The sequence below is a fragment of the Zingiber officinale genome, chromosome 8B (assembly GCF_018446385.1).
Source record: "Zingiber officinale cultivar Zhangliang chromosome 8B, Zo_v1.1, whole genome shotgun sequence".
Taxonomy (NCBI): Eukaryota; Viridiplantae; Streptophyta; class Magnoliopsida; order Zingiberales; family Zingiberaceae; genus Zingiber; species Zingiber officinale.
This window is the reverse complement of record NC_056001.1, coordinates 39,127,391-39,196,308: the sequence shown is the minus strand read 5'-3', so window position 1 is coordinate 39,196,308 and position 68,918 is coordinate 39,127,391. Positions and strand designations below refer to the sequence as shown.

Here is a 68,918-nt window from a genome sequence, read left to right as displayed (position 1 = left end):
CATGCTCATGCTAACAATCATATGTTCAAATCAACGCATCAAAGGATCGAACAAATAAAGAGATGCTGTCAAAATCGCCGGAATATGGAGAAGATGAAGTTCTGCCCCGAATGTTGAAGAGGTGCTGTTGGAAGCTTCAAGATGATCGGATCTGATGGAGATGCTGCTATGACGAAATTGGATCTGATGGGAAATCCCAAGGTCCAGATGAAAATATAAATTGGATGATTCCTTGCGGTGGGTGAGGAAGAATAGAGAAAGGGTTGGTGCTTGGATCAGTCATCCTTATTTTTCCATGGTTGCTTTAAGGTTTTTTTTTTTAATCGTATAATTTTTCGAGTAAATGATTCTCCCTGCATGCATAGAGCATCTCTAATCTCTAATGAGATATTTAAAGGGATATTTTTCTAAATATCCTCAAAATTTTTGAGGTGATTAACTTATATATATGATGATTTTTCTTTTTTTAGGCCCACCAAAGGTGGGCTACCATATATATATTTTTTAAAAAAATTACTTAATTCTTCTGTCTATTTTCAGAGAAATAAAAAATATATATAACCGAATGTTTGGAAAAAAAAAAATTGAAATCGAACCTTAATCAATGTTTGTTTTTTCTAAACATTGAGCAATATTCATGTTCCCCTTACCTACATTATTTCTTTCATTTATTTTTATCAATTTCATATTTATTGCATACTAAAAATTTATAAAGAAATAGATAAAATTTTTGAGATTTATTCAATTCTCTAGATATCGATGAAAATTTAATTAAGAAAGTTCTTAAATTCGGCCTAATATTTCTGAAGATACAACGAATCCTACGATATGATAGATGAAAAATATGTTAGACGAAATATTAAGTAAAAAATATGTATGGATAAATGACAGACCAGATATATTAAAAATATATATTAATTTTATTTAAATATAAAATTAAATATAAGTTAATAAAATAGTGGACTCATAAATATTTGGGTGGTGTGTATTTGATTGTGAAGTTGAGAATAATTGAGAGTGAGATATTTGATGTCTTGGATCTATAAATATTTAGTTATTGAGATATTTCATTATGAGATTTAGGATATTTAAATAGTAAAATATTTAAAGAATGATATGAAGGTGAGGACTATAAATAAATATTTGGTTATAAATGAAAGAGAATCTTTCCCCACACATTTGTTCACAATCTAATGTATATGAATCAATATAAACTAACAAAAGTACCTTGAAACTTTAAATGTGGGACTAAAGTCCCATTCATAATGGAGTCTCTTTCCTCTTCTATTTCTTCTCCATTTACTTATTCAACAAATAAAATTGTAAGTTTTTATTGACAAATTTGAAGTTTATCTATGTTCCTAAATTAAAGGGATCTTTTTAGATTTGAGACCAACTTCCTACGTGGACGGGAAAAAGTGGTGGAAAGGAAGTATATAGGTAGTGAAGAAAGTTGGTGGTAGTGGATAGGGAAATGGTTCCCTTGCTTGTTATTCCTTGGAAAGAAAGGGAAAGGGAAAGGGAAAGCTTAAAATCTCTAATTAATTGTTTGAAAATATGAAAAAAAAAATGATTTCATTTTTAGATATCAATTTTTTATGCAGATTTTGATAGGAATTTCCAACCAAAATCGTGCACAGTAGTGCTTTTTGCCCGGTTTAGGTGCAAGCTGTACATTGCTTGTGCTGTTTTTGTTCAATGAAAAGATGGCTAACAATCCCTGGAGAAGCCTTCCCTCGGCGCATTTCATTCTCCCGACCTGATGCCATAGGAATCACAACCTTACGGGGAAATGCATGGATATATTTAATATATGAATTCATTGTTTGACGGTTTAATATTAGATGATAAGTTGCAATATTAGTATTGAGAAAAAAATTGTTTGCAATTAATTATGTTATTCAATTTTATTAATCAAGGTGTTGTTTTCAAACTTGTTTAAGCTATGCTTCTCTCCTTTTCTTTTCTTTTCGTTTTTTTTGTCTATCAGTTTCTTTCCAAGTCTACTAGTTTCAGTGGTTTCTCTTCATGAGTTTTCCCTTCTATTTTACAAATAAAAGAAATAAATCAACTGTCATTTTTGAGAACCATTATCATTATCATCAATTCAAACTAAATGGGATCAATTATTAATAACCATGCTTATAGGGGATTAGACATTTTTAACATCGTGCACCTTGAGGTACTTTCAATTTATTTGAGAAACTGGTTTTGTAAAATGGTAATAGTTCCAAGTTATATATATATATTTTTTCTAGGGTTTCAATATTTGACAATATCAATATCGGATCAAGTTGACTAAGGGTTAATCCAAACAGGGCTTGATGTTCAGAAGAGTGAACTCATAATCGAAGGTTAGACAGATGAAAAGTTTACTAAGTGACTAGTGCTAACTGAGTTTAGGCAAGACTAAGTCCTAACTGGAGATTAGATAGATGAGAAGTCTACTGAGTGACTAGTCCTAACTGGAGGTTACGCAAGGAGAAGTCCTAGTGAGTGAAATTAGACCTTAGTGAGTGAAGTTAGGTGGTGGAAGTCCTGGTTAGTGAAGTCAGACAATAGACCTCATAGTGAGTGAAGTTAGGTCTTAGTGAGTGAAGGTAGGTGGTGGGAGTCTGGGTGAGTGAAACCAAACAATAGAAGTCCTAGTGAGTGAAGATATTCCCTAGTGAGTGAAGCTAGGTGGTGGAAGTTCTGATGAATGAAGCTAGACAATGGAAGTCCTAGTGAGTGAAGTTAGGCAACCCTAAGGGGAGATAACCCTAGGAAATGAGAAGTCTTGGAAGAGTAAACTCTAAGCATGTGTGATCGACTGGTCAACCGGACCAGCGAATTCTTAATACTGCTAACAATGTTTTACTTTACTATTTTATATTATTGTGCTAACTCAGTGCTGCAGGTAAGTCTTAGTCGATCAGATTGATCAAACACTAAGCAGGACCAAAGAAAGTCCAAACAGGTCTGGAGTGTAGGACTGTAAATACGCTAGAAGGGGGTGAATAACATTTTTCACTTTTTCAGAAATCAAGAGTACGCAGCGAAAAAGAACAGAGACGAAAAGCGAATGCTAACACAGGTGGTTTTACTTGGTTCGAAGTGTTCGACGACTCTTACTCTAAGGCTCGGATTCGCTGAGTGCTTTCGTTGGGCAATCACTATAATTATGAAACAATTACAGAATTTAAGTATAATTGCATAATTAAATTATACCGACAATACAACTTTGAAAACTTGAGCGCAGGTTATCAGTGCAGCTTTTAAGTATCTCGGTGACCTTTTCGGAGCAGCGCGTGAGTATGAAAGTTGTAGCAATTGATGTTCTGAAGCTGCTGGTCGAAGACCTTTATATAGGCCCATTCCGGGCACCTCATAGGTTTATTGTCTGGCTAAGTCAACACATATAGTTCCACCACCTCATAGTTAGTCAAGGTTTCATCTTAGGTTTCCCAAATGGAAATAAGCTGAATCGACACCTATAGTTCTCTCAATCGGGAACACGCCCTCATTGGATCTCTCTTCCAGTTGCTTATCTCTACTTACTAACTGCAATCGCTTAACTTTGTCTTTGACCCACCAAGTCTTCCCGCCAGTTGTCAGGTCCTGTAGACCCAACTAAACTTTGGCTGGTTGTCAGGTTCCATGGATCCAACCGGACTTCCTACCATATATTGGTTCTCGCAGACCTATCTGGACTTCGTACTAGCTATCAGATCTCGCAGACTTAGTTGGATTTCAACCTGGTGTTAAGTCCTTCAGACCAATTAATTCCTCACACTTGGTAGAAAGTGTTGGTTGCTACTCGGAAAACCTAATGGTTCCACTGTACAAAAATTTTGTACAAAGGTCTGAACCTTTTCCTAGCTACCATGTGTTCTTTTAAATTAAACTCGGATCGCCTGCGGAACTTAACACGTTTGATCCTAAGTTTAATTTATTTGTTCTTTTAGGTTTAGACTTGGATCTCCTGCGGAACTTAACACGTTCGATCCAAATCACCTAGGTTATTAATTCCATTAAATATTAATTTCCAAAATTGGCTTCCAGGACTGCATGGCGAGACACATGACCTTCTTGGATGTGGGAACAACCACCACCGCCTAGACAAAGCCTTTTAAGGAAAGCTAATATTTAATTTCCTTAAATAACTTTAGGTCAACCAAAAGGAATAATCAAATCACAAGGAAAAGAAAAACAAAAGAACACAACATCGAAAACTAATTCGAAATACTAGAATCGCATGCCTCTTATATTTGGTATTTTTACAAAGAAATAAAACTAGTATGATGCGAAAATTAAATACTAGTATACCTTTTCTTTTGCAAGCAAAAACCTCTAGATCTTCTACCGTATTCCTCTTCTAACCTCGGACGTTGTCTGGGCAACGATCTTCCTAGATGAGAAACCACCAAAGCACCTTCTTCTCCTCCTTGCAAGGTTCGGCCACAACATGAGCACCTCCAAGAATGAAGAGATTCAACCACCACCAATGCTCCAAGGGATGTTAGAAAAGAGACTTCTTTTCTCTCCTTCTTCTTCTTCTTAGATCCGGCCACCAAAGCTATCTCCACCAAGAGAAGGTTTCGGCCACACAAAGGAGAGGAGAGGAAAAGGAGAGGCCGACCACATCCAAGGAAAAAAGAGAGGAAAAATAGAATAGAGTCGTTCACTCTGAAGCCTCCTCTACCCCCTCTTTTATAATCCTTGGTCTTGGCAAATAAGGAAAATTTAATAAAAACTTCCTTAATTCTTTTGCCATTGAAAAAGAAAATTTATTTAATTAAAAATAATTTTCTTCTCATCAATTATAATGGTTGGCCATATTAAAGCTACAAACAAGGAGAATTTTAATTAATTAAAACTTCCTAATTTGTCTCTAGAAATTTATAAAAAATATCTCCAATAATTTTCATCCCTTCATGATTGGTAAAAAGGAAATTTTTTAAATTAAAATCTTTCTTTTAAACATGTGGATAAAAAGAAAGTTATCTCTAAAAATTAAAATATCTTTTAATCTACAAATAAGGAAAGATATCAAATCTTTTCTTAATCTCTTGTAGAAACTTATAAAAGAGAATATTTAATTTTTAAACTCTCTTTTAAATCATGAACATGGTTAAAAAGGAAAGTTTTCTTAAAATTTAAAATCCACCTTTTAATCAACAAATAAGGAAAGATTTTAAATTTTTAACTCTCTTTTAAACATGTAGATGATTTACAAATAAGGAAAGTTTTTACAAAAAATTAAAACCATCCTTTTAATCTACAAATAAGGAAAGAGATTAATCTCTTCTCTTAATCTTTTGTAGAAAGCTATAAAAGGAAATTTTTAATTTTTAAACTCTCTTTTAAAAATATGATATCCACATAAGAAATAATTTTAATAAAAATCCTTTTTAATATTTTAGTGGTCGGCCACCAACTTGGCTCATCCACTTAGTCTTGGCCGGCCCTAGCTTGGGTTCCAAGCTAGCTTGGCCGGCACCATTGGATGGGTAAGAAGGTGGGTATGTGGTGGGTATAAATCTCTATATACAAGAGGCTACGATAGGGACCGAGAGGAGGAATTGGTTTTGGTCTCCCGATGAAATTAAGCATCCCGTGTTCACCCCGAACACACAACTTAATTTCATCAATAATAATTCATTCCACTAAAGAACTATTATTGAACTACCGCACCAATCCCAAATTACATTTTGGGATCCTTCTTATTATGAGTGTGTTGGTCTCCCTGTGTTTAAGATAACAAATGCCCACTAATTAAGTAAGTTACTGACAACTTACTTAATTAATATCTAGCTCCAAGAGTAGTACCACTCAACTTCATCGTCATGTCGGACTAAGTCCACCTACAGGGTTTAACATGACAATCCTTATGAGCTCCTCTTGGGGACATTCTCAACCTAGATTACTAGGACACAGTTTCCTTCTATAATCAACAACACACACTATAAGTGATATCATTTCCCAACTTATCGGGCTTATTGATTTATCGAACTAAATCTCACCCATTGATAAATTAAAGAAATAAATATCAAATATATGTGTTTGTTATTATATTAGGATTAAGAGCACACACTTCCATAATAACTGAGGTCTTTGTTCCTTTATAAAGTCAGTATAAAAAGAAACGACCTTTAATGGTCCTACTCAATACACTCTAAGTGTACTAGTGTAATTATATAGTTAAGATAAACTAATACCTAATTATACTACGACCTTTCAATGGTTTGTTCCTTTCCATCTTGGTCGTGAGCTACTGTTTATAATTTATAAGGTACTGATAACATGATCCTCTGTGTGTGACACCACACACCATGTTATCTACAATATAAATTAATTGAACAACTACATTTATCATAAATGTAGACATTTGATCAATGTGATTCTTATTTCTAAATAAATGTTTATACCAAAAGCTAGACTTTTAGTATACATCCTAACAGAAAGATTAGACAAACAATACATCTAACTTTAACCTATTTGTCATACATCAAAACCTGATTATCAGTGCAGCCTGCACCAACATAGAGGACCAAATTTTTAGTAGGTAAATGGAGGTAAGTACTAGAGGAGAGAGATCTAGTTGTAAATACCCCATGATAGTTTTGATGTGGTTAACCAAGATAAGTTAGGTCTTGTTGTGTTTGATGCCTTGTGTCTAAGTGTACAGAAACTTAGGAGAGTAAGAAGTTGAGTGGAAGACGCAGTTGATGAGAATGATGGCATGAGACAGGAGTCAATGAGGTTGGTATATCTGAGGGACGAAGTCTAAGGGAGAAAGGGGGAGAAAGGAAAATTAAGTCTAGGATAAAATTTAAAATTTAATTTGAAAATCTTTTTGCACTTTATTGCATACTTGTATTTTTATTGCTTTAACATTATATTTGTTTACCCTAACTTAACTTGGATTACTCACATAAAAAAAAGGAAGATTGTTGGAACCCCAAGACTATTTTTGGTGTGATCAACTAAGTTAGGTTAGGTCATGTTATGTTTTAATCCCTATGTCTAAGTGTGCAGGAGCACAGGAAGTCGAGTGGAAGACGCGGCTAGCGAGAAAGACAGCACGGGAGAGAGCCGACAGGCTCGTTGCGTTCGAGGGATAAGATGCTGCGGAAGAGTACGCCGATGGACGAGAAGGATGTGCGCGACGTTCGAGGGATGGGAAGCTTGCTCGAGGAGAAGGTTGGAAATTGGGTTTGGGTGTGCCCTATTCTGTTGGCTGAAATCACCCAGGCGATCAGAGCAGCGGAAGAGCTATAATGGAGCTATGGAGCTGCTAGAGGCACCTTCAACATGAAGGTGCCTCCGCGACCTTCAGGAAGAAGGCGCCTTCAATAGATGAAGGCGCCTTCAACCAGCCATGAAAGGCGCCTTCCATGGCTATAGAAGGCGCCTTCAACTAGCCATGGAAGGCGCCTTGCATGGCTATAGAAGGCACCTTCGACTAGGCAATCTGACCGTTGATGGAAAGGATAAAGTTTTATCCTTTGCCTCGTTGGAGGCGCCTTCCAGCCCTATGGAAGGCACCTTCAACCTGAGGATAAGTTTTTTCAGAGGCTATAAAAAAACTCCTGGACATAGAAAAGACACAACAACTTCTGTATTGATTTCATAGCAATAGTCTGAGTAGTTAACGAGTGTAAGAGGTTTTTTCACCTTCATTGAAGGAGATTCTTAAGAGCTTTTATTTGTATTGGATTAACCACCACCTAGGTTGTAACCAAGTAAATTCTGGTGTCTTTTACTGATTTTATTTAAGTTGTTATTTCTGTATTATTTTATTTACTATTACTGCTAACCTAAGTTGGAAGATCGAGAAAGACATTTTGTTATTTCAGGCAACTCAACCCTCTCCAGCCAACCACTGGACCAACAAGTGGTATCAGAGTCTAACAACTTCAGGAGGACTAACTGCCGAACGAAACACACGAGATGGTCGGTTCAAGCATCCATCCACCAAAGTTCGAGGGGGACTTCGCCAACTGGAAAAATAAAATTGAAGTATTTTTCAAGACTGATTTCAATTTATTTTTAATAATGGAGTTTGGTTTTGTAGCACCTGAAGGTAAATATAAATACCACTCGACTAAAAAGGAGCAAGTTGATTTCGTGGCAAACGGAAAAGTAGAGTTCCATCTGCTAAGCGTTCTAACGCCACAAGAGGTCAATCGAATTGGAGCTTACGAGTCTGCGAAAGAGCTCTGGGAGAAGTTCCTGGAATTACACGAAGGAACCTCGGAGGCAAAACTTGCAAGACGGGATTTGCTCAGAAACCAGATCAGCAACATCAAATTGGAACAAGGCAAAATAGTTGCACACCTTCATTCAAGGATCAAGGAGCTCATCACTGGACTCATGAATCTTGGACAAAATGTAAGTAACCGAGATTCGCTAAGGTACGCGCTTAACGCATTCCCTAGAAGTACTGAATGGGCATCATTAGTAGATGTCTATTACATATCTAAGGACTTAGATTCAACTACGTTAGAAGAGTTATTTTCTACCTTTGAAGTCCACGAAATAAGATGTGCAGATCCAAAGGAGTCAAGCACAATATTGCCTTTAAGGCAAAGATGGACGAACAAACGTCAGAATCCTCTCTTGACAACGATTAAACGGTAATGATGATAAGACGTTTTAAAAAGTTACTTAAATGTAGAAAATCTAACCATCCATAGGGTAAAAAGATAAGGACAATCAGATGTTATCACTGCAATGAAGAAGGGTACGTTAAAGACAACTGCCCTAAGTTAATGATCAACACGAAGGACAAAGGCAAGAACAAGAAGCTCGTCCAAAAGAACAAATACAAGATCCTGAAGGCGACGTGGGACGAAACATCGTCCAATCGGAGGTCGAAGCCTTTTCCAGGCTTGTGTTGATGGCAAGTCATCAAGAAGACAAACACGAAGAAAGCTCTTCCGAAATGAGCATCGAGAGCATCGATGAAGGGGGAGCGACATCGGAAGAAAGCAGCAGTTAGGGGAGCCACGGACAACGAGATCGACAAGGTAAGTCAGGTACGATCTCTTCCTCCCGAGAAGATGTTTAAATTCGTTAAATTATTATTTAAAGTTTGTTGCAAATTATAAAAAAAATAAAGAATTAAAATTAATTCTAGTAAAATCTTGTCCTTAGATATGTAATAGGCATACTTGGAGAATGATAATTTATAAAAAGAAATAGTAGACTTGAAAAATCGTACATGTTCGTTTAATCAAAACAATAAAAGATATAATTTGAACTGGTATTTTAAATATCACAAAGGACAAGTTATGAAAATTTCAAAGAAATATATACCCAAAAGATTTTTAATTAATCCAGTAGGCTTAAACCTATATTAGGCTCCAAAGACTTGTCTTAATTAAAAGTTTAATTAGACTTAGGGTTTTCAGAGAGTACATTAAATATTTAATTTCATTATGAGGCTTTGTCTAGAAGTGGTTAATAATCCAATAACCAAGAAGGCCTAGTGTCTGGCCACAGCCTGGAAGCCGATTAATAAAATAAAATATTTAATTGACAAACTGATAAACATGAAATAGTTAGTTAAAATAATGCTCTCAATTTTTGTCAATTTCATAACTTAGAGTTTCAAAAAATTATTGTAATTTTTCTAAGTGATATAAAAATGATTTTTCAAAAATAAAATTAAAAAATATTTACTTTTTGTTCTTGGAAAGTTACCCTTAGCTTTTTTGTTACCCTAATTTTTTATGTGATCAGAGGGAGAGAAGAGAAAATTAAGTCTAGTGGGAGGTAGTGGTTAAAATTTTAAATTTTAAAATTTAATTTGAAAATCTTTTTGCACTTTATTGCATACTTGTATTTTTATTACTTTAACATTATATTTGTTTACCCTAACTTAACTTGGATTGTTCACATAAAAAAAGGGGGAGATTGTTGGAACCCCAAGATTGTTTTTGGTGTGATCAACCAAGTTATGTTAGGTCCTGTTATGTTTTAATCCCTGTGTCTAAGTGTGCAGAAGCTTAGGAGCACAGGAAGTTGAGCGAAAGATACGGCTAGCAAGAAGGATGGTACGGGAGAGAGCCGATAGGCTCGGTGCCTCCGAAGGACGAGACGCTGCAGAAGAGTACACCGGTGGACGAGAAGGATGTGCACGATGTTCGAGGAATGAGAAGCCGAAGTGGAAGCCTGCTCGAGGAGAAGGTCGGAAATTGGGTTAGGGTGAGCCATATTCCATTGGCTGAAATCGCCCAGGCGATCGAAGCAGCAGGAGAGCTAGAATGGAGCTATAGAGCTGCTAGAGGCGCCTTCAACATGAAGGCGCCTCTGCGACCTTCAGGCAGAAGGCGCCTTTAATGGATGAAGGCGCCTTCAACCAGCCATGGAAGGCATCTTCCATGGCTATGGAAGGCGCCTTCGACCAGGCAATCTGGCCGTTGGCACAAAGGATAAAGTTTTATCCTTTGCCTCGCTAGAGGCGTCTTCCAGCTCTATTGAAGATACCTTCAGCCTGAGGATAAGTTTTTCCAAGGGTTATAAAAAGACCCCTGGACCTAGAAAAGACACAACAACTTCTGTATTGATTTCCTAGCAATAGTCTGAGCAGTTAACGAGTGTAAGAGGTTTCTCCGCCTTCACCGAAGGAGATTCTTAAGAGCTTTCATTTGGCTTAGATTAACAACCACCTAGGTTGTAATCAAGTAAATTCTGGTGTCTTTTACTGATTTTATTTAAGTTGTTATTTCTGTATTATTTTATTTGCTATTGCTGCTAACCAATGTTGGAAGGTCGAGAAAGGTATTTTGTTGTTTCAGGCAACTCAACCCTCTTTGGCCCACCGGACCAACATATTGCACGAAGCATAAAGTGGTACTTCATCTTCTAATAAACTTTAACAAACCGGGGACCACCTCATGACTATGGATGTTATATAAGGTAGTATAAAAAGGGGAATCCTTTCCATTAGTAAGGTATGCAACTCTAGCATCCAAAACTCTATTTCTGAGTACTTGCATTACTGTACTTCTTCTTCCACCTTTAAGAGAGGGAACTAACTTGAGTGTCAGAGGGCTTAGTCAGGAATTTTCACCCCGGTATTAGGTCACTGATGCTTTTTTGGTTCGTCTCACTATGCACAGGATTGTTGAGGAACTCTTCCGGATTTTTAGGAGTTCATCTTCCTCGGAACCACCGTTCATCGAAGTCAGCACACCTTCTCGCATATTTCAGACAGGATCACTTTGCTTCATGCTTATGACATAGTGTCAGAATATTCCTTGAAAACAACCGTTACTTTCTAACAAGCAGTTACGATTCTCAAAAAACATTATCTCCTAGAAATAGTTTGACCGACATGGAGTCGGTTGGACGTAGATTGAGAGTTGTGTCCGAGAGAAGTGAGAGGACTAAATCCTGGGGTCCGATCGGCATGAGGTCAGTTGGGAGTAGACGAGAAGCGGTGCCCAAGAGTAGTGAGGGGATAGAGTCCTGGGGTTCGACTGACATGGGGTCGATCGAGAGTAGACAAGAAGTTGTGCTCGAGAGAAGTGAGGGAACTAAGCCATGGGATCCGACCGGTATGAAGCCGGCCGGGAGTAGATGGGAAGCTGTGCCCAAAAGAAATGAGAAAATTGAGTCCTGAGATTTAATTGGTATAGAACTAGCTAAATATATACTGGGAGCTGTGCATAAGAAAAATAAAAAAATCGAACTCTGGGATTCGATCGACATGGACCGATCAAGAGTAAAGGAGTGGCTTGGTTAGACGCATAGTATTTAAATTTCACCGTCACCTCTGTTTTTAACTTTAACTGCCTTATCATTTAATTTTCGTCCTTGTACTATTCCTGGCTCACCTGCTGTTCCCCGTATTAATGCACTTTATGTTTTCAGTGGGTCACTAACTAATTTCTCCAGTATCATCGATCTTGAAAATCCTTCAGAGTTTAATGTGCATGTCTTTCTTAACTCTTCAAATGTGTGACATTATCCTTTCAGTGCAAACAAATATTTCCTTTCTGCTATTTACTATTAATCGCTTACTTGTGATTGAGATTAACTAGTTGTATCTGTTCTTATATCAGTACAGACTAATTTACTACAGCTGCAAGCATGCACTTCTTCTTGAAGTATTCTGAAAGGACTTTCCACTCATAAATGTTTGGTCCTCTTCTGTTGGGTGGGGGGTTTTGGTTAGAATGGAGTTAATTGGTGTTCATTAATCTTTTCCACATTTTATCCAAAGATCTCTCATAAACTTCCTTTTTGTCCTATAGATACTGAAAAATTTGCATGGTTTACACTTGATAAGATATATTTAACACTAATCAAATTGCGCTAACTACTATTTTCTGTGAAAAATGATCTCTATTCAATTTATATATATATCACACATGAAGTATCACTTTATGTGTGTGTATCTTGATAAAGTAACAATGATTGTGCATTATTAACTATGATTTGAGAAACATCTTATCATGTGCTTCAATTGATGCTGGAGGTTATAATCTTTTAAATGGAGAAACTTTGATATGTACACATGTGCCTGCTCTATAATCCAGAGTTTATTCATTGCCTTTTTTTCCGAGTTGGTTTTTATCCTAGATTACTTCATATGGTTGCTTTCTTATAGGTAAAAATGGATGGAGAGTAGAGTTGTCCGCAGGCCCGGCCCTGGAGGAGGGCCATCCTGGGCGATGACCCTGGGCCTAAATTTGGAAGGGGCCCAAAATTTTGTTTTAAAAAATATTATGTTTAATAATTTATAGTTATAATAGAAATGAAAACAGATTTAGATTAGGGCAAAAAAAATTGTTTCTGCGAACTGCTCTGTCGCCTGCACTTGCGCGAGTCCGCGACGCGATGGAAAGGAAAGCTCGCTGGTCGCTGCGGCGCCGACGCCGCCGCGACGCCGCCTCCCGCCTGCACCTGTGCCTACGGCTATGAGAAAGAGAACTCAAGGTATCAGCTATCAGGTATGTCTTCTCTCTCTGTCGCCTCTCGACTCTTCTTCTTCTCTTCAACGGTTATTTCTGTGACTGATTCTGTCGCATCTCTTCTTTCTTTTGCATTTCTGTCACTTCTCAAGATTTTTTTACCGTTGTTTTTGTATCCACAGAGATGATAAATACAACCCATTGATTTAGAATTTTCATTGTGAATTTGAGCTTTGATCGTCTATTGTCTTGATTCGTTGTGAAAAATTGCTCTCAAATTTTGGTTAGATTTGATTTTTTGGAGGAGAACAGTGGTGTTTGGTGACTGGTGCTAGGCTAAGCTAAGGTGCTGTTGCTCTTTTCTTTACTCGAAGAATTACTATTTCTTAATAATTTTACTAATTAGCTAAGCTGCATCACACATGTTGACCTTAGATTCTTAGAACTTGTGACCTTAGTAGTTAGTAGCACAAAGTAGCTGCAAGTTGATTTGTGACAGAAATTTAAGATGAAATGAACTTTTTTTTATTAGGTTTTTGACTTCCATAAAAATTGTAACATGTATTTATACCTCTAAATTGTTTAAAGTCTTAAGCACAAGTTGATTTGTAAATTTGCTTCACTGCTTGCATAATTAGTTGCATCACGGTCTCGTTGTCCTGACCAGATGAATTATGTTGATGGCATCTGAAAGCGAACAGTTGAACTGAATTTAGAACCATGTGCCCTAGATCAATCTACTGTGCTCTACTGTGCCTTGTTTGCAAGATTATTATTTTTCTAGTTCAATTGAAAAAAAAAAAAATAAAGCCAACAAACTGTCTGTCATTCCCCAAGGGTAAGTAAATTCCTTTGATATATATATTGTTTGTCTATCATCAAATAAGGGACAGCTTCTAAACGTCACGTCTTTACCTACCTTTAGATAAAGGTTATGAAATGCAATTTGTATAATTCTGCATTTCTTATTGTGTCCTTTTCTTTTTGTAACCTGTCATGAGTTTCAACTCTACTGAATAACTTTTGCATTTTTCTAGAATTTTGAACTTCACAACTTAAGATATGTTATGTGTTCTGTTCGTTAAATCCCTTTAGTTAATTAGGTGAATGAGCTATCCCTTTAGTCAATGTCAAATAAACTATCAATAATCCTACAAAACTAAGAAGAGAAAATTGCCAAAGGACTTATGATTGAAGCCCTTAGATTATATATCTTAGAGAATTATAGCACTGGAGCACTTACTCTATGAGAAATAGAAATTCATAATGTTTTTTATACTCTTGGTTGTTCAAGAAACCTCTAAAGTACTTACTCTGCTTGAACTTATGCGCTTGAACTTGTGTTATTATAATTAGTATTGTTGTTTCTTTAAGTATCATAATTTTACTAATTAATTTTAATTTGATAATGATTTAATTTTTTTTAACAGGTGTTGTTTGATGAGGTGCTTAACTTAATGACCTAGGATATTTCCATTAATATTGAAAACTATCATATTCCAGGTGCTATTATTCCTTTACTAGTGAAATAATTTGAATTATATATTTTTTTTTATAATTGTTGTGGTTTTGTATATTATAATATGTTGCCTAAAAAACATCTTTCTGGATGTGAGAAAAGGAAAAAAAGAAAAAAAACTAGAACAATTGACTAAATCACAAAGAGGTGCTATTAATAAATTCTTTATTAAAAGTTCTCATGATGATGAAAATGCACAAAATTCAACTGTGACTGTGAATGATGTAGATGAGTGTAATGAGATTCACAAGTTAATGAAGAAAGAGAAAATTTGAGTGAGCATGAAAATGTTTTAAATAGGGTAGATAATGAGAATATTGACATTGATGAACAATTTATTTCTTCACTTGATATATATGATCCAAGAAATTGGGATAATCTTGATAACAATGCACGTGATATTTTAGTTGAAAAAGGGCCTATAAGAGAAATGAATATTATATATCCTTTGGACGACACTTCTAGGCATTTTTCTTATACTCATTATTCTAGACATTTAAGTAATGGAGAAATAAGAGACCGAAAGTGGTTGGTTTACAGTAAATATGTAGATAAAGTTTATTGTTTTGTTGCAAGTTGTTTAAATCTGAAAACAATAGAAGTTCACTAGCAAAGGATGGATTTAGAGATTGGAAACATCTTAGTGAACGACTTAAAGAACATGAAAACACTATTGAACATATAACTAACATGAACACTTGGAATGAATTAAAAATGCGATTAGATAAAAATCTAATAATTGATAAAGACCTACAACGAGAAATTTCCAAAGAAAAAGAGCGTTGGAGACAAGTTATAACAAGAATAATAGCAACTGTAAAATGTCTTTCTAAACGTTGTTTGGCTTTTCGAGGATCTAATGAAAAACTTTATCAAGACAATAATGGAAATTTTTTGGGGTTGATTGAAATGATTGCTGAATTCGATTATGTGATGCAAGATCATATTAGACGTATTCAAAGTAATGAAATTCATTATCATTACCTAGGTCATAAAATTCAGAATGAGTTGATTTCTATTTTAGCTAATAATGTTAAAAGTGTTATCATTAATAAAATTAAAGAAGCGAAATATTTTTCAATAATTCTTGATTGTACCCCAGATATAAGTCATCAAGAACAAATGACTTTTATAGTACGATGTGTTAATATGTTAGGTAATAAAGTGAAAATAGAGGAGTACTTTTTAGAGTTTCTAAAAGTAGATGATACATCAGGTTTAGGACTTTTTAACGAATTACAAAATGTGTTAAAATCACTTGATCTTAGTATTGAAAATATTAGAGGTCAAGGTTATGATAATGGTTCCAATATGAAAGGAAAACACCAAGGAGTTCAAAAGAGGTTACTTGAAATAAATCCAAGAGCGTTGTATATGCATGTGCTTGTCATAGTCTTAATCTAACTCTTAGTGATATGGCCCATTCTTGTGTTAAAGCTGTTTCTTTTTTTGGAGTAGTGCAACGCATATACACATTATTTTCAAGTTCTCCTAAGAGATGGAAAATTTTACTTAATAATGTGAAGGGATTAACCGTCAAATCTTTGTCGAATACTCGTTGGGAAAGTCGTATTAAAAGTGTTCAAGCTATTAGATTTCAAATTGTGGAAGTGAGAGTAGCTTTACTTGAATTAAATAATATTTGTGATGATGCAAAGTCAATAAGTGAAGCTGAAAGTTTAGCTAATTCAATCGAAAAATTTGAATTTTTACTTGGTATGGTCATTTGGTATGATATCTTATTTGCTATAAACATGGTGAGTAAGAAATTACAATCAAAATCTATGTGCATAGACTCTGCCATGAAACAATTAGAAGGTGTAATCTCATTTTTTGAAAAGTATAGGAATGATGGTTATGCTGCAAGTTTGACTATTGCTAAGAATCTTGCATTAGATATGAATATAGAGCCAATATTTACAACAAAGCGCCGTATTTTTAGGAAAAAACAATTTAATGAAAGAGTAGATAATGAAGTTTCACTATCATTAGAAGAGTCTTTTAGAATTGACTATTTTATTGTTGTTGTGGACATGACAATTGCTTCTTTAAAATGTAGATTCGAGCAAATGAAAACCTTTGAAAATATATTTGGTTTTTTATTTGATTCAAAAACATTAAGAACTTTGGATGATGATGAATTAAGAAAATATTGTGTCAATTTAAAATCTACTCTAACTCATGACAACTCATCAGATGTTGAGTTAGATGATTTATTTACTGAATTAAAAATATTACAAACGACTTTACCAATATGATAATATCTGCAATTGATATTCTTGAATTTGTTCAAAGTGTAGATTGTTATCCAAATGTTGCAATTGCTTATAGAATTTTGTTGACTATGCCTGTTACAGTAGCATCGGCTGAAAGGAGTTTTTCAAAATTAAAATTATTAAAAACATATATGAGATCGTCAATGTCTCAAGAAAGATTAAATGGATTGGCAATTTTATGTATTGAGAAAGACATCTTGGAAAATCTTGAAACTGATAATATTATAGAAGATTTTGCAAATAGAAATGCTAGAAGAAGTCATTGTAGATAAATTATATATTATTAGAAATTCATTTGGGATCTCATTTTATTATTTCGCCCAGGGCCTCTTAAGTCGAAGGACCGAGGCTGGTTGTCCGATAACTCAAGCAGTCGTGGTCGAGACCGTCATGGAGCATCAGATATGAAGTGCGTGCTATGAGTGTGGAGAGAGAGGTCATTTTGCTAGTAAGTGTCTATCTTTGAATTGGTTCTGGAGGATTAGGCAGCGGAAGACGTCGGAGTTGGAGTCGATCGAAGTCGCAGCAGAAGTCCAAGATACCACCTGCCTCCGGACTTCCTTATTTTCGGACTAGCTTTGACGTTTGCCCACCGAAGTCCTAGATACACATCTTCAAACATTTACCCGCCGAAGTCCTACCTTTGATGTTTTGCCTGCCTTCGGACTTCCTTCGTTTAGGGCACTTCTGCATTTTAACATTCCTTGCCTTTATGGTTCTACAGCTACACATGGTCTCCTTCTTTATAGAGTTATAAATAAACTAAGCATTCATAAACAAATTTGGTGTTCAACTTGATAGAAGTTTATTTATGTTTGTTCAATATACATTAAATTAATTAAACAAACAACCTTGAACAGCTCATTAAACTAACAAACAAACTTAAACACATATATGTTCAGCTCGTTAACGTTTATGAATAATGTTCATGAACAACATTCGTGAACAATATTCGTGAACAACATTCGTGAACAATATTCACAAACAATGTTCATTAATAAAACTCTTATCAATATGATAAATAAATAATAAAATATAATAAAATAAATAAATAATTTTGAATTATTAAGTTCAATAACCAATCAAATAATTAAAAGTTTCAAACAATCAAACAAACTTGAATTGAGAGCTTTATAACATTTAAACTAATCAAGCTCGAACTAAGTTCAAGTCAAACTTGAATTGAGAGTTTGATAACATTTAAATGAATCAAGCTTAAGTTAAATTTTAAATAAACTCAAGCTTATAAAAAATAAACCAAGTCATACTGGAACAATCATTTTAAAAGTTTGATTCATCTTGAGTTAGTTAAAATGTTCACCATGCTAGTCAAATTGATCAAAGGGCTGGTGAAATGTGCAAAAAAATAATACAATTCACTTATTATAGATGAAGATGATAGAAAGTGAATGATTTTACGTTTTGAGAAAGATTAGAGTTTAAATTTGGGTTGAATATTCTGAAGATATATTTTTTATTTTAAAATCTTAAATCCTAAATCCTATTCCATATTTATTTGGTTGACAAATAAAAAAAATTAATCAGCTTTCAAAATTAATTAAATTAATTAGGTGATGCCTACGTGAACTTGAATTCAAAGTTGCAGCCTATACTCAATGGACTTTTCAAAGTTGGGGTAGGTGACAAAATAGCGGAACTGAATTTGAAATCTAGAATAAAAAATTAAAAGGGACTTTACTATTAAATATATAAAAATTAGATAAAATTTTTTGGAAAAACATTCTTTTTTATTAAAATTATATAAAAAAAATTATTTATTATAAAAATAACGTCCAAATTGATATCAATCCATTTTTATTTTCACCGGTATCTTATAATTGTTACAATAATCGTATAACCGATATAATCTCATAATTATTATAACTGTGTGATTATAATAATTATAGTCATGTAACTAATATAATATAATATTAATTGTAATATATAAATAGTACCGGTTACAACTATATGTAGCAATCAAACAAAAGTGTTTTTTCATAAATAAAAATAGATTGAGATGAAATAAAATATTATTTTGACAATAAATAAAAAGAGAAGCTTTTTCTAGCTATTAGAATAAAAAAGGATCATCTTTTATTTTTTTTTAAGTTTAATTTTTTTTTTTGAAAGCTGATTTTAGGTTTCACTTTTGAATGTATAATCCCTCACACTTCGTTCCAGTTATCACATTCAAAGTCACTGAGAATAGGCAAACCTTCAACTGCCCTAATTATTGAAATTGTTTTTAAGTTTTTTACTCCAAAACATCAGCCACCCACACTAGCTTCCAAAGGATAAACGATAGCTTAGCAGCCATCACCAAACAGCGACTGCCCCATCTAACCAATCAAGAACACAAGCATAATATACTTCAAAAAGAAAATTTGAGAAATTTGATTAACAAGTCTCTTTCATTCTTGATAAGATTTCTTTCATCCATTTAGTGTCAGGAAAGAAAGTCTTTCTTCATCTGTAGGCTTCCCCTTTTGTACTGAACAAGAAAACATCTTCCATTGTTGATCACTGATCAAGCTAGTAAGTTTCTCTTCTTCTTCCCTCAGTTTATTTCTGTTTCTCAATTCTTGTAGGAGAAATAAGAACTCACTCAATTCTCAAAAGAGTTTTTTTAAGAAAAAAAACCTCAAAAATTCTACAAATTGAATCTGAACACACAAAGAAAAGTTGTTTCAGTAAAAAAAAACAATCTGAAACAATGATGAGAAAAGAGTGTGTAAAGGAGATCTACCTGTTCTAAAGCTAGTTTTACTGCAAGAGAAGATTTTTTTTATGCAGAAAGAAATCCAAGAACTACCTCCGTGACTGAGGGGATGGCTTCGGGCTCAGGCGGCCTCTCTGTTGCTGTCATAATAAGTAAGATTTTCTACTTCAGGTTCGATATGTGAGTGAAAAGTGTCTTTATTGTTCGAGTTGCAATAGTTTAAAAGTTTGAACTTCAAACTTCACAGTATTAGTGATATTTGGTGGGATAATCCAACTCGTGATAGCAATTTTGGTCATACGATGTGTTCAAAACATGAGAAAGTCATCGATAGATGCAATGATGCATCCATCTTGTTCGGAAACTAGATCTACGGATCCTTCCTTGAGCCATGAATCGAGGATTGAAATGAAGCCTATTGAAGAGTTCCTATTTAGGATCATGAAGGAGAAGCCCATTAGATTCACACCTCAAAATCTTGTAGATTTCACTCAAAACTTTGTGGAAAAATTGGGTTCTGGTGGTAATGGAACAGTATTCAAAGGCCAGTTTCCGAATGGAGTACAAGTAGCAGTGAAAGTCCTCCATGGCACCTCGAGCAAGAAAGCCGAGGAGCAATTCATGGCAGAAGTTGGCACCATAGGCAGAACCTATCACCTCAACTTAGTCAAGCTCTATGGTTTCTGCTTCGACGAAATGACAAAGGCACTCGTCTACGAGTACATGGAGAAGGGATCACTAGACCAGTATTTGTTCGATCAAGCACAAGAGAGGATTGAGTTCAGAAAGCTGTATGAAATCGCAGTTGGCACTGCAAAAGGAATCCGGTATTTGCACGAGGAGTGCCAACAAAAGATCGTGCACTATGACATAAAGCCGGCAAACATACTTCTTACAACAGAATTTGTGCCCAAAATAGCCGACTTTGGACTGGCAAGGTTATGTGAGAGGAACAAGCTGAAGACTCATTCAGTGGTCACATACGGTGGTCGGGGAACTCCTGGCTATGCTGCGCCTGAGATGTGGTCATCTTCGCCAGTCACCCATAAGGTTGACGTCTACAGCTTCGGCATGCTTCTGTTTGAGATGTTGGGGAAAAGAAAGAATTTTGACGCTGAGCAAGCAGAGAGCAAGGAGTGGTTCCCCGTTTGGGTGTGGAACAAGTTCGAACAAGGCGAGATAAAGAGCATAATTGAAGAAAGTGGAGTCGAAGAGAAGTACAGGGAGAAGGTCGAGAGATTGTGTCTAGTGGCATTGAGGTGTATTCATCATCAGCCTGAAGAAAGGCCAAAAATGAACTGTGTTGTGCAGATCTTGGAGGGAAGAGATACAGATCCAGTTGTTAACAATCCATTCAAGCATATTGAGCCATATAGTGTCGATATCTCTATGTGGAGCTCAATGACGAGCACAACTGCAACATTCTCAACTAGCACTGGAGTAGGAAGTTCATCGTGACAAGATTGCATAAATAGCTAAGTCTTGGAATATGTCGCAGCAATTTCCTTTTTGGTTTCTTTCTATTGTCATTATGTTATCACCTATGAAATAGAAACAGAGCTAATGCATAACTATCGTATCAGAATATTGAATCGATATATTTCCTCCAATTGCTCGCAATCCACTACTTCTCACAATTAGGACAAGATCTCTTAGCATCGATGCTTTTAGCTCCATTCTCAATTGTACATGAGCGCCAACAGCAAACATATTGCATCATGGGAAAGAACAATTGCTTTGATTGCTTGCAATTATATAAACAAAGCATTATTTCAGATGAGAGTTCTACTACATTCTTAGACACGAGAATGCGACTGGGTTTACGAATAGCATGACTGAAAATGATAACTAGTAAAAGATCTAGAATTGGCTATACCAGAACATTGAGCCCCCTTGGTTGGACCCGATATGGAGACGGTTGCATCATACATAGCTACTGAACAATTTCAAACTTGGAACCAATTCGGAGAAGCTTTTCTGCAACAAATATAGATGGAAAAGATTCACAAGAGGATAGATATAAACATGGAGCGGAGAGGTGACCTGAATATACCTGATGCAAAGTGTCATACAGATTGCCCATTACGACCTATTTCTTTCAACTTATCACCTTTACCCCTTTCCTTCTGCAGTGGACAGAAGGCAGAAACAAACTTGATAAGAGTTATTATATACCACTGCCTATACAAACCATTTTCAAAAGAGAGACCTCAGGAACAGAATACATTCGACAATTGTGTCAAATTAGTATAAACAAGCACCACAATAAGCATTCACAGAGGCAATAAACCATTCCCATTCCATTCTATTCTACCCAACTAAATGCACCGCAAGAGGTTCCTAATAACCATCAACCAAACTCACACTAATCGTCCCAGTCAAAAAATAACTGATTCGATCTCTTCCAACATCGTCTCTTCAAACGGCATGAATACTAGAATTACCTAAGAATGCCTCCAAAAGAGAAGACGTTCTTCCAAAAGACATTCAAGCGAGAGAATCATAAGCCAAAAGCTCGAAACTTTAAAACATATAAACTTGTATTCTGATACTGAAAGGGAAAAGCTTACCTTTCCAGTATAATCGTAGTAATCGTTCAAGGCCCACTGATATTTTGACTGGTTTAAGCAGAACCAATCCGCTAAACACTCATCCAAGTTTGAATGCGCTGAAATTCAAACCGAAGATACAAGCTTCAAGGAAACCCTCATAAATTCATCAAAAAGGCATCAAATATCGAAATCTGGAGGACAAAAGGGAACCATCTTGAACTCTGGTAATGGCGTCCCAGAAGAACCCGAACACGGATCCGGATGACTTGGCGGCCTGCTTCTCGACTTGAAGCGGCGGGACCTGCACCGGAGGCGGCAAAGGAGAAACCTTCTCAAGCAAAGGGACCACCTTTCCAGGGCTAGCGCTAACTATGGGTGAGGAAACCTCCAGAGCCATCGGCGACGGCGAACGGACAGTCGTTTCTGGTAAAAGAACCACCTTTCCAGGGCTGGAAACAGGCTCGGCCTCAGGGCTCGTGCTTTTCGAACCAGAATCCTCACAAGGCTTCGGGGTGCGGGGAGGGGTGATGAAAACGGTGTACCTCCCGGCCTTCCTAATCACCGGCGGTGGCGGAGCATCGCGCGCGCGCACGGAGGCCATTGCACGGCCAGCGGCTAGCGGTAAGCTTTGGGCAGGATTAGGGTTGCTGAATCGGCGAGCACTACCGCCGTTGGACTCGAGGTTTTTGGGCGGCATGCGGAGCATGGCTTCGCTTTCCCATTGTTCTTTCTTTTACTGCCTCGGAATCGGCCCACAGAACTGCTCCCAATCAAAGAAATAGGTATAAATAGAGCAGAAATTACATGTCTACCTCAATAATTGGTTGAAATTACATTAATAACACTATGTTGAGTTGTTTTGAGCAGCATGATTTTAGTTTAATATATGTAAAATTAATTAATTAAATAAATTTGAATAACTGAATAAACTTGAACACGTATTTAACTTTTTAATATTTATGACGTAAACAATAATTATGAATAATATTCATCAATAAAAATATTTATCAACGTGAATAAAAAATTTTATTATCAAACTCGATCAATTAAATAAATTTAAAATGTAAAAATTTTAAATAATCATATAAATTTAAATTAAGAGCCAGCTAAATTTAAACCAAACTTTCAAACTAATTAAAAATAAATTAAGTCCAAATTAAATATTAATTTTAATAATTTAATTTATTTTAAAAAACAACTTGAAGACTTTATTAAATAAATTGGGCAATTTACCAAAAGGCGTACTACAGTTAATGTATTTACCAAAAAACGCATCACAGTTTTGTATTTACCAAAAGGCACAGGTAAGTGATGTATATTACCGAATATAACTCTACCGCCAACCAACACCTCTGATCAGTCATCAATTCCCAGGCATCCGAACCACATTTTTAAAAAACTTAGATATTAAAAAAAAAAAACGATCATTAGGATACCTCCCTCCTTCGTGACATGCGAGTGCAACTCGGTCTTGTGAAACCCTAGTTTAGTGTTCTTGAGCCATCAGTTCGAGTTTTTCTCAAGCGCCATCTAGCTAGCATTTCAGTTTAATTAAAAACCAAGAGTGTTCGTGAGCCATCAGTGAAGGATTCTAGGGTTTACATTACATTAATCAGCTAGTATCATAATGGCGCAAAGACGTCGATCGGGCGAATCATCATCCTCGCCACATCAATTAGCTGTAAAGGTTATCATTTTACAAACTCTGTGATATTGAGAAGCTGAACTACTATGATTTAAATTTTTTTTTTTTATAAAGTATAGGGTTCAGTTGATGTTGGACAGAAACTGCATTGGAACAGTGTCCTCGGTCACTTTAAAAGTTTTTTTCAACCATCCACGAAGAAAGGAACGCATGGAGGCGGTGTTATTTTACATGACCGACACATAATGCTGATCAAACAGTCACCCTTTCGTATTTTTTTGGACATAGAAGATATGCAGCACATCCGTGGGATTTTGGTAAATATATTTGAAAATTGGGATTCAAGTAGTCAAACCTTTAGATTCTCAGGTACAATTTATAAATTTGTATTTTAATTACAAAGTAGTTGTATGGTAAAATTTAAGTGTTTGCTAAACTTGGGGCTGATACGATGCCGTATCAGGCCCAACGTGGGCCTAATACGGCATCGTATCAGGCCCAACGTGGGCCTGATACGACATCGTATCAGGCCCAACGTGGGCCTGATACGGCATCTTATCTGGCCCAACGTGGACCTGATACGATGGAGTATCAGTTCTTGATATGACATTGCATCATGTCCACGGTATTCCTAATACTTTTGTATGTGTTGGTAGAATTCTAATAATAATTTAACTTGGTCAGGTGTTCCGGTTTGCTTCACAAGAGGAGACGTTTCATTACTGCTCGGTATTGCAGACCGAGGAGCTTCAATTCCGATTGATTCAGCTAAAGCATCCAGTGACCTTTTTCTAACTTACTTCTCAAACAAAAAAGAAGCTACTAGATCAAGAATTGAGGAGTTGCTTAAATTTTATGGCAATCGCGTTGAAGTCGAAGATGATGTTTTATTATTTTGCAAATTCTATATTTTGTATATATTTGTTTGTGTCTTATTTTCTTCTAGTACATATAAGGTCCCGTTAAGTCTTATAGATATAGTAGATGATTTTGAGAATCTTGATAGATTCAACTGGGTTGAATCAATCCATGAATTTATGGCTCCACAATTACCTAAGATTGGGGACATATTTTCATCAACTGAGACAAAACATGCTAACACCAACCTCCCTTACCTAAAGGGATTTGCTGGTCTTTTGGCAGTAAGTGTTTAATTTGTGTGAAAATTTTTAATATTTTGCGAACAATTATAAAATAGTTAACCCTTGTCATGGTGAATCAGGCATGGTTTTTGGAGCATGTTCCAATCCAAAAACCATACAAAATAAAAGGAGCCAGAATAAATAAGTGGAGGAATATTCCTTCACATATTAGTAAGATAAGAGAAATGATTAACCAAGTTTCATCTGAAGAGGTAAATTTAGAATACTTTGACTATAGTTTGGTAAAAAAGTATGGTTTAAACATGTGGTTTAATATTCTTACAGGTTGTGATTAACCTAATCCCTAACCAAGATGAAAGATCATTGGTTGAGAACCTTGCTGGCGTTGAGGACAGTCCACATGCAATGGAGGCATCACAAATTGAAGTGAGTGTAGGAGGAAGGCAGATTAATAAGGATTGTTGTAATTGCATTATGCAAGCAAACATAAATAAAGAGCTAACAATGGAGAACATGCAATTGAAGGAGAGAGTGAAAGAGTTACTTAAAATAGTTGGAAAAAAAGGCATGGAATCTCAATATAGCGAGCCTGTAGACGATCCTCAAATTGAACCTGTAGGTGTTACAACAAGAAGTAGGAGAGGATGTGACAGAAGTCGCTATGATTACAGGGATACTCCAATTGATAGTCCATTGTAGCTCAAAACTTTACCTAAGAGGCAGCGTAGAAATATACATATAAGTGAGCCTACGGAAAAAGTTACAAGTATAGGAGAAGGAAAAAAATTTGTCAAAGAATATGTTGTTGTGGGCAAGGGGAAAGGAAAAATAGGTTTGGATGAAATGGAAGAAGAAATTAATATTGTACAAATGATGGAAGATAAATCTGATGAAGAGGCAGACAAGGATGTAGAAATGTTTGCCAAATATGACAAAATGAGGAAACAAGCAATTGCTGTAAGACGATATATGCAAATTTCTTTGCAATTTGTTAGATATAATGGATTATCTAATTGGCTTTTTTGTTTGTATGGATAGTATGTCAAGAAGCAATTTAAGTCTTCCAAGAAAAAAAAACAAGACGAAGAGGTGGCGTACTTATTAAAAGCCTTGGAGGAAATGAAGTACGTAAATGAAATAGTTGAATAGTAAAGTATAATATATGCATATCTGATTACATATTTGGGCTAAGGTTATCAAAAAGGAATTTGTAAAAATAATCTGTGATTTGTTTACTTTGTAGGTTTACAAATGATATAGTTTGGGAGGAACCACCCTTTTGTTTAAATTTGTATTCCCTTTTATCTGGTGTGAATGGAGAAATGTTGACAAGAGGGGATGTAATCGACACGTATTGTAAAATTTTATTTAGGGGGGCATTCCCGTCTGGAAGCACATACAACAAGTCAATATATTGTTCAACATTCTTCACAGTAAGGAATTGATTTGATTATAGTTAAAAATAGAATTCTTTTTATTAGTTGGTTATGTATGTATGACTTTGCATATTTGTAGTCATTAATGAAATCGTCAAGTAAGTTTGCCTTCGAACACATGATAAAGACGGATAGACGAGATGAAGAGGTAAGGTATATATTTATACCTTTGTGCAGTGATAATGCACACTTCCACTTGCTGGTGGTCGACACCAAATCAATGACGTTCAATCAGTACAATTCTCTTGCAAGTGGAAGTAAATACAAATATGAATTTGAAGCAGCAGTGAGCATCTAATAATAATGATATTGTTTGTATTTTAATATAAATGCTAGTTGATGGAAAATGAAAATTTCCTCTTCAATGTTCAGGTATCAGATTTTAAATTATATAGTCGTGAGCACGTTGCTGCTATTCATCCAAACTTGGAAAGGCATTATCCGTTTGATAGATGGGTCTCTCGCACAATTGAATGTCCATAACAACAAGCAAGGTAAATCGAGCACAAGGTGTGAATATAAATAATTGATAAAAAATTATTGACAATTAAAATGCTGTTGTTCTTTACAGTGTTGACTGTGGCTTTTTTGTGATGCAATACATTCGATGTCTCCTATATGATATGAAGATGGACTTCAAACAAGGAGACATGAAAAAGATTAGAATTGATGTAATGGTAGCAATTTTGAGGGATAAATATTTTCAAACATTGGATTAAATATCCAGTCTTGTAAGGCAAAAACTTGTATAGATTGTAAATGCAATTATTACGTAGTGTAGGACTTTTAATATCTTTGTATGTAGTCTTTGTTGTATAATACGGTGGTATGTAGTGTATGAGAAGATTAGAAACTGTCACTGGAATATTAATAATATTGCATAGTGATTAGTCAGAAATATAAATCACAAAATACAAAATGCAATGTTCGTGCTTATCAGTGGAAAGAGACAATGTATATAAGTTGTAATGCGCACCATTTCTATCTTCTCAAAACTGCAATCATGGTAACGGTTGGGATTGTTTAAAAAATCAAATAGGCTCGGACCAACGGAGGTATCCAGAGCACGTCACTAGGTTCCGTGCCAACTGCCACGGAGCAATACCTTATTAGAAATGGGGTATAAATACGTTTTGACACCAAATATACCATCTTCCCAGTTAGAACTTCACAGGGAACATGATTTCAGGTAGAACCAAGTAGGGGAGGGCCATCAGTGGGTTTTGGTGAAAACCCACTGATGGACCTAGACACATCGGATTGGACCCATTTCAGCTCTAGTGGTATTCTGGAGTTGCAAGGACTCAGAATCTGGTGGCAAATAATAATTTAAATATTTATAGGTACTGGGAAAAATTTAAAATGCAATCAGCCTCCGTTGGGCCTGATATGCTTGGATATCAGGCCCAACGTGGGCCTGATATGCTTGGATATCAGGCCCAACGTGGGCCTGATACGCTTGGATATCAGGCCCAACGTGGCCCAAAGTCGCCTTGACACTTATAAATGGGAACTGGCACGGAGCCATACTTCGTAATCCATGGTGTATAAATTATGTTTGACAGCATAAATATCATCTCCCCACCATGACCTTCACAGGGGACTTGATTTCATGAAAATCCAAGTAGGGGAGGGCCATCAGTGGATTTTGCTCAAAACCCACTGATGGACCTAGACACATCGGATTGGACCCATTTCAGCGCTAGTGGTATTCTGGAGTTGCAAGGACTCAGAATCTGGTGGCAAATAAATGTTTAAATATTTATAGGTGCTGGGAAAAATTTAAAATGCAATCAGTCTCCGTTGGGCCTGATATGCTTGGATATCAGGCCCAACGTGGGCCTGATATGCTTGGATATCAGGCCCAACGTGGGCCTGATATGCTTGGATATCAGGGCCACCGTGGGCCTGATACGCTTGGATATCAGGCCCAACGTGGGCCTGATATCCAAGCATATCAGGCCCAAAGTCGCCTTGACACTTATAAATGGCAAATGGCACGGAGCCATACTTCGTAATCCATGGTTTATAAATTATGTTTGACACCATAAATACCATCTCCCCACCAAGACCTTCACATAGGACTTGATTTCATGAAAATCCAAGTAGGGGAGGGCCATCAGTGGATTTTGGTGAAAACCCACTGATGGACCTAGACACATCGGATTGGACCCATTTCAGCGCTAGTGGTATTCTGGAGTTGCAAGGACTCAGAATCTGGTGGCAAATAAATGTTTAAATATTTATAGGTGCTGGGAAAAATTTAAAATGCAATCAGCCTCCGTTGGGCCTGATATGCTTGGATATGAGGCCCAACGTGGGCCTGATATGCTTGGATATCAGGCCCACCGTGGGCCTGATATGGTTGGATATCAGGCCCAACGTGGGCCTGATATCCAAGCATATCAGGCCCAAAGTCGCCTTGACACTTATAAATGGCAACTGGCACGGAGCCATACTTCGTAATCCATGGTTTATAAATTATGTTTGACACCATAAATACCATCTCCCCACCAAGACCTTCACATGGGACTTGATTTCATGAAAATCCAAGTAGGGGAGGGCCATCAGTGGGTTTTGCTCAAAACCCACTGATGGACCTAGACACATCGGATTGGACCCATTTCAGCGCTAGTGGTATTCTGGAGTTGCAAGGACTCAGAATCTAGTGGCATATAATAATTTAAATATTTATAGGTGCTGGGAAAAATTTAAAATACAATCAGCCTCCGTTGGGCCTGATATGCTTGGATATCAGGCCCACCGTGGGCCTGATACGCTTGGATATCAGGCCCAACGTGGGCCTGATATCCAAGCATATCAGGCCCAAAGTCGCCTTGACACTTATAAATGGCAACTGGCACGGAGCCATACTTCGTAATCCATGGTTTATAAATTATGTTTGACACCATAAATACCATCTCCCCACCAAGACCTTCACATGGGACTTGATTTCATGAAAATCCAAGTAGGGGAGGGCCATCAGTGGGTTTTGGTCAAAACCCACTGATGGACCTAGACACATCGGATTGGACCCATTTCAGCGCTAGTGGTATTCTGGAGTTGCAAGGACTCAGAATCTGGTGGCATATAATAATTTAAATATTTATAGGTGCTGAGAAAAATTTAAAATACAATCAGCCTCCGTTGGGCCTGATATGAATATCATTTAATAAAGCAGTATTCTATCTCCCCCTAATATAAACTCCAAGTATTCTTACAGGGGCCTGATCAAAATAATAAAATAACATCAATTTTAATAGTCACCTTCCATAGGGTAGAAAAGAAAAATGGCAACTGGCACGGAGCCATACTTCGTAATCCATGGTGTATAAATTATGTTTGACAGCATAAATACCATCTCCCCACCATGACCTTCACAGGGGACTTGATTTCATGAAAATCCAAGTAGGGGAGGGCCATCAGTGGGTTTTGCTCAAAACCCACTGATGGACCTAGACACATCGGATTGGACCCATTTCAGCGCTAGTGGTATTCTGGAGTTGCAAGGACTCAGAATCTGGTGGAAAATAAATGTTTAAATATTTATAGGTGCTGGGAAAAATTTAAAATGCAATCAGCCTCCGTTGGGCCTGATATGCTTGGATATCAGGCCCAAAGTGGCCTTGGTATGGTATCCTTTCTTATAAATTTAATTTACAATAATTTTATTCACCATAAATTTTAGTTACACAAACAGTAAATCATTACTACAATAAATTATTACAATTGTTCACTATTTCTATAGTTTAAAATTTTTGTCAGACATGATTTTGTGTCCAAGTCTAAATCTATAAGCTCGCATATCAGATTGTACAAAGTCTGTAGATCTCCGGAACATCAAACTCTCTGCATAGCGCATTATAAAAAAAGGCACAATCCAACCTACAAAACAAATGCACAATCCATCATAGAAAAGGCAAATAGAATTATTATGGAACATACACTAATACTTACGATTTGCTTTGTGTGGGGCCAATAACTTGCATCGTTTTATACTCTCTCCCGGAGAATGGTTCTAAACCTTTATGCCATATGTGATAGTATGACCAGTTCAGCTCCTTAAAAAACAACACCTACAAATATCAAACCATAGTAATTAATACATAAACAATGATTATTGGATATAAGAAATTTGTTACTTACAGTTTGATTAAAAACAGAAGTGTAAAGTTCTGTGGTGCCAAGAGAGTTATAATGAATTATTTGTCGTTCCTCCAGGTCCATGACCATTAGATGCCAATGATCATCTTGGTTATGTAGAGGACAAAAAATATATCTAATGTCCTTGTCGTCATCTATTTTTGCAGTTTGTTTCAATGCATCCACGTGCATCATTCCGAACAAGTCCTATACAAATAATAGAGCTATTATGGTGACTGCATCCAATATATAATTTAAACAATTTACAATGAGATAAGGGACATACTGGGAATCCAACCCCACAAAATATGGATGGGTGGTATGGTGAGTTAGAGTGTTTGGCTTCATTAGCAAGAATATTCCAATAAACATTTATGCAATCCCCATTGGTATATTGTGTCCAATCAAATATTGTCATAAAAGATTGCATATCTAAGGTGAAATTATCATTTGCCCATATTGGTTGCACCGTCACCCTACACACAAGTATACAGTCAATGGTATTTAATAAATTGAAAATAAAAAAATTATCATTAACCTCCAATAATAATCCATTGTTGACATGTGGGTTAAGAATTTAGGTTGGCAACTACGTTACCTTAACTGACTGAGCTTCAACAATGCATCGGCTATCACATCATCTTTGCTCTTTTTAAAAAATGTTTTTGCTTGCTGAGATAATTAAAATAATACTATGTCATTAAGGATTCTAAAATAACAACTTACCTACTCTCGACCGTACCTTCAATATTTTGGTTTTGACCTTGTTAATTTCATGACATTGTGTTTCTATCTGTGATGAACTTGTATTTTCTGTCTTTGATGGTGCAGGAGCATCTGGTTCGACACTAAGAACAACCTGTTTGCCTTTTTTTTTGGTGCATTGGGATATCAACCTTCTCTGGGTTCTCTTTCTTTTGGGGCCTACCCGAAAATTAGTTGGAATTATAAGCAGATTAGGGTCTATGCCTTCTGATGCTGGGTCTATGCCTTCTGATGCTCTTGGCTCCCCTGATATGCTCTGTATGACTTGTTGGAGCTCTTTAATCTTATTTTCGGCATCGGCTATGATTTTGTCTTTTACAGTTAAAATTCTGTTATCCACGTCAGAATTTATAGTGTCAGCCTTGTTGCCACTCGTATCCCGTTCTTTACGCAGTTCACTTATTTGTTGATCCTTTTCTTTAAGCATAGCTTCCATATCAGCAATCACAATATCCTTTGCTGCTACTAGACTATCCTTTTCTTCTATCACCGTTGCTAGGTTTTTATTAGCTTCCTCCAAACTTTGAGAAGCTTTATATAATTCTTGCTTTAAACTCTCAATTTTGTTATCCTTTTCCTTGCACAAACTACAATCTACGGTATCGTCACACTGGAGTTGCCCTTCTTCGGACTGATGTAAAGATCCTTAGCCAACCAACTCAAGATACTCGGATGGCTGAGGCCGGTTTGGTAGTAAATTTAACTCTGATTCTGTCGGAATTAAATCTACTAAAATTTTATCTGCAGTTACACGGTCTATCATTTTTTTTACTGTGTCAACATGATAGTTAGGCCACCTCCATCGTAGTATTCTTGGCAATTTTTCTGGATGGTCTGGATCAATAATGCTGATGTGCTCACACACCCATACCTACAATATGATTATAAAAGTAATTCATAATCTTTACACATATCTTGCTATATATGTAATCGGACTTACAGCTAAAATATTTGGAAATCCCTTTAGCAAGGGGGCCTTGGGCGTTGCATCAGCAACCTGTGGTTTTGGTCTTAATGTAAGCTCCAATCCAATGGAGTCTAATTGTTGAGCCATGAAACTGTATACTGCATTGCACCAGTTAAACCTAGCTAAGTTCTCAAAATCATCTACACAGTCAATTAGGGAGAGCACAGGTATTCTGAGAACACTGCTACTCCCACAAAACAGAACTGTTGTAAAAAAATACAGGATAAAAAGCTGACAGTACAGCTTGTCGTTTGATCTAGACTTCCTAATCAGTTTCTCTAAATGTTTGGCAGAACAATCCAATTCTCGGAAAAATTCCATGTACAGTGCGCTTGAAGCCTCATTTAAATCGAGACGAACTATATCTCCATTGTCGGGTAGGCCAAGAATCAGTCCCACATCTACCTTTGTAAAATTGAGCTTCTTCCCATGGAAGATAAAGTTTTTTTCCTCATGATCCCAGTTATCAAACATATTTTGTACCTGAGCTCTTACAAAAGAACTATCAGGGAGGTCGAGGATCCAGGAAAAAGGTGTGCCTCGAATCATCTGTTCTTGTTCTGAAGTCAGGTTAACAGAAGAGATAACCTTTCTGAAGTGGCAAATGGTACTTTTCCAGTTCATTCTTTTAGTTCTTCCTCTGTTGACGTAACTTTGATAAGTTGGTCGATCAGCACACAGACTTTTGGAGACTTCTTTTGTTGCCATTGCGAACCTACGTACTGTATAACCAAACACAGAAAAACTCTACGCTCTTATTCTAACACACCCACACAAACCCTAGGTTAACCGGTTATAGAAAGCTTAACTAAATGAGAAACCGACCTCCGTACGGAAATGATTCTTGAACGCCGGTGAAGGAAGAGTGGGTTTTGGCCCGGAGCTGCGTTGAATGGCTTCGAGAAGAAGATGAAGAACGAAGCAGGAGAGTGTGCGCTTTTGCAGATTGAAACTTGGGCCTAATATCTCCTTAATTTATTTTATCTAATCGCCTCGATTTATGTGTAAGATTATTTATTATTAATTTGAAATATTACTTTTTATATTATCAGCCCCACGTTGGGCCTGATATCCAAGCGTATCAGGCCCACGTTGGGCCTGATATCCAAGCATATCAGGCCCAACGGAGGCTGATTGTATTTTAAATTTTTCCCAGCACCTATAAATATTTAAATTATTATATGCCACCAGATTCTGAGTCCTTGCAACTCCAGAATACCACTAGCGCTGAAATGGGTCCAATCCGATGTGTCTAGGTCCATCAGTGGGTTTTGACCAAAACCCACTGATGGCCCTCCCCTACTTGGATTTTCATGAAATCAAGTCCCATGTGAAGGTCTTGGTGGGGAGATGGTATTTATGGTGTCAAACATAATTTATAAACCATGGATTACGAAGTATGGCTCCGTGCCAGTTGCCATTTATAAGTGCCAAGGCGACTTTGGGCCTGATATGCTTGGATATCAGGCCCACGTTGGGCCTGATATCCAAGCGTATCAGGCCCACGTTGGGCCTGATATCCAAGCATATCAGGCCCAACGGAGGCTGATTGTATTTTAAATTTTTCCCAGCACCTATAAATATTTAAATTATTATTTGCCACCCAGAATACCACTACCGCTGAAATGGGTCCAATCCGATGTGTCTAGGTCCATCAGTGGGTTTTGACCAAAACCCACTGATGGCCCTCCCCTACTTGGATTTTCATGAAATCAAGTCCCTGTGAAGGTCATGGTGGGGAGATGGTATTTATGGTGTCAAACATAATTTATACACCATGGATTACGAAGTATGGCTCCGTGCCAGTTGCCATTTATAAGTGCCAAGGCGACTTTGGGCCTGATATGCTTGGATATCAGGCCCACGTTGGGCCTGATATGCACTCATATCAGGCCCACGTTGGGCCTGATATCCAAGCATATCAGGCCCAACGGAGGCTGATTGTATTTTAAATTTTTCCCAGCACCTATAAATATTTAAACATTTATTTGCCACCAGATTCTGAGTCCTTGCAACTCCAAAATACCACTAGGGCTGAAATGGGTCCAATCCGATGTGTCTAGGTCCATCAGTGGGTTTTGACCAAAACCCACTGATGGCCCTCCCCTACTTGGATTTTCATGAAATCAAGTCTCATGTGAAGGTCTTGGTGGGGAGATGGTATTTATGGTGTCAAACATAATTTATAAACCATGGATTACGAAGTATGGCTCCGTGCCAGTTGCCATTTATAAGTGTCAAGGCGACTTTGGGCCTGATATGCTTGGATATCAGGCCCACGTTGGGCCTGATATCCAACCATATCAGGCCCACGTTGGGCCTGATATCCAAGCATATCAGGCCCAACGGAGGCTGATTGTATTTTAAATTTTTCCCAGCACCTATAAATATTTAAACATTTATTTGCCACCAGATTCTGAGTCCTTGCAACTCCAGAATACCACTAGCGCTGAAATGGGTCCAATCCGATGTGTCTAGGTCCATCAGTGGGTTTTGAGTAAAACCCACTGATGACCCTCCCCTACTTGGATTTTCATGAAATCAAGTCCCCTGTGAAGGTCATGGTAGGGAGATGGTATTTATGGTGTCAAACATAATTTATACACCATGGATTACGAAGTATGGCTCCGTGCCAGTTGCCACGGAACAGTCCACACCTTTTCTTTTCTACCCTATGGAATCGATTACTACACTCCCTTTGTGCATGTTTTAACACATCTATATTTCACTACATATTAATGTGACTTTGTAATTACGAACCCCTTCCTGTTGAATTGAAATGTATCGCATTTTTATTTGACACAATGGAGATATGGTGTGAAGTATTATTTCTGCCTTGCAGGTGATGGTTTACACTTCTCATACATATCATAAAACTGTAACACAAACTAAATACTCCATAAACGTATATAACAGAAACATCACTTTTAACAACTGTTTGTCTTACAAACCTATTTATGTACTTCATACAAAACATATGCCTCAACTCCTCGAATTTACAATTCAGTCAAGATCCAGGGGCTGGCGGCATTCTACAGGTCCTCCGATTATGGCCCAGTTGTTTGCACCTGCTGCATTTGATTTTTACCTTCCCATTATGTTTTGACTCGATCCTTGCCTTCTTTCGCCTACCAGGCTGCACAAGGCTACGTGGACATAGCACTATAATGTTGTTGACACCCCTAGGCCAAAATTCTTTGCTTCGACAGGGGTAAATACGATCCATGTATGTCGTTTTCCAATTATGTGAATGAAAGTAATGCTCACAATATGGGAGTGTATCCATGTTCCGGTGAATTATGACGGCATTTGCATGTGAGCAAGGCAATCCTGAAATTTGAAACTCCCCACAGTTACAATATTTCCTCTCCAAATCAACAATGTATGAAGCATCCCATGTCTCTACTTCCATTTTGGATTGAGAGTAGGGGTGGACTTTATATCGTCTAGCTTTCTCTCTCCTTGATTGCATTTCTTTGGTAGCATGAGGTGTCAACGCTACATACCATTTCGACGCTTCCTCCTTACGGTTACAGAACCATTGAGCTACCTTTCTTCTGGTATTATCAATTAACCTGTTTATCGGAAGTTCACGCGTCTCCTTGAACAAAGCATTTAAACTCTCTACACAATTGGTGGTTAGCATTGTGTACCTTCTCCCACTAAAGTGTGCATTAGCCCATCTTTTAGGGTCAATGTTTTGAAGCCACTTATGAGCATCTGGATGTTTTTCAAGCATGGACTGCATTATGAGATCATATTGTAGTGTTGTGTTTGCTCGAGCAGCTGCCCAAAACAACCCTAAACCTGACCTACTGCCAGTATCTGTTACCATATTGCAAGACATGTGGTGGCAACAAAAAGCATGATGGGCAGTAGGGTATACTTTCCTAACTGTTGCTATAATGCCACGATGTCTATCTGATACTATACTCATTGACTCTGGATCAACATTAAAAAATCTCTTCGTATGATCCAGAAACCACTCCCATGCAGACCCACATTCAACTTCAGCGATTCCAAAGGCTACTGGGAGGACATTGTCATTAGCATCTATTGATGTAGCCATCAACAACACACCCGGATATTTGCCTCTTAGGTGTGTGGCATCAATTCCAATTAATTTACGCAGATAAGACCTAAATACTCTCCTACAAGCTCCAAAACCCCAAAAACATCGTTGGAACTGATTATCCCCATTCCTGTGTAGTGCAACATAGGTTTCAGGATCCCTTACTCTTAACTCACGTAGATATAGTGGAAGATCTCTATATGCTTGATCATAATCTCCAACAACTTTCTTCATCGCTTTCTTTCGAGCTATGTAAGCTTTTCTGTAGGATATGGTCACTCCGAACCTGGCTTTTATATCTGCTATAATCATACTTGGCTTGTATTGTTCATTAGCAAGAAATTGCTCTTCAACAAAAGAAGCTACAAAGGATGAAGAGCATGCTTGATGATCAGCACTTTCCCTAATGGTGCCACATTGGTGTTCCTTTATATATTTCGTAACAATGAACTCGACATCCCCCCTGGCAACTACTCTCCACTTACACGGTTGATTGAAGCAGACAGCTTTTACTTTATTTTTCCGAGTGTCAACTAGGTTATATCTCATATGTTTAACCATGGCATGCTTCACAAGTTGATTCTTGAACTCTTGTCGAGACTGAAATATCTGTCCTACAAAAAATTCATGCTGATCTGTTGCCTCTTCAATTGGCCTTTGGAGCAATCGAGAATTTAGAATATATGGATCATCAGCTATTGGGAACTCCTCCTCTAAGTCACTATACTGCTCTTGAGATATTTCATATTGTTCAATCTGCATATCATCAGCAAAGAATTCTTGTACATTTATATTGCATTGCATTTCCTCTCCATTTCGGTTATAATACCCTTCCTCCTCACTCCAACTAGGCTCATAGTAATCAACAAGTGTTGCACACGGGTTCAAAACCTCATCTTCTTGAATACTAGCTTCTTCATTTAGATCAAATGTGAAATTACTGCTCGTATTTCTATTTGTGTTATGCACACAATTATACTGTGAAGATGATGGAATATTTGTTCTGGATACTTCTCCTACATTATCTGCATGTCCAATGCTAGAAGTTGCATCAAGAGTATTCCATATCTCATATAGAATTTCGTCAGTTATATGATCATCCCTGATAAATAAATTAAAAAACTATTTTAGTAAATTTGTAACTACATAATCATTTTTTGTAGTTAAATTGTAATTTTGCTCAAACTAGGAACGGTCTGATGTAAAAGCAAAGTTTTAACCACATAACACATTATCGATATCACGCTCTACGTGGGCCTGATATCATAGGTATCAGGCCCACGTTAGGCCTGATATCTATGATATCAGGCCCACGTTGGGCCTGATCTCATAGATATCAAGCCACTTTTGAAGCAGATACTTCTTGTAAACTAGGACCACCACTGACTAAACCCTAGCCAAACTTAACTATCAACGTCAAAAACTAACATGAATTAAATCGATTAAGTCTTCTATTACATCATAATTCAGGTGTTATTGAATATTATTCCCCACACAACCAAAATTAACCATAATACCACTTTTTGCTGCCACCCTTCACAGACAAATGGTGTACTTTTTATTTACCTTCACTACCCTATTTTACAGTAAAAAAATCCATACATACATGTCTAAATCTTTAAATGTGTGCTTCTACTCATTTCCCTCTTGCAAGAAGTTTGTCCTTCTCGGCTGACCTTCTTAACTTAATTTGTCCTTGGTCTCCTCTAGCAACTCTTACGCAATTATGCCATAAACCTAACTGGTCTATTGCAATCGCCAACCACCACGAGCAGTAATGGCAAGCGCAGGGTTCATATTTTTTTTTCTTTCAAGTTTATAACACCACACAGAGGGACGAAGGGAGAGAGACGGTGAGAAGACGTGTATCCGAACCACAAATTATTTTTCTATTCTACTTTCGGCTTGGATGCTTGGAAAAATGTGTTTGAAAAAGGCGGTTGCCAGGTTAGCCAGAGGGGTAATCTGGGGATTGATTTTGGTAAACTCCACCTTTTAGTAAATATAAAATTGTGATGCGTTTTTTGGTAAATATATTAATTGTAGTACGCCTTTTGGTAAATTGTCGAAATAAATTTGAACGGCATTAAATTTATTTGGCTCGTTCACAGCCCAGTATTTTTCCCTTTTTTAAAAATAATACTAAATCAAGTTGCAACGTGGCAATATCCAATCCCCCAATTACAAGCAGCGCACTATCCACTCGAGCAAAATCCCATTTCCACCTCCATGAACAGCCAAACCGGAGCTCATCGATCGCTCTCTTCATCTTCCCTGCTCTTCACCGCGAGAACACCCGCAACACTGATCGGCTCATTCAACAAATCACCAGAGAAAGAACAAGTGTGGCGATAATCTTCTCGCGGGGATGCTCTACGCGCATCCTCAAGCCCTCGGCTCAATCGCCAAAGCTACAACAGCATTTGGTGGCCCCTGCTCCTCTTCCTCGGAGCTTTCATGGACTTCGAGGATTTCCCCATTCAAGGTGACGATCTCTTCTTTCAAAGTATGGTTTTGGGGTGGGTCTATATCCTTCTGTTTTGAAATCTCTCTGAAACTTCCGTTGCTGTCGTCAAGACAGGGTTCCTTGTGGAAACGACGAGTGGATGCGTTTCGCCCATTCCGATGGCTCTCGATTCATGGCCGAAGAATAAGAGGTAAGTAGTTCCGATTGGGGGGGTATTTGAGTGTCATGTGGATTTGCAAAATGGGAGAAATTTCTTTAGTCCGTGATGTTTTTACACTTTAGTTAAGTTCTTATACTTTTGTTTACGTAATTTTGAATCTCGATTTCTTTTCCAATTTAATTCTTCAATATTTTCATCCATTTCTCCTTCTGATTCTATAAATTTACTCTTGCATTTTGTTTGTGATTCTTATATAAGAAAATAAAAAGTTCAGGTTGTTTACATCCAAATACCTTTTAATTGGATCAGCCCAGTAAGTTTGATGGCTTAATCTTCCACCTCAAATTGCTCTCTATGTAGATAAAAGTGATACATCAAACACCTTTTGTGACAGCTAAGAACAGTTTTCTCCATTCTCCAATAAAATAAGTTACAATCGCACACTCACAAGGAAAAAAGTTTGAAGTGATATAACTTTGATCAGCTTAAGCCCACGTCCATAAAGAGAAGTCAAGCATAAATAGGATATGAGCCAACATTTGAAAGAAATTTTGGAAAAGAACTGCTCAAACTGTATATCAGAAAGCTCTCAGCCTCCTTAAACTCTTTTCTCAATACCAATAGAGCAATACAAGCATAAATCTTAGTGAAAAAGCCCAAAATCACCAGGAACATTCACTTGATGATAGAAATCTCCATTCTTCCCTGTAGAAACATCCACTACGAACATGACCTCGCTTTTGTCACTGGAGTAAAGTATCTCTTTTCCTTTCTTTTGCCAAAAGAGTTATATTAGTAAGTTATGACCAAAAAGTGTATTTTCTCCTTCAAAAAGTTTCACATAATAAGATAGGTTGACAAAATTTGATAGGACTTTGTTTAACTCCACGATCCAACTCTCAAATTTGTGCATTTAAGTCAAGTGTAATTATACCATTTACAAACCACAAATAAACAAGTGGTATTTGGCTATATAGGTTCACCTGCATAACCTTTTTTGGTGCCCAAATTAACATTTTTAATATTTTTCGAGAAAAGCCTTATTACACATGTGAAGTTCAATAAGAAAAAATCCAATATACTTAATCCTTATCTATTTCTCACTTATTCTGTATAATGTATAATCACCATTTTAGATATATTGTTGAATTTTACATGAGTAAGACTTCTACTTTTGTTGGATAACGGTGTCTCAATGTTTGAGTTTGGCCTTGTGACTCATTAATGGGCTTATTCGGATCTTTCCATGCCATGAGCATATTAAACTTGTAGGACTTTGGCTTACATTTTATGCAGAACTAGTTGAATGAGCTATGCTAGGCCAAGTAATTGTACGGGGTCACTTGCAAGTTGCAAGGTTAATTGTTTTTGACCTACCAACTAGAATCACTGCTCCTAAATATCTGCAAATTTGGACAATGGTCTTTCTATTTAATCAACGAAACAACAAAAGTAAGACAAACAAAAATATAGAGATGAAATTTAGAAAATGACAATTTTTTTCATGCTGCAAGTAGGTTCTGAGTATGATACATGAAGAAACTGTGTTTTCATTAATGTTACTTTTCTAGTAAGAAAAAGTTTAGGTAACTTCATTTGTCACTTCCAAATGCAATCTGCATGTTGGAAACGTGGGCCATTGAGCAACTCAAAACCAAATTAAAAACAAAGAAAAAAACAGAGAATGAATGAGACAAAATATATACATTGAAAGAATACACTTCTTGTTGTAACTATCAGATGGTTCTTATACGTGATACATCAATATCAGGGCCAGTGTGTGTTCTTCCATTAACCGAAGAGAATGTGGAGCTGGTGCTGGACGAGGTCAGGCCAAGTTTAATGGCAGATGGAGGGAATGTGGCCTTGCATGAGATAGATGGCTTGGTTGTGGTGCTGAAGCTGCAAGGAGCATGTGGTTCTTGCCCAAGCTCTACAATGACCCTAAAAATGGGGATAGAAACCAGGCTGATGGATAAAATTCCTGAGATTCAAGCAGTGGACCAGATTCTAGACACTGAGACTGGGCTAGAGCTCAATGAGGAGAGTGTTGAGAAGGTGAATTGATTCTTCAAACTTAGTTTTAGATTATGGCACTTTATTTCACTATTATTTCTTCCAAAATGGTATCATTAGTTCTGGTGTATAGTAAAAATGAATAACTGGGAAAAAACATCATTTCTTTTTATAGTAAAGACAACTGCAAACGACTGGGCTAGGTTTCCAGTTGATGATTTTTTTTCTTGATTCTGGATGGTATATTCAGACCATAGATTTATGTAGATAATATATGATTCTACTACTTTAAATAAGATGCTTCAAATACTTCTACTATTGATATATGAACTAGGATCTCCCTAACAGCTCAAACTTTAACATTTTTCTTGTTTTGCTTAGCCCTAAACTTATCATGCTCCAAGGAACAATAGAAAAACGCAACCTATTAAAAGGTTGAAAAGTTTATGAAGTTAAAGTATATTTAACATCTCAAACAATTACTTTACGCTAACTTATAAATTCCATGATTTTTTTATACAAAGATATATAGTAGCCCACAGCGATTGTGCCTAAGGGTCTTATTAATTTCAGAAATTAATCCTTAAATATTTTGACTTTTGATCTTGCTTTTTAAAGTTGTAAGTCCTCTATCAATCAAAAGTTTTTTTTTGAAAAAAAAAAATAGAGTGAGAGTAGTATTCTATTCTGGCTGCAGGTTTTTAGCTTTGCATGTGAAATTTGCAGTAGATCTATAAAACTTTAACAAGATGTTTTTGTTCCTATTTGTCAACTTCAATGATCTATTCCACCCTGATAGGTTAGAACAATTCTATCTCCATAGATAATCATTTGCTAAACTGAAAATTTATGAACTATATATGTCATTCTGTTGATTGAGGATTTTCTCTGATTATACATGTATACACACATATATATATATATATATGTATATAAATTCTAATATGTTATAGAACTGTTTCCTTTTCCATTTTTTTTCTGTTCACAATTTTCACATTTTCTGTGAGTTCATTGAGATAATTGACATGAAACTGATGCATCTCCAATTGATATTTCAGGTTCTTGCAGAGATTAGACCTTACCTCTCTGGCACAGGTGGTGGCTTGCTAGAGTTTGTTCAAATCAGTGACTACATCGTCAAGGTTCGACTAAGCGGACCGGCAGCTGGGGTGATGACGGTGCGCGTAGCGCTAACTCAGAAATTAAGAGAAAAAATACCTTCCATCGCAGCTGTTCAGCTCATTGATTAGTCCACATTTTACGTGAAGCCTCTGGGAGAAACTAAGAGAAGTCACTTGGCCACCTCAAAGCTAAGCCTTTTAGATGAACCACTATTTTCATATGTGGAAAATTCACAGTTTCTAGCGTTCGATTCTTTGCAGTTGTTGTTAAAGATTGTTCTCCGAATAACTCAACTATCAAAGAGAAGTTTAATTGGAAAAAGAATGTCTCATGTAATGAGTTCATCGCGGTGATGAAGCGGGGTCCCACCAATGGTAGGTCAAAGTAAAAAAAATCGGCTGACGTGAAGGTCGAGATAAAAAATGATCAAAGGGCCCGGTCGGCCCACCGGCTAGGTTGGACGACCGGACAAATGGGAAGGCTGATCGGCGAGGAAAGGGTGCTGAATGGCTCGCCTAATGTCGGCAAACAGAGTCAAGAAGTACACAACAATCTGTAATGAGCTTGTTTCGCTGATCAAGGGGCACGGTCAATCGGATGAAGGTAACCAATGACAGTTGAGAAGCAAGGAAGGAGATGTATTGGCAAATCTGAGGGACACGGCCGAGCAGGGTGCCCCGGTCGAGCAGACTCCGATCGACCTACAACAGGACCCACCTAAGTATCTGGTCGTATCCTTTTGGAGGTATGTGCCACTGACAAAGGAGCATGTTCCACGTATAAATGGTACTTTAGAACCTTCTAGTTTGTCACATCAGAAATATACATGCTTGCTTAAGAAAATGTGTAGGGACACTTTTTTGCTTGTCTTTTCATAGGGCACTTGGGAAAACCTGCTCACGCTTTGAGATGTGTGCACAGATACTACAGTGGCGCTATAAAAGGAGGGCTCCCATCTACAGGCGAAGACATACGCAACTTCATCATTCGACACGCTCTCTTACTATAGTACTCTTGTTATTCTCTACATCGTCTGAAACTGACTTGGGTGTCAGAGGGTCAACGTCCGAAATCCCTTTCCGACTCGACGCTGATGTTTTTGTATTGCAAGAGCACGTAGAGTCTTCGTCGCGTTGAACTTCTTGTCACATCTTTAGCTTTCCGTCTTCTCGGCTTTCGGACAAGAGCAATCATTAAAGAAATTCTTTTATAAAAAACAGATGATAAGTTTGTGTAAAACCAAAAAGACAAACATCTTATCCAAATCCTTGCAGTCACGCCTAAACTCTGATGAGTAAAACCCTAAACCTAAATCTCGTAAATTTCACGCCTTTTGTTTGATCCTCGCAGTCACCCCAAAATGTGTGCATTTTTTTTTATACAATGCTCATAAATTTCACTCCTTTTGCTCGAATCCTTGCGAACCAAGACACACATTCTGACTCCAGGGACTAGGAGATTCAACATGATCATAGACTCAGGACTGAGCATCCTCTTTAGGTAGCTCGCTAAGTTGCACTACCAAAAACTCGAAAGCTCACCCTTGATGGCCGAAGTTTAGGGTTTTAAGATTATGATATGTTATACAGTGCCTTCAACCCAACCATTGGTGTCCTTCAGGATTATTTAAGGTTTAGGATTTTATACCGTACTGATACGATGATAAAGGTGGGATCTCCTAAAGGTAGGTCAAAGCAGTAAAGAGGGTATGAAAGTCAAATTGTCAAAGTTGTAGGGTCAGGTCAACGACATAACTGCGGACTGTAGATGGCCGAGCGGGCCTCTAGAGCAGGTCGGACGTGAAAGGCCGACCAAACTGTGCGGCTGTCCTCCGCACTTGCAGTCGAGGTTAAGAGCTAAATACTAAGTTATCTAGTCCACCACCCTAGTCGATCAGACCTTATGTTTGATCGGACGCAATACGCCTCTTCGATAACAGTAAAGTCAAGTGAAGAATAAGCTGATAACTCCATTCAGTAGGCCGAGCTGATGGCGTCCTGGCCGAGTGGTCTCCGGTCGGCCCGCAACATAACTCACATACATGATACATATCTTACTGTACTCTTTTTGGATGTTTGTGTCGTTAATAACAGAGAATGTCCAGCAAACAAATAGTACTTTAGAAGCTTTTAGTCTGCCATATTATAGAGATTTACATGTTCGTTTAAGAAAAGATGTCAGAGATATTTTTTTACTTATCTTTTCTTAGGACGCTTTGGGAAACGTACATATGCTTTAGGATGGATACCCATACACTACAGTGATATTATAAAAGGGGATCTCTATCCACGGATGAAAGTATGCGATGTTTCATATTTGAATGCACTCATTACTACAGTCTTTTTACTGTTCTTCTTTTCATATACAAATTATGAATCCCTTTCTTGACCAGATATTAACACTTCTGATGTTATAAGACAACACAATGTCTTCTTCTAATCAATACCAGAGCCACCAGGTCACGTTCCCAACTAACCAACCTTTCAACTTTCGAAGAGGATCAAGTGCCTTCGTAACAATCATTGGTGTCCTTGATTGACGATAAAATGGTAAAAGTTTGAAAATAATGAGATATTTTAAGATCTTTTTGGCCTTCCAGTGTTCTCCATGGTCCACCTTAACTGGCAGCCTGCTGCAATAAGGGAAAGAAGGAGAAGAAAAAGGATCGGATCCCCATTAATGCACTGAGCATGCACATGATAGCGCAGGGCAAGCACTGGTGCGAATTGGCCCACCACCTTCCTCGCTCAACAGTCGTCCACATTGGTTGTCCCCCCTTCCAAGGCCAACCCTAAACTCCCTCATCGTCGAGCATTCGAGCTACTGCAGGACTGCCGTGATATCGTTTTTTCTTCCTCCAAACAGAAAGAAATCTTCAAGAACTCTCCTGACGATTCATTACAACCGTAGAGATCACATAGTTGAGCTTAATTAATTATCTAGTTTAAGGCAAATTAGCAGTCGCCGGCGTCTGTAGGTCCGGCGGTGCCGTACAGCGTAGTTGGGACAGCAGCAGCCGAACTGATCCAGTTGGTCGCTTTTTAGTTGGGCCAGAGGCGGTTGACGAGCGCCAGCGCGTTGCTGGTGACCTGCGCGACCTCCACCACCTTGGGCCGCACAGCGGCCCGGACGGAGCTGGAGCAGCGATCCGACAGGCTGTCCAGGCACGTGTTCTCGTCAGTCAGGGCGGCGCTGCACCAGGCACGAACGTTGCCCATGTGCATGGCGAAGTCCGACGCCGCCCGGTCCCCACTCCGGCCCGCCCGGTCGAGCTCCTTCGCCGACTGCCGGAGCCGGTCGACGCTGTCGGCCATGTTCTCGAGGCAGTCGCGGACAGCGCCGGCGTCCCTGGGGCCGTTCCACTTGGCCCGCGCCACCGCCTGGGAGACGAAGGCGGAGGCCGATCGTGCCCGGTCGGCGCTGACGGACATCGCGGCGCGGGCCAGCCGGCGTGGGTCGCGCCGGACCGCCGCCGCGTAGGGTGCAAGGCACCGGAAGCAGAGGTCGCGGTACCGCGTCGCACCGCAGGAGGAGCGAACGAAGTCGGTGGGAGAGACGTCGACGGAGGTGGCTCCGGCCGACGCGGATACGCAGGCAACCATGAGCAGGATCGACAAGACACTGACATGAGCCATTTGAGCTCTCTCTGTCTCTCACTTCAATGCAGAGTCCTATGAAGTATCACATGGATTGGGTACATTAATATACTGCCACGGCCATTGACAGCCAGTGAATTCTCTTATCAGAAGCGTAAAAGTAATGGCTTTCTTTAGCTCAAGTTGGGCACTTGCGGCAACGGACAGGACGACAGACGACAGGGCGTGAGCTGTGGCTTCCTGTCAACCGTCAGTTCATCCGCTCTCGTTACCCCTCGTTTACTTGGAAGGGGGGGGGGGGGGGGGGTGACGTCCAGGGCTCCAGGCCCACGTCGGAAGCAACACTGCTTGGGCGCTACCAACAAGCAGCAGGGCGCCGCTGGCGACGCTGTAGGCCGCCTGCCCTGGTGTGAAGAGAGTTCTTGCCGACATGCGATTCCGGCGATATCAATCTTGACCGTCCAAACGTGAACGACTGAAATTGATTCGGGCCAGGGGGCAAACGAATAGGGTCAGCTCGTGAGCTTTTTTTTTAATAGTTTCGAAAAAATATTTAATTTTTATTCGAAATGATTGAATTTAGTTGAATTTGAGTTGAAATTATTAAATAATAATAATAATCATAATCATATGTTCAAATTAAAGTTTAAACAACTTAAAACGAACTCGAATTTGAAGTTTGAACCATTTCGAAATTTTCCATTTTTTTTAAAAAAAATAAATATAAAAATTTTGACTTGACGGGCCTACAGGTTTGGGCCTTATGCATTTCACTTTTTCATGCCAATTTTTTTATCGATAATTATAACGGAGTCGAAAGCGTCAAGATACCAACGACGAAACGTTATGGTAATTTGTTAACAGACGATATATCAACGGAAGTGAAGAATGTTCTAGGCTTCTAGCGAGCTCATTCGCCGCCGTAGAGCAAAGACCGAAAGGGCAGATGGTCTTGTGGGAGCTCACGGCGATCACCGCCTACTTCTTGGGCCTCAAGCGGACCTACCGCCTCGCTCTCCGGCTCCAACGACGCCTCGTCGGCCCCAATCACCCCAGGATCCGGCAATTCATTCACAGGTGCCCCTTTTTATGCTTCTCATTCTCCTTCTCCTTCTCCTTCAACGTGTTTCTGGTTTGGATGACATGGTATTGAAGCCAAACGGCTAAGTGCTATCAAATGGGATTCGTTGATACCCTGCTTTTGCTGTAGACGTCGCTTGATCCGATGAGAATCAATTGTTGATGCATCTCCATGTCAAACTATATGATATGCATAATGTTACATCTAATTGCTGGTTAGTTGTTTGAATGTAGTTTTTGCGAGATTGTTTGTTCTTATGTCGGAGTGTATAGGCACTAGAGAGGGTTGCTTTTATCGCACCGCACTGAGAATATTATTATTATTTTTCTTAAAAAATGGCAACAGGCTTATTTTGATTTGGATGGTTGGAGTTGATGAGGAATCCGGCAACATCAACTTTGAGAATGAGCCCAAGTTTAACGGTTGCATATTTATTTTTGTATGTCGTTCTTTGTGAACTTGGAATTTGAATCATATAGCATCCAACCAGTTGTTTTGTTAATTGCAAAGTACAAATGAAGCAAAGGTGAATAACGGTGATGAAGAGGGTTGCCCGCTGGGTTATTTGATTTATTTTTCGAAGGATAAATCATTCTGTATTCAGAAGTTATTTCTCTGCATAGATGATTTCAACTTAATCTCATGTCACGTTTGGATGGCTGCTTAATTTCACTTGCTGAAGTTCATGGCTTTGAATTAAGAAATGTTTGATGGCTCAACCTTAGATAGTCACACTTGTGTGTTTGGTGACAGTATTTTAGCTTATTATCAAAATCAACTCTGTTTCATGGTTCTGAGGGTGGTGGATAATTTTTTCATCTTTTCCATTTCGAGAGATTCCTATGGAAGTTATGAATAAAAATGAGACAACATTTTGAAGTTATTTAATGCAACAATTTTTTTTGAATAGAATTAGACTGAAAAACCATTTGCACACGGCGAAGAAGTAGTTGGATGGTGAAGCCCTTTTGACTTGATTCCAGGATTCCAAGTATATGCCATCCTTCATATCATTATTAAGTTTGACTATTATAAGTGGGGTATCTACTTTAAAAATCAAATCAAATCTGATTATCTAGATGTGGCATTGACACTTCAAGGACATTCTTGAGCAGTTCCAAGTTGGTTCAATAAAATATTTTTGGTTTGACAAATAAATTTAATTCCTCACCCATATATGTTGCTACTTACCTTTCCACTTTGGTGATTTCGTCAAGCATCAATACTATTTCTATCTAATGAATAATATAAGGAATTCAAGTGTAATACCATTCTTAAATATATTTGTCTTCCTAAAGAACATTGATAATTTGACACATTAATTTTGTCAGTTTTTTTTGGCACGTGCATTCTCTATTTAATGGTTGGTCTTATTTGCACTTGGTTCACTTACTTCTTGAAATTTAACTATGGAATGAGTGAATTGGAAGCTTTCCTACAAGGCAGATTGCTTGGTTGCGGAGGAATCCGAAATGGAAGCTCAACAATCAGGTGTAGTCTCATTGTGCTGTACGACTGAGTTTGAGGCATGTGTAGGCAATCTTGCAAGTGCTTATGTGCATGACTAGGAGGCTTTGTAACCAGGAGAAGTCATGTGCGCAACTACTAAACCTTGATAGTCAGCCTGAATAGGTGGTGTTGGTCATGAATTGTGACTAGGTGGGAGGTAGGGAATATTTGTGTATTATCATCCCCTCTGTCAACTAACTGTTATTTAGAGGTAGCATTATTTATTATGGGATATTAGCTTTTCATTTTTTATTGTCTGTATGTTCTTGCTTTATTCTTGTGCATTATTTAATGTTTGAAAGTAAAAATGACTTCATATTTGACTGTCTATCTATATATATAGATTTTACTGAGAAGATATTATCACATGTTTTTGTTGAACTGCATGCAAGATATACTATTGCAAAAACTGTTCAGATCAATCATATTATTTATATATACTTTTTAGAAAACTTTTTGGTAACTCTTCTAACTATGAAATCTGTTGGTTGATTTCAACATGCTCCTACCATCTAAATCAATTCTCTCTTTTTTATCATATATTAGAGCAATACCTTATCACTCTCAAATAGTAGTACAACTTTAATCTTTTTAGTAACCCCTTCTCATGTATGCTACATTATTCATTATAATTCTAAGAAACATGATGATCATATAATTTTATAACAACCAAACACTCCAGATGCTCCTGTCAGTTTCAAATATTCATTCCTTAGTTTATTATCAACATTTATTTTTGTTGTGAAAAGCCTAGTCTTCTAATTGCATCTTTCTTTGGAAATCTAGTAGCTCACTACATTATTCTCGTTGTATGGCACTGTATACGCCATTTATCAGAGCTTTTCTTATTTTGTTTTACAATTGCATCTTATGTGTGCCTTCAGTTTCCACTAGGATATATTTTGTTTAGTGATTAAAAATGATTGCTTTGGAATCCAAATTTCCTATTCGGACACATGACATTTAGCTTTCTGGATCTGCCGAGGGCAAAACTTCCTAATACCATTGTTCCGAATCTTTCAATCGTATGATTATACCTATGAACAACTCATTTTGGTAAATCTGTTTATGCCTGTGTGATTGCCAACATTTATGTTGATATACTCTATTTCGATAGCATACTGGAACATTGGCGAATTTGTTGAAAACATCTTAAAGACATAAAATTTCTCCATTTCCATGCAATTTAGTACCTTCCATCTGATTCAGGATTCAAGTTCTTGAAATTTATTAGTGTTTATGAAGCCTCTTCTGGATTATCTAACTCATCATCTGCCCTATGATAAGTGTTCTTCTTAGAAAAATCCTTTTATTCAATTTTGTTTGTTCAAACTCCTCTTCTTGTTCATCCAGGCGCACGCGCAAGGTCTTCGATGTGGCAGTCACAGTTCACAAAAACATACAGCAAAGGGACATAGAGGTTGGTAGAAATCTGGGCAACTGGATACTCCGTCGTCTTGATTCCATGAAACCATCAGCTCAAATACGTCGCCCACCCTCAGGTTTACCATCCACCAATAGCAACTTGCCGAAGCATATCGCAAAAACTAGCCAATCTCACGGAGTCAAGGAGAACAATATCAAAGCCACCGATGAATCAAATGGGCGAATGCTATTCAATTCCTTGAACATAAGGCTGAGGCACATTCCGACCATACCCATAATGTCAGAGGCGAGGAAATCTGCAGAGTGGAACTCCCCCTGCAGTCGCATCTCCTCCAAACCTTACAGCTTCTCCTTTTTAAGAAGAAATTCACCGGTTTTTCGAGATGACATTGGTAAGTGGATGCTGTATTAGCATGAATGTAGCGGAGAACAGGGCCTGAGGTTTGCATCCTGTTCCCCTGCCAGTTCTTGATTCTGTTCCTCTCAATTCTGATAGTTTGCATCTCCCAGATTAGTTCCTTGTAATAACCGAATTATCAAGGACACACAAGATTCTCAAATTTTCCTACAGTTTTGTCAAATAGATAGCACATTAGTCGACTATTTATTTATAAAGCAAATTATAGTAGTTTGTCCAATCGGTTTGACAAGATAAACAAACTCTTCTCCTAAACACTGCATTCTCATTCGAGAAGCTCAAGGCACAAAGCTTAATTAATAGTAATGTCATTATATGCATAATTTATGAATATTTCTTGTCCTCTTTATTTTCTAAAAAAAATGTGTTTATTTAATTTTAGGATTAAATTAAACGTAATATAATATAAGTTAACATATAAAACAAAGCACAACTTGAAATCTTTAATGAGCATATTAATAGTCCAATATTTCACATCATTAATTATAAAAATAAAACACAATAATTTGAATGCGAGACTTTACATGTGTACCTACATTTTAGAAATTGTTTTTTATTTTTTTTATGATCATTTCTGTCCATTAATTTGATCGACATGAATATAGGAAAAAGAATTAAACCTTCACCACTAATACTCCGCCCTTTAGGACATTCCACTAATTAACTCCTGTGATTCTCTATTTATCGGCTCCATTCTCGTTGAGTTTCTTTCTCTTCTCTCTCTGTGTGCGACAACAGAACTGAACAACCTTGCAAACTACCAACGAATTGCACTTAAGGCTCAAACGAGAAAGCATGGGCGAGGTGACACCCGAGATGGAGAGGATCTTCCAGCGCTTCGACACTGATGGAGATGGGAAAATCTCACTGACCGAGCTCGCCGAAGTTCTTCGCACCTTGGGCTCCACCAATGCCGACGATGTGAACCATGTGATGGCCGAGATCGATACCGATGGCGATGACAATATCGACTTCAAAGAGTTTATAGCCTTTTGCCATGCCAATCCGGGCCTCGTCAAGGACATTGCTAAAGTCTTCTAAATGCTTCAATCCTTTTGTTCTTCTCGCGGAGGAGAGGAATTGTCATTTCACAAACTATTCTTCTTTGTTCTTCTGTTCGACGATTTAGTCAAGGATTATGTTATGTAACTCTATCAGTTTATGAAGCCTATGAAATAGAATTAATATATTATTATATCATTAATTTTGTAGCAAATGTAGCATATTCTTTATCCATTGGATCACAATCTCTCGAAAGAATAATCTCAAAACAAAATTATAATTATGTGACATATTTTTTAAAAATAAAAAATTATGATAGATTAATCAAAATAATAGTTTTAGTAGCTAAACAAACCCAAGTATAATATTCTTTTACCCAAATACTCCTAACCTTAATTTGAAATATAAAACTTGCACAGTCGATTAATTAATAAAATTATTAAAATTGGTCTAATCATTTTGTTTTAAATCACAATCATTTCTCATATTATTAATAATTAGGGATAAGAATCAAATCAAAGCATCCTTTCTCATATTTTTAATGATTAAGGGAAAAAAATGAAGTCTATAGGAACTTTAATCTAAAGCGTTATAATAGCTTTTGGGAAAATTGATACAATAATATTTACGCAATTTTTTTACCGAATTAAGATGATTTTGATCAAGCAAAAAAATGTATTTAATATATCAGTGTAATAATTTTTGAGTAAATTATAAAAAAATAATTTTATATTATAATAATTTTGATCTAAGTTACTACAATTACATTGATATTAAAAGTATTTTTAATTGAGTTGAAATAAGTTTAATTTAGTTAGTGCAATTTTAATTACATTTAAAAAAGAATATTTTGATAAGCTAATATTTTCTTTTTTTCTTATATGTTTTTTACATATGATTATGACATTGAAATACAGTATGAAACATAAAAAAAAAATTCAAATTATTTTTTTTTTCAAGTGGGAAAACGTTGTGACATGAGGTCCACGTAATATTATTTTATTATTTTATTTTAACTTATGTTAATTAGATTTTATCTTTTGTAAGTTTCCGGTAATGTGAATTAGATTTTTTATTTTTAGAATTTAGGAATTAAATTATAATTTTAAATAAAAAAATCAAAATGAGAAAAAAAAAATATTGAGGGCGCAAGGGTGAGGTACATATATTGTTTTAAAAAAAATATATTGCCAAATCAGTTATATATTTATTACCAACTCTAATGTTTTTTCAAGTCTCCGATACAATAACGCTGGTGTTTCCCGATTCTCCCCACGATCGCCGAAGGGTTCATCTCCGTGGTCCTTCTTCCATGGAGCACGACTCGCACCTCGTATTCGATTCTGCTGCAGTTCCTAGACGCCGTCGGCAACCAGGATCGCGCAGAGTCCGCTCTAATCTCCCAGGTTAGCCCTTCTCCGTCCTCTGTTTGTTGCCCTACCGTTTCCTGTATCATATTTGGTTCATTAGACGATTCTCGTTTTTTTTTTTGTGGTCTTTGAAGTAACCTTCATTGCGTTTCTTTCGTGATAATATTTCTGGAGAAAAACTCTCTTTTTGTCAATTCAGGAATGCTGCAGGCGTCCGGATGAATCGCTGAATAGGACTCTGACCTAATATCGGCATTATTTTCTTTTTTGAAAGCCAGTTTAGCTGATCTTGAAAAAATCCATCATAGGGTTTGCGTTTACCTAAAATTTCTTGGAATTAGTTAACTGGCCTATGATGCAATGTAGGTTTGGATCCCTGTAGCGTAGAACAGGTGTGCCGTCAATTTGTTCCCAAGTTAAAATTTTCTTGCAAACGAATGCTATTTTTCTTGGCCAGATGCACATTGATCTGCAAACTATTGTATCTTAGAGTGTGATGGTTGCATTTATTAAGCTTCCTATACCTGTTTAGCTTACATAGAATGTCAATTGATTTGCTCTTGTCATAAAATTTGTATGCAGATAACATTCATTCTGAGAACGTCAAGGGTGAAAGAATTACTCTAAATTAATTATATGGGCTCGTGTCTTAGACAAATAAAATTAATTGGAGTTGAAAGATTGCAGGATAAACGGAGATAAAAAGGACTAGACACAATTAAAAATGAGTTAAAAGACTTGGGCATTAAAAGCAATGTACCTTTACACAAGATTCAATCATGAGATCCAAGTAGTTGAATTACATAGATAGTTCTTGTTGTTCAAACTTTAGAATAATATATATATATATATATATACACACACAGCATTATTATTATGTGTGACCTACTTCAGGCTCATACATGCTTTACCCTTAAAGCTATGAAATTAACATTTTGAGAAAAAACTGAAACTTTTATTTCACTTTCAAAATTTGAAATTACTTCTTTTTTTTTTAATTTCAGAATAACAATATTGCTTTCTTAACCTTTGAACATTTGATTAGTTTTATAGATTAACCAGTGATAATTGGTATATCAATCACAACTTAGTTGCTGTAGATTTGAGTTAGGTTGTTTTACCAAGGTTTAAAGGTTCATTCCAAGCCAGGGTACAATCCATGGCCGAAACCAATCTAACTATTCCAATTTTGGGTTAGATAACAAGATATTTAAACCCCTGGTTTTTACTACTACAGATGGAAGCTAGATCAATGTCGAAAGCCAGGGGAAGGAAATGATGGAAACTTTCCACATGAATTTCATATCAGTTTAGAAGTTACCATTGCAAATTTAAGGTATCAAATTCAAGGTGAATACTTCTTTTATAAATTATCACTATGCGACCAATTAGAATGAGTGCCCACAAAATAAATCCTGGTCAAAGCATGATATTTGACCAAACTTAATAAAAGAAGCAATATATGTAAGAATTTTTAGGAGAGACTACGTGAAAGTGGAAATCGAATTAAATCAAATAATAATATCTGAAATTTGATTTTGTAATCAAATTTTGAGAAAGATTTAAATTTAATTTTTGATTAATTGTGTTAAGGTTTCAGTTTGAGCACATGAACTACATCGCCACCTGTGATTGTTAATGAATTTTTCACTCAAAATTTTAAGGTAGGCTTAGGGTTTGAAGTAACTAGTACCTAATCCATTAAGGTCTAGATTCCTATCTAATATAGATTTGACCAAATTTTGAATGAAATGAAGGACTAATCAAATTTGATTTATTAAGGATATATCAAGGTATTGGTTGGGTTTGATTAATTTGGTTAGAATTAAGACATGACATAAGAAATTTAGCCAAAAACATAACTATTTTACAGTTCTGAACAAATTAACAAACAAGCTTTTAATAGCTCACCAATTTCCTATTCTTAGTGAACCGAGCTGGCTTCCTTTTGGACATTCCAATCTCACATCATCTTTATTGTAGGTAGAATTTCACTTTCAGTTTGTTGCTCAAGTCAATTAATTCCAACAATGCTCATAAACACTATAGACCAAATATTTGTACTTGCAATTATGTTTGTTACATGCATGACATAAAGTGCAGCCGTATATCAGCTTCCTTGAATAAATTAACAATATAGTTACCTTTTCATTGTTGATAATGATATTACCTTTTCATTTTGCTTTACAGGTTCAATTTCTGACTTATTGAACTGCAACAGTGATTCTTTCTGTACCATGTCAGATTGGCAGCCTCGATCCAGAAATGAACCTCTCTCCATAGATACTGAGTAAACACCTGTTAATGTTATATTTGTGGAGTTAGTGAAAGCTCCAAATGAGTTCTAATTTCATTTTCTATTGCATCCCCTCATTTTTAATTATTCTTTTTCCAAATGGAAAATTTTATTTCAAATAAACCATGTATCCCTTTTGGTTGGGTAACTTGCTAACTTATTCCAAGATATTGTATCATTTGCTCATCTTATTGGGTTACAGATCTCTCTCTCTCTCTCTCTCTGCAAAAATACTGCAATTTTTACCTCGGTAAACTAGCACATTGTTGCTGGTACTAAGTCTGTCCTCATTACTGGTTCTTTTGATAAGTTTGATTTCATCATTAATTTTTTTTCTCAGCTAAAGATGACTTTCTTTCAACTGCTTACAAGTTAACACATGATATCTATTATTGTTTTCTTCTGTGTTTTATTATGTTTCTCTGTTCCTCTTTTCATTTATTCAATTATTGTCTTATCTGATGCAGTAAAACTGGATCAAATTCAAATGATCGTGTTGGTACCCATTCTTCAGCACAATCACCTATTTCATCAGATGGATCCTTGTGCTCAACTGAAAGAAAAATAAATTGTTGGTTATCTCCAGGAAATGTAGTATGGGCTAAAACTGCAGTTCATGAATGGTGGCCTGCTGAGGTTTGAATAAATTTTCCATTACCTAGATTAACCTTCCTCTCCCTTTTTTAGTCTGGATTGGTAATATTTTTAACTTTTTCATCAATTTTTATTTATCCAGATCATGGATGACAAATCTATTGAATCTACCAGGGACAATCTTACTGGCCATGTTCTAGTGCAGCTTTATGGGAGCGAAGAGCGGTAAGTACACAGTTTCAGGAGTAGGCTATCCAAGTTTAGAAACTATCAGCTTGACCATTGTTTTGCTAAACTTGAATAAGCTTCTCTTCTACAGTTCCTGGCTGGAACCAGATAGAGATGTGTCACAGTTTGATCAGGTGAGTATTTCAGTCTCGTTAAAATTTTCCTAGATGCTATTAGGTCATAAATATTCTGTTGTACCATAAAAAAATAAACTTTTTTTTTTCCTAATAAGATAATTTAACTAAAAAGAACTTGTTTTATCATATGCATCCTGTTTAGAATGTGCATATTTTGCATCAATAGCTCTGACATTTTATAACTGATGTCATATTTCAAGTCTTGGATGAGAGATAACTATTTTGGGTCATTCCTCAACATTTGGTTTGATTGAAAATACTTCTCTTAATTTTAAGTGTGATGCATTTTATGACCATCTTGTTATTGGACCACTCATTTAGTTATATCTTTTGCAATCAGAAGACTAACTAAATCCGTTTATTAAGCAGCATGCAAACAAGTTATCTAATGTTTGGTGTCTGACCCAGCTTTCTCAACATTCAAGGCCCTAGTGTACATGATCTTATGCTCCATGACCAGTCTTCTAGGATTCCACTTCAACCATCCATGTTTGCATGGAGAACTTCACTCGTTCTTATGGTCATTGAGGTTACACGCTGAAGCTCTATTGCTGTCTTCAGTTGTCTTCCAACTTCTGGGTTCCAACCGCATACAGAGTTGCAGCTCTTCTCTTGATGTTGCCTGGTGTATTGGCACCAAAGAGGGAGGACAGTTTAATCCTTTATTGGAACCCAAGTCTTCTGAGCATACTTGGGTATATGAAAGCTGACAGTTAGGTAGAATTTACCTGGACACCACTCTGAAACTTACGGATCTTTATTTATTTTAGGTTGGTACTTAAAAGAATTACTTGCGTCGATATAGAATTAGACCAGTAAGTGACAACTGAAGTTCGGATCTTTTACATTATGACTTTGGGAACTATCTAATTTTACTAACTTAGGACTTAGTGCTATAGAGACCAGTAGCAAGAAAGAATGGGAGAAGAGGAAAGACTTAAAAAACTTCTAGAGCACAAGATTGCATAGCAAATTGGAAAATAACTGGAATTCCAATTCTTAATTCAAGGCAACATTGCGGCTTTGACCTGCAAATATTTGTTAAACTAATCATCTGATAAGCAATTACTTTTTGTAAGGATGCACTATTAAGTAGCAACACTAAGAATAGTATTAGGGCATCCACAGTGGTTAGAGCCCATTGAGAGTTTTTTCGTTGCCACATCTGCAGCACATCGAAAGTAAAAAACCTTTTATCTCTTTCCACTATCAAAAAACCTTTCAACAACTCCTTCATGGGTCCCACACTTTTTATTATATATAATTCTCTCTATCCTTCATATTTTACATTATATACCATTAAATTTTTATAAAATTTGAATTCATAAATTGCTAACATGAAATAACATTAATAATTAAAAAAAATACATAATATTACACTACATCAAATAAAAAGATATAAATTATTAATATATAAAAATAAAATTAAACACATCTACATCAGACCATGTTTCTGTTTAATTTTTTCAAGCATTTTCTCATGTAAATAAAGTTGTCTGTTATCTCACTAGTATCCTTCATAAGAATTTCATAATCCTTATGAAAGATCTCGGCTTCCCGCAAAGCCATTTTTTGTATTTGATATTCTTTAATATCTTGTCATTCTTTGTCGATGCTATGTTCCATTGTGTCGTCTTGTCTAGCTTTAGATTTGCCCTTTCTCTTCGCTGCCTTTTGCCTTATCGGACGAATGCGGACTTAAGAGTTATTCAAATCAACACTCGTATCTGGATTCGATGATGAAGTGTTTCCCCTTAATTCGGATGTCCTTGCCTTCTTGTTAGAGGAATGAGCAACTGATTGTGGAGTATGTTTCTTATACTCTTTGAGAACCCTCCATACGTACATATACTTAAAATCCTTGTTATTGTTGTTGGTTTTTTCACATATTCAGTGCATTCTCCAACATATTCTTGTCACTCCAACCGCTTTGACGATTAGTATAAAACTTACTATAGGTTGTAGAAAATTCATTAACCATCGGTGCAAACCTATAATAATGTGATTTTAGCTGCTGATAGCTTCTCGTCATAGATCCAGTGGGGCGATGCTTGTTGTAGTAATCATCTATACTTTTCCAAAAAGCTTGATCCTTTTGGTCATTACCAATGATTGCATCGGTGCTGATAGTTGTCCATGACTTCGCAAGGACCACGTGTTCATCGAGAGGTCAAAATTTTCGTTTCGATTCATTTTTTTCCATTTCAACTTCACGCTTTTCTTGTGACGAGTGTGGTGGTAACTGAGTTGCTGGAACAGATGATAGTGTTAGAGATTCTTTGTCGCTGATAGATGGATCAATAGTTGCCCTTTTTGATTCATTCGAAAGTATGATTGGTGGTTGAGTAGGAGAAAATACGTAAGGATAAGGCATCCCATTTTGGCTATCCATGGCTGACTAATCTTGGGGTGGATACATACCAAATGGAGCTGGAGAGCATTACTTGGATTCGTCAAAAAAGTTTGACAACTTTGGGAATTTGGGAAATTTAGAGGATATTGTGGAATGTATGAAATATTTTGAAAATTTGGAGGATATTGTGTCTTAGAGAAAATATGAGGATATTGGATATTTGGAGGAATGCGAGTATTTTGAGAAGATGCATTTTTTTCCGTATTTGAAGAATTCAAAAGATTTGTAAACGAAGTATTGAGATTTTCATCCATATCGATAACAATGAAATGAATGAAAAAAATGAAATCGATCATATATTTATAGATTGTTTTAAAAATTAAAAAATTAAATTTATAGCCGTTGTTCAACGGCATACATCGTACAACGGTTGATAAAAATTAGCTGTTTGTATTTTTTTAAACAAATATTAAAGAAATATTTTTAATTAAAAAAATAAAAAAAGTGGAAGAAGCGGCTCCGTAACTTCGGAGCTGCTTCTTCCATTAAACTAAAAAACCTCCCTCCACTATGGGACGGAGGTTTTTCTAGCATGCCATCTCACAGTGAAAGAGCTCCCACTGTGGATGCTCTTAGATTATTGAATTATTTGGGGTGTTAGCTAATTAATATTGTATTATTGATTGTTGGCATGTGTTACTACTTTCAGTAGTTACAGAATTAAAACAATGTAATTGTTATATAATAAATTTGACTTAGTGAAGAATGTATTAGTATATTGTATAATATTTATTAATAACAATAGTTTTTAAATAATTTATCAGATAATTCTTATTTTACAATTACCTACTGATATTATTACCTACCCAGCAACTTGCACAATCACTCGTATTGACGTGATGCTGGTTGCAATTATTAACATAACAGACTGATTGTGTAAAATTACCGAGTATCATATTATTCTTTCTTGGCTTTTCAACTGCTTAATGACTTCCACCAATATTAAGGTTTCAAAAGCCACAATACTGATTCAATGACCTCCCTCCACCGACTCTTCAAATATATATTTTTTTGCTCTTATGAATCTTTTTACATATAAATCGATTATCCCTAGGACTAACATGAACCAGATAGCTGCTTGATTATAGCATTACCAACCAAAGGTTTCCAAAATTTTCTTCTTATGGCTTATGCTTTGTGTCGAAAGATCAAGCACAAGTTTTACTACAAATAGTTTTGTTCACAAGCAAACTCCAATGTCTATTTTGTTCAGTGCTTTGAAGAAAGAAGCAAAAATCCCTTGCAGACATTTCAAGATGCTCTTAAGCAGGTTGTTATATGTCCTTGACTCAGTTTGCATAACCCATCTTGATTTCCCCTAAAATTTATCGTCATTTATGCAGGCACTATCCAAACGTGCCCATTTGAGTCCCAAAGCAAGCCCCAATAGGCATTTAAATGGCGCAAAGATTTCATATCAACCTGAGAAATGTGGTACAGTTTTCGTGTTCATATCAAAACTGATCTAGCAAATTTCCATCTTTTTCCTGTGCCAAGTTTGTTGCTAATTCATTTGTTTGCAAATTTGATTATTAGACACTTGGCAGTCTTCGCGTAAAACATCCAATAGCTTGGACGTAGAAGGGAGAGGCCAAAGGAAAAGAAAAGTAAAGGTTCATTTCGATGTAAGCCAGAATCTACTAGGAGCATCATCCTAACTTATTTGTGATTTCTTGTCAAAATTACCATCCCTGTCATTTTTATCAATGCTTCGATCCATTTCAGGAGATGTCACGCATGCCAACATCAAAGCGAAAAGTGCGGCGTCTAAGGATAATGCGATACCTCGGGCTCATGGCTCCAATTGGATCTCCTTTTTCTCTTCAGCATTGAGTGTATCGCATCGTGTATGATCTATTTATTTTTTCCTTTCTATTCAAAATATATCGGTTCGTTTAATTTCATACGCTTTACACGAACATTTGCAGGAATGAGGACTTCATATTTGTTGAGTTTGTATGAGAGAAAGCTTATCAATTTCTTATCAATTTTTTATTATGTGATCCTTGGGTTATATATGTAAGGATGTAAATAAGCCAAGATGAATTTGACGGTTGTGAAGCTTGTTTGTTTTTTTTATCTAGTTTAAATTGATTTATTAAAAATCTTATTAAGCTTATGTCTCTTATCAAGTTGGATTAGTTATATTGTTCTTATAATTTAGGTTAAATGGTAATCTAATACATAAAATTTATATATAATTTTTCTTTTTAAAGTTTTATGGACAATTTGAGATTGAAAAAAGTCAATACATTATTATATTTTAATGTATTAAAATAAAGTTATGGAAAAAATTATTCTTAAATTAAGTTATTAGGATTTAAGTTAGTTTGATTTATAAATTATTTTATTATTGAATGAAAAGTTATAAGTATCAAAAAAAAAAAAAATCGAACATCGAATGAAGTTTAATAATAATAAAAAAATATTTATCTGCCTACCTGTTGTAGTTTTTACTAAAGCCGTTAAACTATTTTAAAATGAAAAATATTTGGTTCATTTTTTCAAAAAAGAAATTGAGTTATAGGAGGTGAAATAAATATAATCCTCTAATGTTTGATTTTTTTTTTTTATCATATATTTACATCTTACGATTCAATTAAAGATAGACGATTCCGCTCCTTTAACACATCAGCTCCTTCCACACCCATGCACATTTTATATTCAATTTAATTAATATAATATTCATGCTAAACACTTGTCCGAAGGAATTTCATGTCAATTCAAAATGATAATTACTTCTGAATTTAATAGAGAATTTGATTGCCGAAAATATAAAGAAACTATTAATATTTTATATTCGACTTGAATATTTGATTATATATATATATATATATGATATTAATTTTTATATATTTTCATTAAATGATGGTATTTAAATAAGAAAAAATTGTTATTATAAAAAATATTCAAATCAATATCTATGAAGAGTATATAGAACCCATTACCATCCTTCAATCAAACGCCACAAATACTTGAAAACTTTTGATGTAAATTTCTTTTTCATATTCGTTAAAATTTATATACCCTACTTATTATATATACCCTAAACCACAAATACTCTATTTTAAATTGGAACAAAGAATCATTTCAGAGTTTTGAGTAAGAATTTTGAATATTTTATTTAGGCACTTTGCTTTAACTACTGTCTTAAGAATTTATTTGATCAAAGGATTTCTATTAGAATAAAACTATTTTAAAAATCAAAACTCAAAATTTATAGTTACGTGATCTATAAATATAACGTAGCTTACCAGCATGCACAACCCAGTTGGAAGCCAAAAAAGACAATTAACTCCAGAAAACAGTCCAGAACCATCGACGAGAACATTCAGACAATAGTCCATAAGTTCAAACTACAAAAGAGAATGACCACCGTTGGCATTGTTCAGTTTATAGAACGAAGTAAATGAGATGGCAACGGATCCTAACGAGGGATTATCAAGCCTCCTCTTGATATTCACCTTCTTCGTCTTCGTATTCAACATCATCCGCGGTTGCATCCTGGTATTGTTGGTACTCAGCGACCAGATCATTCATGTTACTTTCTGCCTCGGTGAATTCCATCTCATCCATTCCCTCTCCGGTGTACCAGTGCAAGAATGCCTTCCTCCGGAACATGGCAGTAAATTGCTCGCTGACGCGGTGAAACATCTCCTGGATTGAAGTTGAGTTTCCGATAAAGGTCGATGACATCTTTAGTCCGGTGGGAGGTATGTCACAGACGGTAGATTTCACATTGTTTGGAATCCACTCCACGAAGTAAGATGAGTTCTTGTTCTGTACATTAAGGATCTGCTCGTCGACCTCTTTGGTGCTCATCTTGCCACGGAACATTGCTGATGCAGTCAGATAACGCCCATGGCGAGGATCAGCAGCGCACATCATGTTCTTGGCATCCCACATCTGCTGAGTGAGCTCAGGAACAGTGAGAGCTCGGTACTGCTGAGATCCACGAGAGGTGAGAGGAGCAAATCCAACCATGAAGAAGTGAAGACGAGGGAAAGGGATGAGATTGACTGCAAGCTTTCGGAGGTCGGAATTGAGTTGCCCGGGAAAACGGAGACAGCAAGTAACCCCACTCATGGTGGCCGATATCAGATGATTCAGATCGCCGACTGAAAATCAAATAACAAATTAAAAATGCAAGTTACTAAATCACAGAAGCAGACAAATATTCAAGATGTGAACACTTACAACTAGGGGTCGTGAGCTTGAGGGTACGGAAGCAAATGTCATAAAGAGCTTCATTATCCAGCACCATGCATTCATCAGCATTCTCAACAAGCTGATGAACGGAGAGTGTGGCATTGTAGGGCTCAACAACTGTATCAGATACTTTTGGTGATGGAAAGACAGAGAATGTCATCATCATGCGATCTGGGTATTCTTCCCTGATCTTAGATATCAAAAGCGTCCCCATGCCAGAACCAGTTCCACCACCGAGTGAATGGCAAACCTGGAATCCTGATGAGTTTAAAGAGAAGAAATATTACACCCGCTAATTCTTATTTCTGTGGTTTTCCTGTATCATCAATTTTATAAGGACATAAAAAAAGGAATGCATCTTCAAATAAGAAATTGTAGATATGAACAGATTAAATAAGAAATGTAGATCTGCTAAATTAATGACAAATCAGGAATCTGATTGATGAAAAATGGAGTGTTAGGCCTAATGAATCATGGCACTCTCTCAAAAACAAGTTATAGAATAAATCGTGCACCAGATAAATCAAATCGCATAAGCACAAATAAAAAGTGAAATTTCGAACACATATCAACAATGTAATGAAAAAAGGCGAAAGGATCATTAATAAGCATAGATGGGAGAATGAACCTTAAAACGATGAGCAAATAGATCTAAGTAGAATAATAGCAAAAATGAAAAGGTAAAAAGGGGAAAGTGAGGGACATCGGACCCTGAAGGCAGTCGCAGTTCTCGGCCTCCTTCCTGACAACGTCGAGTACAGCATCAATGAGCTCCGCTCCCTCTGTGTAATGCCCCTTGGCCCAGTTGTTCCCGGCGCCCGATTGGCCGAAGACGAAGTTGTCAGGGCGGAAGATCTGGCCATAGGGCCCCGAACGAATGCTGTCCATGGTGCCGGGCTCCAGATCCATGAGCACAGCGCGCGGAACGTAGCGGCCGCCGCTGGCCTCGTTGTAGTACACGTCCACCCTCTCCAGCTGGATGTCGGTGTCGCCGCCGTAGCGGCCGGTGGCGTCGATCCCATGTTCCGCGCACACCACCTCCCAGAACTTGGCGCCGATCTGGTTCCCGCATTGCCCGCCCTGGATGTGCAGGATCTCCCTCATCTTGAACTCGACGAGCGCAGGGAAGAAGGATCACGACCCACGAGAAGGAATAAGAAGTAGAGCGAAAGAGGAGCGGCGGAGAGGAGAAATAGGTCAGGACTTCTATCTCTCTCTTTAAATAGATCGGGGAGGAAGTTAACGGACGCAGACGGAAGGAGGACCCTGCACTCCTGCAGTGCTTCTTCGGGAGACGCGTGTGTAACGGACGTTAGGTTTTAGGGGGAATTTTGAATTTTAAATTTTGAATCAGTGAAACTCTAGCAAGTAGTAACCAATAAATTAATAAACAATTATGGTATAAGCTTTTTTTTTTTGTTTGTCTTTAAGAAAATTTTACATATTAGATATAAATCAAATAGCATAAGCAAAAACTATTTTATAAATGTTACTTAAATATTAGATATAATTTATCATCGTTATATCTCTTAATTGTTGATATAGAATAAATTAACTTTAATAGCCAAATTGTTTGATAAAATAATTAAAATGATGAAGACAAATTAATTTTAAAATGTAATAAAAATTAAATACCAGTTTTAATAATATATAAAAAAATGTTCTTATTCATCTCGAATTAAACTCTACAAAGCTTTATTACTTACTGACAAAACGCACTTAAAGAAGAAGATCCCATAGTTTAATTGCTAAATTAACAAATTAACTGTGTCATCAAACTGGAGATTTAATCGATTAAGAGGGATTAACTCTTGAATTAAACGCAGCGCAAGGATTTGACGACGATGCCCTGCGCAATGCTGGCCAACTTGGCGTAGTCGCCGTCCGCCACCGCCTTCGGCAGCGGCGGCGCCCCCTTGCTGCTGCCCTGGCCGAAAGCGCTGCGGCACTTGGCCGCCCCTCCGGCGGCGATCCCCAGAAGCTGCGCCGCCTTCTTGTAGACGCCGATGGAGATGTTGTCGAGCGCGTCGCGCAGGTGCTCGGCGGCGTCGGCGTAGGCGTTGAGGCAGGCGTCGAGGCTGAGCTTGGCGCGCGAGTCGGCCTCCAGTTCCAGCAGCTCCTCCATCTCCGACTCGGCGCCGACGGCGTGGGTGACTGCCAGTTTGGTGGCCGCGGCCGCGAGTTCGTGCGGGTCGTCGGAGGGCGAGGGCTCGAGGGACTTGACGCAGAAGTCGAAGGGGACGCCGGAGGCGGGGCTCTTGTGGCCGGTGACTAGCTTGCAGATGCTCTGGATGCCGTCGGGGCTGGTGCAGGTCTGCGGGGGAGAGGTGGTGGCGCCACCGCCGCCGAAGGCGGAGAAGGAGAGGATGAGACCCAAGAGGAGGCGATGCATGTTGTCTGTCACTGTCAATGATGAACTGTAAAACGAAGTGGGCGATTAGATGGGCCTTTGGAAGAAGTTAGAGAATAAAAAGGGCTTTGCTGCAAATATATAGAGAGAGAGATTCGTCGATGAGTAGTGAGTCTAGCGGTCGAGCGAGTGAGGAGCGAGGGATGCATGGATGATCGCTTAATTTATGTTTAAAAAATAATAAAAAAGAGATAAAAATTAATTAAATAATGATCTTATTAATGCTTGTAATTAGAAGATTAGTTTATACGAGTGCGAAGGCTTTAAGTTGAGTTTGTCAATTAAGTATTAAAATTAATAATAATGACTTAATTTTTGGACCACTGAATTTAGATATTTTCAAGGGTCAATTTAGAAAATGTCCCTTCACATCGAGCGCCCCACCTGCAGAAGTCGCACCATCCGCTCACGCGCTGCTCCACTAACCGCCGACGTTGCCTCCCTCGCCGGGAAGTCTTCTTCTTTCGGCATCGTCCAAACCGCAGCCTCTCCCTGCTCCTTGAGCCAGTTCCTGGTCCCGGTCAGCTCCGTCACCTCCCCGGCGATCGCGCCCTGTCGTGATTGATACGCCGATGCGTAACCGAGGTTTCTTTTTTCCCTTGTGAATCCTCTTCTAATTGAGCGGAGTAGCTCTGCCGCTGCATCCGTTCTACGGATCTAGCCGCGTGCCTCCTTCCTCGTGTCACTGTGTGCCGTGCAGCTGGCTGAGGCTTGCTTTGGCCCTTGCGATCCCGTCGCGGATCGATCACGGGAGTGATCCGTGGCCCACTGGCCACTTGGCCTCCGCATATTGCTAACGCAGGTCATTTGTCATTACGCTGATTTTTTTTTTCTTCTAGGTTTTGGACTTGGGAATTGGGATTCTCAATCTTATCCCTCTCTCCCCTTCCTGCAGCTCGATGCGATGGGGGAGTGAGATATCGATACGACTGGAGACCCGATCCAGTCAATTGGAGGCATTCTCTTGCGGTAATTCCAGGTTCTACACAATTTCACCAAATTTGTTCTTAAAATTTGTCTGCCTGATGTTTATGCTGCAAATTTCTCCTAAAAAATTGATACAAATTTCATTCTCAGTTGAGATTTCTCTGCATTTGTTCTCCCTTTTTGTTCTGTTAGGCTAACGATATTGGTTGCGAACTACAAAATGAGATTTGTTTTTTTGTTGCTTTTATTAGTATCATACGTTAACTGTTTATAGTCTCCATGTTTCTCTGAACTATCATTTTGATTTGGTTCTTCTTTCAATATGCTTTTTGGTTGTTTCCAAAATAGCCAAAAATGATCTGGAATAGGAACATGTCCTCTCTCTTGTTTGTGATTTGATCCACCCTTTATCAACATGAAATGTATGAAGTTGCTCCAAAATTACTAAAATTTCCCATTTATTTGAAACCTTGATATCAGGAAGAAGGAACTAGCCCCAACTTACAGTGTCCCTTTTTGTGGGGATTTCTTGAAATCTTGTTCAATTCCATGTTCTATTCCCAAACTCCTCTTACCATGAATTAAATGTTAATCTCTCTATAAATGGTTAGATGAATAGTTTGTAAAGTTCTCTTCTACTTGACCTTCAGAAACTAAGAAATTCTAGACGTGCGGCACATATTTCCCTTCCGATGGCAGAACGTCGCCGTCCAGAAGGTAATTTCGTCAACGGTGGAGCTCCAAAACTAGAAAATATCCACAAAGTTTCTCTTGTCCCTCTTGTGTTTCTTATTTTCTATGAGGTATCTGGTGGCCCCTTTGGGATAGAAGATAGTGTTCAGGCTGCCGGACCGCTTTTGGCTATTCTTGGTTTTCTCTTCTTTCCCTTCATATGGAGCATTCCTGAAGCACTGATCACCGCCGAGATGGGCACCATGTTCCCGGAAAACGGAGGTTATGTGGTGTGGGTCTCCTCGGCTTTGGGCCCGTTTTGGGGGTTTCAGCAAGGTTGGATGAAATGGCTTAGCGGAGTCATAGACAACGCCCTATATCCGGTCCTCTTCTTGGACTATTTGAAGTCCGGTGTTCCAGCTCTGGAAGGTGGACTTCCGAGAACGTCGGCAGTGTTGATCTTAACAATTGCACTGACTTATCTGAACTATAGAGGATTAAACATTGTTGGGTGGATGGCTGTGTTCCTTGGGGTCTTCTCGATTGCTCCATTCATCTTAATGGGTGTAGTTGCGATTCCAAAGCTCAGACCTGCGAGATGGCTAGCGGTTAATTGGCACAGTGTCGACTGGAATTTGTACTTGAACACACTCTTTTGGAACCTTAACTATTGGGATTCAGTCAGCACTCTGGCAGGAGAGGTGGATAATCCAAAGAAAACTCTGCCGAAGGCTCTTTTTTATGCACTGATTCTAGTGGTCGTCGGTTACTTATATCCCCTCCTAGCAGCGACCGGAGCCATCCCCCTCGACAGGGAGTTGTGGACGGATGGTTATTTCTCTGATGCGGCTAAAATTCTAGCCGGGGTCTGGTTAAGATGGTGGGTGCAAGGGGCTTCGGCTTTATCAAACATGGGCATGTTTGTTGCTGAAATGAGCAGTGACTCCTATCAACTTCTCGGAATGGCAGAGAGGGGCATGCTCCCTGAGTTCTTCAGTAAGCGATCCCGCTATGGAACGCCTCTCATGGGGATACTTTTTTCTGCCTCTGGTGTGCTCCTGTTGTCATGGATGACTTTTCAAGAGATAGTAGCCGCCGAGAACTTCCTCTACTGTTTCGGAATGATATTGGAGTTTGTGGCATTCATAAAACTGAGACTGAGCTGCCCGAATGCTCCTCGGCCTTACAAAATTCCTCTAGGAACTGCCGGTTGCATTCTGATGGTCATCCCTCCTACTATATTGATATGTGTCGTTCTAGCTCTCGCGACGTTTAAAGTTATGACCGTGAGCATTTTGACGATGCTCGTCGGGTTCGTCTTACAGCCTTGTTTGAAACAAGCAGAAAATAGAAATCTCTTGAAGTTCTCGACGAACTCAGATCTGCCTGAATTTGAAGAAACAGAGCATGATGTTAGTACCGTAGAGTCTTTGATAGGTTAGAGGCCAGAATGCCACCAAATTTGCTCAATTTCCCTGTGCCTATGTAAACGGACATGTAGGATTATGGAATATATATATATATATATATCAACTTGTTATCATGCACAATTTATATGGCCAATTATTGGCGACAACCAACATGAGGAGCTGACACGGATAAAAATTCAATATTTTTCCCTTCTCTTCAAAACACACGGAGATATTTTTGCTATCTCTCTTTTATTCTCTTTGTTGGTTTTCAAAACCAAAGCCCTAAACCTTTTTCCTATTTTATCCCGCTCCTCTCTTCTCCCACGTCAGACTTTAGGCCTAGGCTATCTTCATCAGCGATCAGCTCGCGTGGAGTGATTTAGGATTTTCATCCAATATATATTGCTCATCTCCCTTCTCTCCTTTTCTACTCGTGTTTTTAATTGCACATTCCACGGGAGTTTATCAAGAACTGGAATGTGTCATTTTGAAAGACCAGTACCACTCGTGTGCTGGTTATCGTCAAAATGTTGGGTTTCAAAGTGGTGTCAATCAACGGTGTGTTGGTTTTCTTTTAAAACCAGCACCAATGCGGTGGTTTTGTATTGAGTTTCTTTCAAAATTGAGCAATAGTACGTTAGTGCTTGTATTAAAAAGTTAGCAATTCAGCGGCATGTTGGTGGTAGTTTTTGAAAGAAAATTAGCTACATGCTACCGTTCTTTAAATACCAGCACTAATGTGGCATTGTTCTGTGAATATCGACACCAATGTGCTGTTGTTATTTCAATAGTACCACCAAGTTGTTGTTGTTATTTCAACACTGCCACCGACATGTTGTTGTTCTTTCAATACTAGTACCAACGTGTTGCTATTCTTTCAAAACCAGCACCAACGTGTTCTTGTTCCTTAAAAACCAGCACCAACGTTCGTGCTGGTTTTTAAAGACCATCAGCACATTAGTGTTAGTTTTCAAAGAACAGCAACACGTCGGTGTTGGGTTTTTAAAATTTTTTAAAAAATAGTCAAATACCGATTTATATTTGTCTAGTAACTGATATACTATTTGTGCTCCTCCCTTACTATTGCTCGATTATCTGAATCAAACAATCTGCATTAATGGAAGAAAATCAGTGTGATACTCAGTTATACATTCCCCAAGTTGATAATAATCAAAAACCAACAACTAGGATGAAATTTTCATCACTGGAAGATATATTTTCATTCTATAATCAGTATGCACGAGAAATCGGATTTAACGTAAGAATAAACAATAGCAAAAAAATAAGAAAACTAGTGAAGTATTTTGGAAAAAATTTATATGCTTTTAGAAAGACATATAGATAGTCAACGAAATATGTAGATATAAGGTGATAAAATAAAAAAGACA

At 37.4% G+C, this 68,918-nt stretch overlaps 10 protein-coding genes across 16 annotated transcripts; 6 read left to right on the top strand and 4 right to left on the bottom strand.

Moving 5' to 3' along the window:
• Positions 1-18,909: 18,909 nt before the first annotated feature.
• LOC122015894 (proline-rich receptor-like protein kinase PERK10) lies at positions 18,910-22,726 on the bottom strand. Of its 2 annotated transcripts, XR_006120994.1 has the most exons (5): positions 22,185-22,726; positions 21,993-22,090; positions 21,476-21,548; positions 21,299-21,399; positions 18,910-19,284 (listed from the first exon to the last, which is right to left on the bottom strand). XR_006120994.1 is itself a non-coding variant. In XM_042572979.1 (4 exons), exons 1-3 carry the CDS (start codon positions 22,678-22,680, stop codon positions 21,489-21,491), a joined length of 654 nt encoding a protein of 217 aa, XP_042428913.1. In that variant the 5' UTR covers positions 22,681-22,726; the 3' UTR covers positions 21,142-21,399; positions 21,476-21,488. The 2 variants fall into 2 exon arrangements, 1 of the variants encoding a protein (XP_042428913.1); XM_042572979.1 differs by lacking the exon at positions 18,910-19,284 and having other exon boundaries at positions 21,142-21,399.
• Positions 19,101-21,001, top strand: LOC122015893 (rust resistance kinase Lr10-like). Of its 2 annotated transcripts, none has more exons than XM_042572976.1 (3): positions 19,101-19,238; positions 19,497-19,574; positions 19,670-21,001. In XM_042572976.1, the coding sequence occupies exons 2-3, from the start codon at positions 19,532-19,534 to the stop codon at positions 20,878-20,880; spliced, it is 1,254 nt and encodes a 417-aa protein (XP_042428910.1). In that variant the 5' UTR covers positions 19,101-19,238; positions 19,497-19,531; the 3' UTR covers positions 20,881-21,001. The 2 variants fall into 2 exon arrangements, with proteins under 2 accessions (XP_042428910.1, XP_042428911.1); XM_042572977.1 differs by having other exon boundaries at positions 19,105-19,238; positions 19,482-19,574.
• A 15,584-nt stretch (positions 22,727-38,310) lies between the features above and the next one.
• On the top strand, positions 38,311-42,191 carry LOC122017464 (nifU-like protein 3, chloroplastic). Of its 2 annotated transcripts, none has more exons than XM_042575088.1 (4): positions 38,311-38,590; positions 38,683-38,762; positions 40,504-40,790; positions 41,807-42,191. In XM_042575088.1, exons 3-4 carry the CDS (start codon positions 40,575-40,577, stop codon positions 41,996-41,998), a joined length of 408 nt encoding a protein of 135 aa, XP_042431022.1. In that variant the 5' UTR covers positions 38,311-38,590; positions 38,683-38,762; positions 40,504-40,574; the 3' UTR covers positions 41,999-42,191. The 2 variants fall into 2 exon arrangements, with proteins under 2 accessions (XP_042431022.1, XP_042431021.1); XM_042575087.1 differs by having other exon boundaries at positions 38,324-38,590; positions 38,687-38,762.
• A 2,553-nt stretch (positions 42,192-44,744) lies between these two features.
• Positions 44,745-45,600, bottom strand: LOC122016219 (pectinesterase inhibitor 9-like). The gene has a single exon (XM_042573453.1). The coding sequence runs from the start codon at positions 45,503-45,505 to the stop codon at positions 44,912-44,914; it is 594 nt and encodes a 197-aa protein (XP_042429387.1). The 5' UTR covers positions 45,506-45,600; the 3' UTR covers positions 44,745-44,911.
• A 680-nt stretch (positions 45,601-46,280) lies between these two features.
• Positions 46,281-50,080, top strand: LOC122016220. Of its 2 annotated transcripts, XM_042573455.1 has the most exons (3): positions 46,281-46,543; positions 49,410-49,476; positions 49,559-49,699. In XM_042573455.1, exons 1-3 carry the CDS (start codon positions 46,413-46,415, stop codon positions 49,682-49,684), a joined length of 324 nt encoding a protein of 107 aa, XP_042429389.1. In that variant the 5' UTR covers positions 46,281-46,412; the 3' UTR covers positions 49,685-49,699. The 2 variants fall into 2 exon arrangements, with proteins under 2 accessions (XP_042429389.1, XP_042429388.1); XM_042573454.1 differs by having other exon boundaries at positions 46,288-46,543; positions 49,410-50,080.
• A 566-nt stretch (positions 50,081-50,646) lies between these two features.
• Positions 50,647-50,923, top strand: LOC122017897 (polcalcin Phl p 7-like). The gene has a single exon (XM_042575613.1). It carries the CDS (start codon positions 50,656-50,658, stop codon positions 50,899-50,901), a length of 246 nt encoding a protein of 81 aa, XP_042431547.1. The 5' UTR covers positions 50,647-50,655; the 3' UTR covers positions 50,902-50,923.
• Positions 50,924-52,082: 1,159 nt separating this feature from the next.
• On the top strand, positions 52,083-59,855 carry LOC122014828 (DNA (cytosine-5)-methyltransferase 3B-like). 2 transcript variants are annotated; one of them, XM_042571265.1, is made up of 10 exons: positions 52,083-52,268; positions 54,423-54,522; positions 54,996-55,164; positions 55,265-55,347; positions 55,442-55,484; positions 59,114-59,170; positions 59,244-59,334; positions 59,437-59,525; positions 59,626-59,747; positions 59,829-59,855. In XM_042571265.1, the coding sequence occupies exons 1-9, from the start codon at positions 52,085-52,087 to the stop codon at positions 59,731-59,733; spliced, it is 924 nt and encodes a 307-aa protein (XP_042427199.1). In that variant the 5' UTR covers positions 52,083-52,084; the 3' UTR covers positions 59,734-59,747; positions 59,829-59,855. The 2 variants fall into 2 exon arrangements, with proteins under 2 accessions (XP_042427199.1, XP_042427200.1); XM_042571266.1 differs by having other exon boundaries at positions 59,626-59,855.
• Positions 59,856-61,171: 1,316 nt separating this feature from the next.
• LOC122014827 (tubulin beta chain-like) lies at positions 61,172-63,311 on the bottom strand. Its single transcript, XM_042571264.1, has 3 exons — positions 62,820-63,311; positions 62,098-62,367; positions 61,172-62,018 (listed from the first exon to the last, which is right to left on the bottom strand). Exons 1-3 carry the CDS (start codon positions 63,211-63,213, stop codon positions 61,342-61,344), a joined length of 1,341 nt encoding a protein of 446 aa, XP_042427198.1. The 5' UTR covers positions 63,214-63,311; the 3' UTR covers positions 61,172-61,341.
• Positions 63,312-63,828: 517 nt separating this feature from the next.
• Positions 63,829-65,036, bottom strand: LOC122015867. The gene is made up of 2 exons (XM_042572932.1): positions 64,904-65,036; positions 63,829-64,526 (listed from the first exon to the last, which is right to left on the bottom strand). The coding sequence occupies exon 2, from the start codon at positions 64,499-64,501 to the stop codon at positions 63,926-63,928; it is 576 nt and encodes a 191-aa protein (XP_042428866.1). The 5' UTR covers positions 64,502-64,526; positions 64,904-65,036; the 3' UTR covers positions 63,829-63,925.
• Positions 64,965-67,661, top strand: LOC122015866 (probable polyamine transporter At1g31830). Of its 2 annotated transcripts, none has more exons than XM_042572931.1 (3): positions 64,965-65,104; positions 65,359-65,488; positions 66,097-67,661. In XM_042572931.1, the coding sequence occupies exon 3, from the start codon at positions 66,139-66,141 to the stop codon at positions 67,558-67,560; it is 1,422 nt and encodes a 473-aa protein (XP_042428865.1). In that variant the 5' UTR covers positions 64,965-65,104; positions 65,359-65,488; positions 66,097-66,138; the 3' UTR covers positions 67,561-67,661. The 2 variants fall into 2 exon arrangements, with proteins under 2 accessions (XP_042428865.1, XP_042428864.1); XM_042572930.1 differs by having other exon boundaries at positions 65,359-65,498.
• The last annotated feature ends 1,257 nt before the right edge of the window (positions 67,662-68,918 follow it).

Excerpts from the sequence above, each read along its gene's own strand:
- LOC122015867 (XM_042572932.1), bottom strand. The coding sequence starts at position 64,501 with ATGCATCGCCTCCTCTTGGGTCTCATCCTCTCCTTCTCCGCCTTCGGC.
- LOC122017464 (XM_042575087.1), top strand. The coding sequence starts at position 38,474 with ATGCTCTACGCGCATCCTCAAGCCCTCGGCTCAATCGCCAAAGCTACA. Across the intron at positions 38,591-38,686 it reads CGAGGATTTCCCCATTCAAG|GGTTCCTTGTGGAAACGACG; the intron begins GTGACGATCTCT and ends TCGTCAAGACAG. Across the intron at positions 40,791-41,806 it reads ATGAGGAGAGTGTTGAGAAG|GTTCTTGCAGAGATTAGACC; the intron begins GTGAATTGATTC and ends TTGATATTTCAG.
- LOC122016220 (XM_042573454.1), top strand. The coding sequence starts at position 46,413 with ATGGTCTTGTGGGAGCTCACGGCGATCACCGCCTACTTCTTGGGCCTC. Across the intron at positions 46,544-49,409 it reads ATCCGGCAATTCATTCACAG|GCGCACGCGCAAGGTCTTCG; the intron begins GTGCCCCTTTTT and ends TTGTTCATCCAG.
- LOC122014827 (XM_042571264.1), bottom strand. The coding sequence starts at position 63,213 with ATGAGGGAGATCCTGCACATCCAGGGCGGGCAATGCGGGAACCAGATC. Across the intron at positions 62,368-62,819 it reads GAACTGCGACTGCCTTCAGG|GATTCCAGGTTTGCCATTCA; the intron begins GTCCGATGTCCC and ends TAAACTCATCAG. Across the intron at positions 62,019-62,097 it reads CAAGCTCACGACCCCTAGTT|TCGGCGATCTGAATCATCTG; the intron begins GTAAGTGTTCAC and ends TTTGATTTTCAG.
- LOC122014828 (XM_042571265.1), top strand. The coding sequence starts at position 52,085 with ATGTTTTTTCAAGTCTCCGATACAATAACGCTGGTGTTTCCCGATTCT. Across the intron at positions 55,485-59,113 it reads ATGTGTCACAGTTTGATCAG|TGCTTTGAAGAAAGAAGCAA; the intron begins GTGAGTATTTCA and ends TATTTTGTTCAG. Across the intron at positions 59,171-59,243 it reads TTCAAGATGCTCTTAAGCAG|GCACTATCCAAACGTGCCCA; the intron begins GTTGTTATATGT and ends TCATTTATGCAG.
- LOC122016219 (XM_042573453.1), bottom strand. The coding sequence starts at position 45,505 with ATGGCTCATGTCAGTGTCTTGTCGATCCTGCTCATGGTTGCCTGCGTA.
- LOC122015893 (XM_042572976.1), top strand. The coding sequence starts at position 19,532 with ATGGCTTCGGGCTCAGGCGGCCTCTCTGTTGCTGTCATAATAA. Across the intron at positions 19,575-19,669 it reads CTCTGTTGCTGTCATAATAA|TATTAGTGATATTTGGTGGG; the intron begins GTAAGATTTTCT and ends CAAACTTCACAG.
- LOC122015894 (XM_042572979.1), bottom strand. The coding sequence starts at position 22,680 with ATGCTCCGCATGCCGCCCAAAAACCTCGAGTCCAACGGCGGTAGTGCT. Across the intron at positions 22,091-22,184 it reads CATTACCAGAGTTCAAGATG|CGCATTCAAACTTGGATGAG; the intron begins GTTCCCTTTTGT and ends TTTGAATTTCAG. Across the intron at positions 21,549-21,992 it reads ACTACGATTATACTGGAAAG|AAGGAAAGGGGTAAAGGTGA; the intron begins GTAAGCTTTTCC and ends TGTCCACTGCAG.
- LOC122017897 (XM_042575613.1), top strand. The coding sequence starts at position 50,656 with ATGGGCGAGGTGACACCCGAGATGGAGAGGATCTTCCAGCGCTTCGAC.
- LOC122015866 (XM_042572931.1), top strand. The coding sequence starts at position 66,139 with ATGGCAGAACGTCGCCGTCCAGAAGGTAATTTCGTCAACGGTGGAGCT.